The 60,450-nt window shown below is 45.4% G+C and overlaps 1 protein-coding gene across 1 annotated transcript; it reads right to left on the bottom strand.

Moving 5' to 3' along the window:
* Window positions 1-515: 515 nt before the first annotated feature.
* tnrc18 (trinucleotide repeat containing 18) lies at window positions 516-54,704 on the bottom strand. The gene is made up of 30 exons (XM_061845715.1): window positions 54,499-54,704; window positions 52,702-53,062; window positions 36,698-36,838; window positions 33,912-34,013; window positions 32,041-33,780; window positions 28,211-28,295; window positions 27,825-28,039; window positions 26,545-26,691; window positions 26,151-26,335; window positions 24,217-24,622; window positions 23,146-24,069; window positions 22,579-22,724; window positions 22,359-22,492; window positions 22,164-22,277; window positions 21,880-22,047; window positions 21,476-21,786; window positions 19,554-19,781; window positions 16,655-16,834; window positions 14,864-15,315; window positions 14,426-14,563; window positions 13,436-13,577; window positions 13,224-13,341; window positions 11,384-11,459; window positions 11,029-11,137; window positions 9,172-9,288; window positions 7,673-7,819; window positions 3,961-5,660; window positions 3,639-3,875; window positions 3,434-3,508; window positions 516-2,902 (listed from the first exon to the last, which is right to left on the bottom strand). The coding sequence occupies exons 2-30, from the start codon at window positions 52,907-52,909 to the stop codon at window positions 2,696-2,698; spliced, it is 8,952 nt and encodes a 2,983-aa protein (XP_061701699.1). The 5' UTR covers window positions 52,910-53,062; window positions 54,499-54,704; the 3' UTR covers window positions 516-2,695.
* Between the last annotated feature and the right edge of the window lie 5,746 nt (window positions 54,705-60,450).

Genomic DNA, 60,450 nt, shown 5'->3' with positions numbered 1-60,450 from the left:
CATAGTGACTCTTTAACAAATATAAAAAAGTTGATTTTTTTTTTTTTTTTTGGGGGGGGGGAATCACAAACTCCCCTTAAAAAAAAATCACAAAGAACACCAAAAGTACAGTTCCATCTGTTTATTAACTATAAAATACTGAGTTACTAAAACCATTAAAAAGAAACACTGGTAAACGTGGTCGTTGTCTGTAAAAAAAAAAAAAAAAAAAAAAAAACCTCGCATACAGTATAGAGCAACAGTATATATCTGATGTCTAATTTCGCATTAAAATGTATTCTTTTGCATTTTTTACAAGATTAGACGCGTACAAAGTATATTCTGATAAGATTTTCTCTCTCCCTCGACAGCGAAGGATCATTTACAAAACGTAGATATTTTTTTTCTAATCATTTTTCAAAATAATCTTGTCTTTTTTTTGCGTGTAACAGGACGATTTACGATACAGAAGGAACAGCAGACGAAGAACCAGCCTCCAGTCCACCTCTTTCTCTCGCTCTCTCTCTCGCATCCTCTCTTTCTCTCTCTCTCTCTCTCTCGCTCTCTTGCTTTCTAGCAGCTAGCTCCCAGTGCCTGTCAGCAGGCGCGAACGATTGTTCAGGGGGATAAAAATAAGACGTATGCAAATAATGTACACAACAACAACAACAACAAAAAGGTCACAGCAAAAGCAAGGCAAAGAAAAACGCACACACACTAAGCGATAACACAAAATAACAACATGATGGCGGATAAAAAAAGGACACGTTGGGGAATGAGGGCGCGCATGTTGGACCCTGTAAGGCTGGGATTTGGATGAAGGCGGGGGGCCCCAAGAGAGACTGGAAGGCCTTAACATACCCAAGAGGGTTACAATATGAACACGTATGTGTGTGTGTGTGTGTGTGTGTGTGTGTGTGTTGAGTGTGCGGATGAGAGCGTTCCCTCTGACTCACTCTCACACAATCATAAGAAAAGTGCTTTTAGCAAACATTCATAACGGGCACTTCTTGTTGCTTGGTGTGTTCATTCAGTGTGACCCGCATTCTCGAATGGGGGTCACCTCGCTGTACCTTGTCAAACCGCAAATATGAACAAAACTAGCAGCATATGATCAAAACGTTCCCGTATTTTAACAAACGCGCACTTTTACACGCGACTTCTGGTTTTCGACTGGAAACGGTAACAAAAACTTTAAAGATGGTCAACGGAACCAGAATCTTAGCATAATCTTCCGATACAGGCGCTAACAACACAAATATAGATAACGGTTTCCTGTTTGGCCACCACAAAAGGGGGCCGTGATGGGTGTAATCTTAACAATTTGGCACAAATCCTTATCGTTATGGCGATAAGGCCTGGCCGGGAAATTACGGCCACCGGTTATTCCTCGGCACAACATTCAGCAGCTGAACTCTTAAAAAAAAAAAAAAAAAAAAAAAAAAAAAAAAACGGTCAAAATAGGCACGTTGAAAAGTGGGATGGGGGAAAAATCAAAGTGTGGAAATGGGTACAATACTTGTGTGGGTGGGTGAGTGGGGGGGGGGAATGGGGTCAGGGGGCTATGATAAAAATTCCAGTTAAAAATACCTTGACCCCGCCCCCTCAGTCAAAAACTTGTTGAAAGTGCGCTCTTGCGGTAAACACTAAGTAGAGGCCCAAATGTGCTTGAAAGGGGGCAAAGGATGAATGCATGATTAAAAAAAATATATATATATATATATATATATATATATATATATATATAGGTACATTAAACACGTACAGGTTGATGATGCGTTTACAACCTGGGGGAGAAAAAGTGTGGGGGGGGTGGGGGAATCCATGCCGCGCCCCCCGTTTGTGCAATCCTTTCGGGAGGGTGCCCGTTTATTCTGTATTCCACGTTTCCCAGAACGCGGACAAAAATCTATTGCTTTTTGCTTTCTTTGCTGAGACTCGGCGACCGCTTCGAACCAATTTCAGGGAGGATTTGGCTTTTCGGGGAAGTGCTTTTAAAAAGTATATTTACAAATCTACTTTGTCTCTCTTCTGCCTGAGTGTCCATCGGGGATGGTGGGGTTGGGGGTGGGCGTGGGGGTGGAGTTTGAGACAGTGTAACCTGCCCGAGTTTGGATTGTCGCGGGGGCCTGTGGGGGGGGTTGCATTCAAAAGTATTTTTCCATTTGATTATTATAAGTGCTCTCTGCTTGGACAGCAAACTGGAGGGAGTCCACCTCTCTCTTATCGTTCTGTGCATCGCTTCCTCTCTTTTGCGTCTGTCGCTCCTGCTGTTCTCTAGATACATCGAAATGACTCAAGACACGACTGTAACATCACCACGGCAACATCGGAAATCATCACAACCTCGCGTCGTCGTTCACATTTCGTTAAAGCTTCTCGACGGTTTTACCTTTGAGAGAGAAAAAAAAAAAAGTACTCTATTACGTGAAAATAAAACACTCATATTTGCCTCTATATAGCTTTCTGTTACACGGGAGTATTTACACAAGCGTGGTCGGAAAAGTCGATCCGAGCGTTTGCGTGTCTTTGATAATGATTCGTGTCTACGTGTGTACTTTTAATACTGTCTGGAGTGGACCGTCCGTGTATCGAGTCGTCAGTAATGAACTTGGAAAATATTACCGGGTGGGTTTTGACTGCTGGTCAGGGTCACAATTTGGTCGGCGAGAACCGCAAGCAGGTTAGTGTCTCTTTTTTTTTTTTTTTTGCCCGCTTAGCAGATGACTGGAACGCCGTCCGTGTTGAAGATCATTCCCGTGGTGGGCTCGTAGGTGCCGGCCAGGTAGTAGAGGTCCTCGCTTTCGGCGTAGCGGCGCGTGTGAGTCATCTGCTCGTACTCCTCCACGCCCACCACCAGACACTTGTGACTGACGGTCTGCACGTCGTTTTCGTCACTGTGCGACGACTGGTACAGGGCCCGCTGCAAACAGGCGCAAAGGAGCATGTTGACATCAAGATTGATTTCATTTTGATTTCGTTTCTATAGATTGTCGTTAAAATAGACCACTGAAAATAGTGTAGTGCTGAGCTATCCTTGTCACAGTGCTTCTGTGACACCTTAGTTTAGTCTCGTCATAGTTTATGTTCCATAGTCAAGTCCTAGTTCATAGTTTGTCTCCTAGTCATCAGACCTTGCTTCACGTTTCTGGATCCTGCCTTTGCTTAGCGTTTCTGTACCTCAGCCTTCTCGAACTGCTTACACCGTGTATGACCTCCGCTTTGAACAAAAACTACGTCTAACGTCATGTCCTCGTCTTGGAGTCCTGCATTTGGGTCCAGCCCCCGCTGCAGGATCGTGACAGAGGCGTTCCAATCATGCACGCTTATGAAATTGTGGCAATTTGCACTTAAGAGCCCTTGAAAACGATTTGTGATTGTAAAAGGGCAAGTGTTCAGGAGATAATCATAAATCATCATTAAAAAAAAAAAAAAAAAAAATCCAGTTTCTTACCTCCATGAAGTCTTTTCGTTGAATAGAAGAATGCAGAGCTGCTGGCAAAGTCTGCCCACATATTTGTTCCCAGTTCTCATAAGGAAGAATATTTCACAATTAGAAGAAAAATTCCAATAAATCTGCAAAACCTTTTAACTTAATAGCAGTGTAGTTCCAATTTTCATACTAGCCGATTTATCTTTCCATTGGGAGCTCTTCCTACCTTCTTGTCCGTCAGTTTCTTGCCAGGGTTGGTCTCCTCCGGGTGGTAGAACCAGTTGACCCTGACCACCATGTTGCTGCCCCACGACTCCCACATGCTCTGGATGCGACCAATAAAGGGCAGGTTGGGCCTTCCGGCGGACAGGAAGACGGCGCAGTCGCCGATGCGGATCATCTCTCGGCCACGCACGATGGCCTTGTAGAAGAGCTTCTTGGCCTTGCCCTTCATCCCCCGTCTCTGTGAAGGAGGATTTCCACGGAGAGGCGATCACAGAGTGGAACGAGAACTGCGGCGGCTGATTCTGCGCGATCAAACTGCTCACCTGAGTGGGCTTCCCGAACCACTTCCACAGCTGTCTGGCCGGAAGGAATGCAGAAATTTTAGGCCTGTTCTCCACACTGGGAAGCCGCTGGCGTTTGGCCAACTCCTTTGTGGTGGGGAGGTGGACCCCCTCTTTTCGCTTCGGCCTCCCCACCTTCCCCTCACCTCCGCTGGGCTTCGGTTTAGGAGGACGCCCCCTTTGCCCGGAACCCTTGCCGGTGGCCGGTTTGGCTATTTTCACCGGAGCAGTGGGGGTCGGAGGGGTTGAGGGACAAGAATGGGAGAGAGGAGACGCCTCCTCTTCCTCCTCTTTTCCATCGGCCTCCTCCTTGACATCCACCTCTTCCTCACGCTGCTCCTCTTTCATGTTGTCCTGTGCCGCAGGCAAAGGAGAGACGGGCCCCAGAGGAGGGGTCGGGGTCCTCTCTTCGTCAGAGCTGCAGGAGGAGTCATCTGTCGAGGACGAGGACGATGACGAAGACGAAGACGACGACGAGGATGAGGAAGAGCCGGAGCAGGACGAAGAGGAGGAGGAGCAGCTCGAGGTGCATTTCTTCTTCTTCTTGACATTGCCTTTGCCGCTTTCTTCTTCTGACTCAGAGCTGCTGCTGCTGCTGCTGCTACTTGGAGACTCCTCCTTTATCTTCCTCTCCTTCCTTCTGTCCTCCTCCTTCTGCTCTTTTTTGCCTTTCTCCTCCCTGGCCTCGGATTCCTGCCCTTTCTCTTTAGCCGGCACTTGTGCAGCGTATGCGGATTCTTTGTCGCGCAGGCCAGACTCGCACTCGGGACCTCTCGGCTTGGATTTGAGCAGTTTCTGTTCCGCTGCGGCCATGGGGGTGGGATCCCGTCTGACATTTTGGCCCTCTAGCAACATCAGAGCCTTGGTCTTTTTAGTTTTGGGCGAGGTCACACCCTCGTGATCAAGCTTGACGAGGGGCTCGGCGGCCATGGGCTTCCGCTTCATCGGCGCGCCCATGTCCCCGTGCCTGGAGGCGGGCTTGAGTCTGGACATGGAGTTGGGCCTGGATGACAACTGTTCGGGTGGCATCTTCAGTTTGGGCCCAGAGAGAGTAGCTGATGGCGGTCTAGGAATCAGCGAGGAGCTGGATTTGCCCGCTGACAGCCTCGAAACTGGGCTGGGAAGGAGAACAGAGCCGACTGGTCTGGAGCTGCCGTGACGGTCCGAGGCGGGTTTGCTTTTGGCTGTGGATCCAGATGGGGACCTGGGATTTGAGGACAGACTGGGCTTTCCTGCACTTGGTAATGCAGTCATGCTGGGTCTGGACACCGGCCTATTGGATGTACTGACATTGTTGCTGCTCTCTCTTTCTCTACGTTGGCCGTTGTATGAGGTCAGATTGGGCTCGCTGTACAGGTCCACAGTCAGGACCTTTCCGTAGGTGGATGGATAGAGTGAAGAAGATTGCTTAGCTTTAGGTTTCCCTACAGGAGCTGAGGCTGTCTTTCTGGGTCTTGCGCAGGTAGGACTACTTGAAGTGGACGTGATGGAAGTCTTGTGTCCCGGTTTTGCTTGTCCCCCAACTGCGGGCCGTGCGGCAGGCCGGGGCTTCTCCTGAGTTGCTTTCTTGACTGACGAGGCCCGCTCCTGGGCTGATTTGGCCAAATCCTGGGATTTGTCTGCAGCCTGGGTGGAAGACGGAGACTCTGTTTTCTCCTTGCAGTCAGGGCTCAAGGAGATTTCTGGGCGTTGGAAACAACAACACAACAGTTTAGCTTCAGTTGAAAATATCCACCAATCACTCGTAGGACCTGAAATTCCAAGATGTCGACAGGTCAGAGTCACCAGGAAAGCTACGAACGGCGGCATTTGCTCTAAAAACTTGACTTCAGTGCCAATCGAACATTATTGCTGGAACAGACTAGTTCATGTGCTTCAAAAATGGATTAGCTATGGAGAATTTCCGAAACATTTGAAGTGCTCATTTGTTTTTTGTTTTTTTTTAAGAAAATCCCATGAAGATGGTGCCCACTTGTAACGATTTGTTTGTCATTTGGAAGTCATTCGTCACTCCCAAACACAAATAGAGAATCAAGATTTAGAGGGAGAACCCGAGCCCTACTTATTTTTCTGGACTACTTCGCTTGCGTTACGTTTCCACTTCGTTGGTGGCGACCACAGCAGCCATGGAAATGTAAAGAAGCATGATGGAATTTTGGCTTTTTGTTTCTCTGTATATTCAAATCTTGCTAAGTTTTCTCACGGTCTCTCAAGGTGTTCGTGAAAGGCCATGTTGGGACGAGGTTGCTGAGTCCCAGACCATCAAAGGCATTTTATGTTTCAACCCGCGTTTTTCCACGGATGCCAGTACATTCCCTTCCAGCCCGTCAAGTACTGATGGACTCGCTCAAGTTCTGTCAACGCTTTCTACAGAGGAAAATTAGACGCCAGCGCATTTGTTAGACTGCCAGAGTCAAAATACAGTGAGAGGCGGCTTCAGGGCAACCCACGATCAGATAATCACCAATAAATGATTGCCAAACTGATTCGCTAATCCAGCGTCATTTTGCCACGTTCACCACGCTCTGCTACAGCCAACTAGGCTCCTCACGTGCACCCATGAATACGGTTGCAAATCTTTGGCTCGGTGAAAGATCTTGCCAGGCATCCACGGGCAATCGCTAAAAGTCACGGGAACGTAATCTAAGCGTCGCTTCAGTTTGCGTTCGTTGGATTTCCTGTGCCTTTAAACTCTTGATCACCAGCCTCGTGTTTACCATTTAAATCGGGTTAGCGTGCATGACAGACACGACTTTTGTTTTTGAATCGAGTTTAGAGGGGCAAATGATGCTGCGCTACAAGAATTCCACCTGGGCGGCATGCAACAAATCTTAAGTAGTTGGTTGTCTGTGCTATTTATAATAAGCAGATGAAATACACAATAACAACAACAATAATAATAATAATACAATTGCAACATTGAAAGTAATTTGAAATTTGAAGAAAGATATTTTTTCTCCTTTATTAAGATTGCAATTACTGTTACACACAAAACTAGTCATTCTCCAAATAAAAGGGATCTAGACAAAAAAAAAAAAGGAAAATTCTCAGCATCAATAGAATCCAAACTTATCCAGCTACGTACTTATTTTGACACAACAATGAAACCTTTACACAGGATCTTGTCAAATTTTCACAGTGCCACGTTGCGACTTTTGCAGTTCCCAAACCAGCAGGAAAATGATGAAAAATTTAAAATGTGTCCAATCTGCTCAGCCTTGTCATATAAGAGATTAAAAACTGCAGCAGCCAGCACAAAATGTGGTTTGAGCAAAAAAAAAAAAAAAAAAAGACTAAAGTGATCATGACAGCATTGATCTGATGATTATAGGCTTTTGTTTGTTTGTTGATGAATATGACTCATCAAACTATGACATAATGTTGTCTAGTTCTATTTTAGCCTTTGCTAGTGAAACATTACGTTTGTTTCCATTTATCTTACTTAACACAAATGACGCTGCCATTTGTCCTTAATGGATTTTGAAAGCACTAAAACGGAAAAACATTTTGTCCATCAAGAGCATTAAGGCAAATTATGTGAAATTAATGTCTTTACTAATGATTTCATGCAACTTAGTTTTACGTGAGAGGAAGGTTTCTGAAGTATTCATTATTGTCGAATTGTACTCATCCTAAATCTCAGAGCAATTTACGTTCTGCAGTTATCCAGCATTTTGGCGTCAGGTCGGCTCACCTGGTTTGGGTTTGGGCTTGCGACCAGGTTTCCCCTTGACCTTTGGAGCACTTTCATCGGCCTTGGCCTCTTTGCCCTCCTTGCTGCATTTGCGCACCCTCCTGCGGGAGCAACTGGCCACCAGAAGTGCGGGGGACGGTTCAGCGCCTGCCCGGGGGGGGGGCACACAACCGACAGGATTTAGGCCTCATGCTTCCTGCGTGGCACCACATATTGTACCATACCGGATGAATATTCCATATCACGATTACGGTGACCAAAATGATCAGCGCTATTGTACTGCTAGATAAATCCATTTGATTGCAATTTATCAGTAAACCACAAAGGTTTTATCACCAAATCAGGACTACAGAAAATGTCAATTTTTAGAAGACATTTAGCACTCTATGATCTTCGTGACAGCCCCCACCCCGATTTCATTCTCTTACAAAGTGAAAACATAAAGCATGCCAGAAGCCCCTGAGCTGCAAAAAATTATTTTAGCTCCTGGTACAGTAATTTGTCATTGAAAATGCTTTTAGTTCTAGTCAACATATAAAAATGTTGTCTTTTAAATTGCCAGATTTTAATGTTTGTATGCTTTTTTAAATTTTGTATAATGGAGCAGTAATCTCAATTCTATTTCCACTCCGTTATTTTTGTCACATACACTTTTGCAAAATGGGTCGAAGGGGTTGGCAAGGAAGAGATGACACACGCGTGCTTGAATGCAATGCAAGACGTCTCATCGGCACGTTGGGGAGAGGCCGAGGTGCTCTTTAATGCCACTGCCCAATTCCTCTCCATTTTATCTTTAGCTTAGCAAATATACACAGCGACGAAGCTCAAGTCAATGTGCTTAAGATTTAAGCAGATAGCACACGTATTTGTTTTTGTTCATTAAAAAAAGAACACATTTGGAGGCTGTCAAGTTAAAGTTAAGGCAACAGGTGGTGCTGTCACCTGTAACCTTACAGCCAGCTCGACCAATCAAAGGCCTGAAGGAAGCTATTTTGAGTACAAGGGAAAAAAAAAAAAAAATCTGTGCATGTGTGTGCACGTGCACAGAAGGTAGCTGTCACATTCATGTGTACTGAAGTCAGCAAAACACAACTAAAAACAGGCAGACAAAGTTGAGGAAAAAAATATCTATCGATGCACGTAGGAACTGCTGTTATTAAAAGTTTTATGAAGTCAGTTCATGGTGACCTGACACAAAGTTTGTGCGGACACAGAAGGTTAAAATGCAGCAAAAAAACCATGTTTGGGACACACACGCTCACACACACATCTTGCAAATAAAAACAGGCGTGACCTAGGGCCCCCTCAAGCTGAAAAGTAAACCAACTTTTGTGTTTTACAGCCGCAGAGGTCACGTGAAACCCCAACGGGCGACTGTGTAAACAAATGTCCTCTCTGTCAACCGGCAGCATTCGATTTCTCCCGTTTCAAGCTCGCTGCTCTGCGTTGAAAAAGGAACAATCGTGCATGAGCAGCGTGTAGGTAAATGATGCGCTCACAGTGGATCTTGTAGTCCGGAGGCAGCAGGCGGATGTGGGAGAGGGGGATGCGTCCTGTGTCGCCGTCGTCAAACTCCACAGTGATGAGATCGTCGTTGTCGTCGATGTCGGAACTTCCTGTTGGGTTGAAAGTTGAGCAACAGTCTCAATTTGTTTACCATTACATGGTACTGAATATTGTTGCCTGTATTTTACTATTTAGACATATACCGTAATTCCCGGCCGACAGAGCGCACCTGGTTACAAGCCTCACCGAGTACATTTGTAAAGGAAATACCGTTTGGTACATACATACATACGCTGCAGCTGTGTAAATGTCGGAAGGGCTCACATTGAAACCCACATTGAAACATGAGATATTAACAAAGAAAGACTGTACACAGAAAGAGTTTTAACGCTAGCGCGGTGATAATGCTAGTGCTAACACTAGAGCCGTGCTAACGCTAGTGCTAATGCTAGCGCCGCGCTAAGGCTAACAGGGCCGGTTAACCCATTCGTGGGCAGCATCCTATTTTGGGGACATCATGATTTTCACACATTATATCCTTCAGTATGTCAAAATATGTAAGTGTTTTAATCTGAAGCCCTAATTTGGTATCAGGAGAGGATAACTCATCGGTCAAAGTTAGCACAGAGTTATTTCCATTGCCTTCCTGACCCAACATGGCCGCCTCAAGTACACATGGAGCGTTTTCCAAGAGAAGAAATGTTTGTCTTCAAAATGCTAATCCATCAGTATTATTAATGCATAAGTGTCGTTCCAGAATAAGAATTAATTAATAAACATATCTCTAGAAATGATAACATACCTGTCCCAGTTTTGGGACACTCCCCGCGAGAGGGTAATATTTTTTACCCTTTGTTTTATGCTTGAAACAAAAAAGAAGTGTTATTTCCTTGATTGTGGCCTGTTAGGAGACTTTTATCTTAAGGCAAAAAATTGCCACCCTGCCCATGCCAGTTAATATCACTGAGACACGCCAGTAAAACAGCGGCAACACGCTTGCACAGCGCTAACGCTAGCGCAGCGCTAACAGGGCCGGTAAAAGTCACTTCCTTGACACATACTGTATATTCCAACGGTCTCATTCTTACCTTTTCCACTTGAGTGCCCCCTTGCGGCCGGTAGAAACAAAATGATAGGTAGAAAACACAAATTCGCCGCATCCCCGCATAAACCGCAGGGTTGAAAGCATGTGAAAAAAGTTACAGCTTGTAGGCCAGAAATTACGGTGAACTAATCCAGTGAGTTGAGAAGTAGCAGAATCTTCACACCATTTAATCTAAGGGGAATTCAACTGCAAAGTAGTTTTTTGTCAATTGCTCAGTTCCTAAATTGTCTCCGTGCATAATTCGCCATACTTTCACTCCACCGTTATGAAACCGCGGGAATGTTTCTAAAGTGTGTGTGTGAGGGGGAAATGCACACTATGTCTCATTTAAGTCATTCTGGCTTGTGTTAGGTGTAAGGCTGCCTTAAATTCATCTGGTTCATGTTTGATGGCAACGGAAAGGCTTTTACAGCACTTTCAAGGCCAATTCTTGAAGTTCTACACGGCATACGCTGACAGCTCCTCCCAATACGGGTAATGTGATGAACTGCAAACTACAACCACAATCATAAACATGTCATATTGTCAAATAAAAACCTTCCTGACAGCTTGCTTTGTGTACTGTATGCTAAATTTACAATTGCGTATGACTAATATCAGGTAGAGTACAACAATACTCTGTTGCATTGAAAACGCCCAGTTGGTAGTACACATGTGTCCACACAGCCCGCTACAATTAAATTGTAAATTGAATATGACTCACGGCGTCCGAGTCGCGTTTGCGTGCGTGGGCGCGCTCACGTACCGTTGACGACCGTGCCGGGATAAAGGCAGCGGTACTGCTGACTCCAGTAGGCAGCGATGCGGGTGCCCTCGGGGAGGTAGCGCACCGACGGGGGCTTCACGTCGATGATCTGAACAGGGAGAAGGAGGAAGGACTTCAAATGTCAGCGCAACGCCGAGGGTTTCTTACCAACTTCGAATGAGCTTATTTCATCGAGACTACTGAGACCGAACTCGAATAAGCCAGGGCCGAGACCTCGGGGAGGTTTAGCGCATGTGGCCGTCACATGACGTATGACCTACTTACGAGTCATGCATGTTTCATGTTTCACTCGCGCGTCGCTGCAAGGCTGCCAATTCTCGTGTGGTGTACTCACGGCCTCCTGCAGCAGTTGCTCCAAGCAGTAGATGTGCGGCCGGTTCCCTCTCTCGCCCTCCACCACCACGCTGTAGCTGCAGACCACAAAGACACCAAGGTCAATGCGCGCAAGACAAATGGACGCTTTTCTGTCTGGGATTTCGTACCGAGACCCCAACATGCATCACTTCTGATCCATTTTCCTTCAATTAAGTGGAGCTGGTTGAGATTTAGCATCACATTCAATACATTTTTTTTTTTTTTTTTTTTTGAGCAGCGTACTTCAATTTCATTTGGTCGCCTCTCAAGAAAAGAAACCAACGGCGTTATTGATTTCTTCTGACATTTTTTATAATAAATTTCTACTTTGAGATATTTTTGTGTGGCACGGTGAATCAGTTGGTAAAGCGTTGGCCCCACAGTTCTGAGTTCCCGGGTTCAATCCCGACACGCCTGTGTGAAGTTTGCATGTTCTCCCCGTACCGGTGTGGGTTTCTTCCCGGCACTCCGGTTTCCTCCCACATCCCAAAAACATGCCACATTATGATGTTTGTCTCTATGTGCCTTGCGATTGGCTGGCAACCAGTTCAGGGTGTACCCCGCCTCCTGCCCGTTGACAGCCGGGGTAGGATCCAGCACTCCCAGGACCCCCGTGAGGATAAATAGCTAAGAAAATGGATGGATGGAATATGATGAAGCAATTAAAAGACAACCGTGACTACATTGTGGCCCGCGACAAAAACAGGTTTTGACACCCCTGATCTAGAAAATTTACGTCTGGAAAATGTCCCTTTAGAGGTGACACAGGTGTACACTTTTGGTACCGGTGCCATTGCAACCTCAGTGACACTCGAAGGGTTGGTCCAGGGTAGGCTCCAGCACTCCCCGCGACCATTGTGAGGATACACGGCTCAAAAAATGGATGGATGGATATTTTTGCACGAACTCACGGATCCGCGGTAGTTTTGACTTGATTGTTGCACATTCCTGCAGAATATTAATCCTGATTAAAAAGGGATTAAGTCGAGTTTTATTTTAATTCAACCATATTCGATTTGAGCAAAATAAAGCAGATGGGTTTTTTTTCCCATTTCAGTTGGTCAAATGCTCTCATTGATTTGCTTCCAGTGATTAAGATGTTAAGAATTGCACACAAGTGAGTAAGTAAAAGTAAAGTAAAAATGAAACAGCAAGTAAAAAATATTCTTGGTAAGATTTTGTGTTTTATAGTACATAGTGCAATAAATAATATGATGAGGAAGATCCATCCATCCATTCATCCATCCATTTGCTTAGCTGCTCATCCTCACAAGGGTCACGGGGAGTGCTGGAGCCTATCCCAGCTGTCAACAGGCAGGAGGCGGGGTAACACCCTGAACTGGTTGCCAGCCAATCGCAGGGCAGATAGAGACAGACAACAGTCGCATTCACAATCACACCTATGGGCAAATTTAGAGTGTCCAATTAATGTTGCCTGTTTTTGGGTTGTGGGAGGAAACCGGAGTGCCCGGAGGAAACCCACGCAGGCACGGGGAGAACATGCAAACTCCACACAGGCGGGTCCGGGATTGAACCCGGGACCTCAGAACTGTGAGGCGAACGCTTTATCAGCTGAGCCACCGTGCCGCCATGATGAGGAGGATTCCTCGCAAAATGCATGATGGGTAAGTGACAAACAATCATGGATAATGGAAAAATAATTACGACACAGAAAACGTTTCTACGACGTTTTAACGCACCCGCACAAATGAAGCATTTTAAAACAGGCATTTCAACTACATTTTAGACACGACAAAGCATGCATCCAATAAACAGAAAAAACAAAGTGTAGTCTCTGTGTAAATCTTTCATGTACTCACATATCAGGTGAGTGTACTGTGTTGACGTGTCCCGCGTACAGAAGTTGGTCATCCATCGGGATCAAGACTCGAAGTCCGTCCGCCAGAGAGTCTTTGTCCAACACGCACTGCACCGGCGCTGCGCACATCAAACCCCAATTACAGGACATGAAGACGCACGCGCGCACGCAGGTTCTCGTGACCCGTGACGGCCTCGGCGGGTAAACGCTGACCGGGTGCGGAGGACGTCTCGGGCGCGCTGTTGCTGCGGCCCGGCAGGAGCTCGTCCTCGCTGAAGCTGCTGTCCTGATTGGGCTCGAAGTCCTCGTCGGCCGCCATGCTCTCCATCAGCCGGCTCACTGCTCCTCTGGACTGCTGCAAATTACGCGCGAGGCCTTCACTTTTTTTTCTACTCACAGATTAATTCCCTGATTGAACTTTACAAAAAAGAAAAAGCGAAATGGGTTTCTCAACTGCCCTTTTATTATTCGTATTATTTATATCGGCTGGCTACACAACCACTTGAATAATGTAATTAGATTCAATATAAGAGCAGTGTGGGTGTGTGTGGGGGAAAGGGGGGGGGCAATCATTTTGATAGGCACAGCTTATTATTGAGGGTGCAGTTTGCATTGATGCAGAACGGCACCGCATCGTACTGAGAGATAGTTTTGAAATTTGAGTTGCCACATTTAGCTACACGAGAGGGGGAAAATAATGTCAGTATGCACAAGGCGTACTACACAACTGCAAAGTACAAGCCTCGCAATGAACAAGTTAATAATCTGTCAGAAAGATTGTGGATGTGATTAGATTGGGCTCACTGTTGTGGCAAGTCAGTACGTTTGAACTTTTTTTTGCTACACTTGTGGTGAATTGCAGTAAATTTTAATACTTATATGCTTTCAAGAAAATTCCCTTCCAAACCACTAACGTCCTACTAACGCTTTGGCAGTCTGTCCCATTTACACGATTTCTCGAGATTTCTAACAGATGGACGAAACGTCACAATCAAGTCCACACAAGAGGCTGACTTTCGGTCTCCGAGGCAAAACGGAAGCTATTAAGCTTTTAACTGACTCAGACTCCCGTGCGCATTCTAGAAACGGAAATGCATTTTGTGCATATTGATGTCAAAAATGTCTAGTTTTGTCCTTGCCAGGATGATCAGCAATTAGCTTATGCCGCTGATGACCTCTCAGTTCCTGAGTCATCTCACTTACCTCGCGGGTCTTGGTCTTGGCTTTGGATTGGCTCTTGCGTGCCGGGCTGAGGCTCAGAGCCGCGCCGCCGTCTCTCATTGGACTACTAAGTGGGGACGGGCTCACAGGAAGAGAGGGGGACTCCTTCGTCTTCTTCTTCTGTTTCACACAACAGAACGAGCATTGTGAGAACGATGAGGAGATCTACTGAGCCGTTGGACTCGCACACACAAATATGTACGCGGGGTGTGAGAAGCCTGCAGTTGTCCTATCTTGTCAGCAACATTTAAGACAGCAGGAGGGGTTCTACAGTGACTGAAGTGCTGGGAAACCCTGCTGGAACTGTGGCAAATACACACACACACACTAGACGGGGAAAAAAGATTTTGAAGGGAAAAAAGCGCGTAATGGAACACAAAAGGAGTCCCTCCACAGTCGCTAAATGAATAATTGACGTACTTTCACTGCATCTCTGTTGGGGGGGCACTGTTTGGGTCTGGAGATGGGCTTGGAGGTGAGCGGCGGGGCCGAGGTGGAGGCTGAGCTCTGAGCGGCGCCGGACAAGGACGACATCTGGTTGGCCGAGGCCGTGGCGTCGTGGAGGAAGATCCGCTCGCTGCGTCGCCGGTTCCACGCTTCATCCTCGCTGAAGCCGCCCAGGCCGGAGGCGGTCGGCAGATCGAAGCTGAACCGCCGCTGGGGCCGAGGCGAGGGCCTGCGCGTGACGGGTAGCGCCTTGCGTTTCACGGCCAGCGTTTCATCGCGCTTGCTCGGGCTGCACTGCTCGGTGCGGCGGGTGGCCGGCGGCAAAAGGGGGAGTTCCGGCGCGGAGCGTTTGCCGTGCAGGAGCGAGGGGAATTTCCTCAGGCGCAAGTCTGAACCCGAGTCGGACCACTCGCACTCCGATGAACCTAACGGGGAGAGGAAAGAGTCTCATGATCTTCAAGATTTGTTGAACTTTGTGTCAATTTTACAGCAAACTAACTGGGAGAAATAAAATGAGCAGCTTGAAGCAAGCATTCCTTGCCTCTTTTTTTTGGAGAAATATGTGAGTGACAATGTGAGAACATGCACTAAGGCAGACTTTAAAAAGGCTGTTTTAATAAGTTTAAATGTTTTTAAAGTGTAGAACCATATAGCCTATAAACAAATCGCATTCTCTTTATTCCGGGTTTTCACCTAGCCACAGTGTATTTCTGTATTTTGACGTGGCTAAACAGGTACAGTCAAACCTGGGTTTGTTCACGAAGACATCAGTCAAGGAGCAAGATTTTCAAACAAATCTTGCTTCAGTTCATTTATACACTACACTCAGTCTGTGCCTCATCTTGCACAGTGTAAACATTGTTCGCTTTGTGCGTCACCAATTTATTTTATAGCTGTAAAGTACCCATCAGTATTGGCGCCCCAAAAACTGAAAACTGCAAGCGCGTAATGCAACACCGTTGAATGGAACAAAAAGCTTGAAAACATCAGAATGCCTTTCGTGTTTGTGATGTCACTACGGCGAAATATACCAGCCGCGGTATTTTCAAGAACAAAGAGGCAATGGAGGCAGCTGCTGTGGCTGTTTTTAAGACACAAAAAAATCACTGTAAATGCGTAGAAATGAAAAGGATTTTGCTGGTGAAAGGGAAAATTAATTCAATTTCCAATTATTCCAAGTCAATTGGTAAAACTTCAGTTTGCAAAACAACTCTCTGGATGACTTCAGGAATCGAACGCTGACTACTTTGTATAGACTAACTGCACTACAGCAAAACTCAGAGCTGCTTCCAACGGTTCGGTTCCTTTATTTACACAAGAAAAGCAATCTTTCGGTTTGACGCAGGTCCGCATTATTATTTCCATTTTTTATTTCTAAAGTTCTCCTATTGGATTGCATTAGACCACGCGTGTGGTCATCATGTGGTGAACGGTCAATGCAAAGTCATGCAAATGTGTTGGGATTCCCTGCAATCGCTAATTAGAACTGATTACATGTAAACAAATGTATAATTCAAGACTAAAACACAACATAAACCATTGGAAATGAATTAATATTTCACAACGCTGCCAAACCGCGAAACACTTAGGCAGATAAACCTGCTCAACCACAAAAAAGCACAATCAGATGAACCATCACGTGTGTTGGCCTTTGGTTCACTCGACATAAGTGATAACATTTTTCTTTTCAAGCAACAAAGCGATACGCATCGTCCCACCCTGCAACTCTGCTTTTGTGTGTTGCGTTTTGTGTTTTTTTTTTACCTAGAGTGCTTAACCGGCTGTGGTATTTGCCATCGGGGAGAAGACTCAAAGGGGCGGAGCTGACTGGGAGCGCGCTGGCCGCGAACCTGGCCAACAGGCCCAGGCCGCTTTCCTCGCACCCGCCGTCTTCCCAATCCGACTCCCCGTTGTAGTCATCTTCGTAATCGCCGTCGGAAGATTCTGTTTCGGGAAAAGACATTTTATTCAGAGATGGGATGAGACGGTGCTCACAGAGCAATAAAACAACAACAAAAACACCTCTAATTTGATAGGACATGAATTTTGAGAACTGCTCGAAAAGGACAGCAGCCTGGACTGGATAAACACACATTCATTCACCCACGGCGACACCATCCAAGAGCATGTTTGGTGTGCAATCAAAACTGTGCTGGACATCACAGCATACATGCATTTAGCAAGACACAGTGACCTCTGACCTGCACATTACTTAAAAGGCCTTAAGGGGAATATAAAATCAGCAGGAATGCACCCCCCCCCCCCCCAACGTGACAAGACATTGCAGCAAATAAACAAAGGGTGTGCGCGCATACACACACATGCACGCACACATTTGCAGAGATATCGAAGCAGACTGCTGGTTTAGCGGCGTGTTGCTGGTAGCAAGCAGTTAGGTCCAACAGATGGGCAGGACGAAAGTTTCCTCGGGGGGGGTTAGAGAGTTAACGCTGGCGTGGATGCACGGTACGGCTGTACAAGAGCGGTATCAAATATTATGCCTTGACAAGGATACTTTTCAGTTTTGTTTGATATTTACTGTGGCTGCACATTGCATTAGGATATGACGGTACTGGATCATTTTCATGTCATGTCCCGAATTTGAGGTGTCCAAAATATGAAATCCCTACATGACCATATTTAAGGCATAGTATTTTGATACAGCTCTTGTTTTGGCATGTAGTCATAATCGTGATTCAAATTGACCCATCAAGGTGCACGTATTCAACCACATGAGGTCAACACTGTTGTCGGCGGGATAGTGTAAAAAAAAAAAAAAAACACGGACGCAGATTTTAGAATTAATTTTGCTGCGTCAGCAATTCTAGGAAGCGGATGCGGCGCGTAAGTGGTACTGTGAATCCACCACGTTACCAGCCGTGGGCAGACAACAGAGGACAAGGCAGGCACTGAGAGGACAGCCCTGTGAGGCCCCTTGCTTTCCATTTCGTATAAACTTTGAGTAACCACGGTAACGGCCTTCATACCGGCTCGACATCACAAGCCGTCCCGTGACAGAAATGGTTAGAAAAGGCGTAACCGCGTCTCTCAATAAAATGGGTAAAGAAAGCTCAAATTTGTCAGTGGTAGTATTAAAATTTAAAAAAAAAAAATCAAGTTCATATTCTGTGAATGGATTTTAATTTCAGCATTATGGAAAGCTCTTTGAACATTTTTTTTAATAAACTAGACATCCATCTTAAAAGTCCATGTGTTCTTGGTCCTCACAGAAGAAACACTTTAACGCACTAGTAGAACGACTTTCTTACTAGTGACGTTTTGCCAGTTTTGTCCTACTAGTATGCAATTAAACCTTCACCTGTTAAAAAAAAACAAACCCTACTAGAGTGAACTAGCAAGCATGCATCACACACTAGTTCCCTCCTGGACCAAACTAGTGCAATCAAAAATACCTACTAGTAGCTCTGCCAAACTAAGAACTTGTAACGTCCTACTAATGAGGACAGCGATAACTAGCAGACTTCAAGATGGATATGGAGTATTTTGAACAAATGCTCAAAGGGCTTTCCATAAAGCATTGTCTACGTTAGCGGTGGAGAAAATAGAGGGGCTCGTCCTACTTACAGAACAGGTGACAGGGGTGTGGCCTCAGGCGGGGGGGGGGGGGGGCAGGGCGGCGGCGAGAGTGCGCCCTCGCCTTAGCGCAGCCACGCCTTAGGACAGTCTAGCTTAAGCCGCGCTTTAGCTACGGCGTAGACTAGCTGTGGCGAGGAAGCGATCAGGCTCAAGAGGCTGAGCGAGTCCTTGCCAAACCCCCGTAATGTCGGTGTAGCGGCGGTGGCAGCAGCAGCAGCAGCAGCACAAGCGCGTGGAACAGGCAGAGAGACACTCAAAAGCATCACGGGTAAGACAATTTGGAGTGGGGGGAAGGGATGGGTGGCCAACAGAGCTAAGAGGTTGACAGAAAAGTAAATGGGCGAGTGTTATTGGAAGGTTTAGTAGACAGACAAGGAGCTCTTTTGTCCAAATATCCCATACGTCTAAATGGTGCCGTCATCTGGATCAATTGAAAGGTTCATTTAAACTACCACAATAGATTTGGAACAACTAATTAAATGTCTTTTCATCCGGAAACTGAGCAGTCTTTCCAACCTGTCTTGGGATATCGGACAAACAGAAGGCTCTGGGAGGGCACGTGAAGCTGATGTCGGACAAAATGACAGACGGACGGACGGACTAATGGACGGACAAGACAAGATGAAGCCGACACAAGGACCACAGCGTCTCGCTTTCCGTACTATTCAAGTCCAAACTTTTAATAAAGCTTTATAACGTACCAAACTGCAGTACAACTTTAGGAAAACAAATCTCACAATTCACACAAATGATTCAATTCAATGTACAAATTCTACAAAATGCTTTGCAATCCAGGCAATAAAAACACCATAGAAATATGTAAACTTTTTTTTTTTTAAAAAAACAAAACAAAACAAGAAAAACAGAAAAAAAGGCAACTTTGCAGAGAAACCAGCAGCAAGAGAGAGGTAGGGATGGTCAAGCTAAAGCACAATCTGGGGGGTGGGGTGGTGGGGGGGGAAGCTGCCTTAGCAAAGGGGCAAACAAAGACAAGCTGTGACAAGACTCAACAGACCAGGTTTCGTCTGACTTAAGGAGCGCGGGGTTCTAAGACGGGGTCAGTAACCTTGATCGAACGAGTCGTCGGACGAGCTCAGCGCCGCTTCCTCCAGCAGCAGAGATAAGTGCTTGCGTTTCTTCTTTTTCTTCTTCTTCTTCTGCAACTTGGCGCCGCCCGGCACGTCGGTCGGCGACAACGCAGCGAGTCTCTTCCGGGTCAGGTTTCCGTGGGACCGTGTCCCCGAGAGAGAGGGCCAGCCCCCTCTTGCAGAATTGTGACCCTCGGAATCAGAGTCTGGTACAAGGACACAGTGGCCAATAGTTAAGTCTACAATAATGGGGAGGAATATTGTGCACAAAAAATATTGCCTTCCTATTACTTTTGTCGTTTTAAGGTAGCTTAACTTTCATTTGTTCTGTAACAAATTCGCAACCCCATTTGCTCATCAATAAATGTTTCATATTGAAACAAATTCAAATGCTATTCATTCATTGCTGTGTTTTGTAATTGAATGTCCTTGCAAACTGTATCTGTACAATTTTTTACTTTTCCACAACTGCTCTGCAAAAGGTAGCGGTGACCTTTTGCAGTTTTTCCAAAATTTCATTTGCATAAGTCAATTTTAAACATTGAACTATCACAAATGCACTTTAAAGGTCAAGTGTCATCCTATAAACATTCTAAAATAGATATTGAAATGAAAAATACATACAACATTATTCACTTCAATGTCTATACGGAAAAAATATTTGCGAAGAGGGCGTCAACCATGTGCAAAGTTGCGGAAGTCTAATTTGACATCCAAGTGGTCGCCATATTGACTGCATCTACTGCCTATGACGTCACCCTGGACATTCGCCATTGAAAACACGCTGCGGCCCCTACTGTGGGACACGCCCCTTCAGACACCGAAGCTCTTTTCAAAGAAGAGAACATCTCACAATCGAGTCGAGTGACCGGGGTAATATTACCCTATTGTTTCAAGCCACCTTTAGGTGATATGCGGATCACGGCTAAACAACCTCTCTTCCCGATCCACCTCCGCGCAGCAATGAAAAAACAACGCCGCCCGCGAGCGACGACGATGCTCCGGCCAGTCAGTCTCCCCGTCCGATCCACTTCCGCGGCGGAGATGAGCCACTGCGGCCCAGCGCTGCGACAAGCCACCCCGCCGACAAGGCCAGTGGCAATTCAAAGGCCTGCGGAGGCCGTCCTCCAGCGACTGCTGCACGGAAGCCGATGCGCACATCGACACATTTAGCACCCCTAATTTACAGATTACACCCCCCCCCACTATTATTTTTTTTTGAGTAGCTGTATACACACCTACCTGTCATTTGGAACCCACGAAGCTCTCGTCCTTTACCCCTGTGCAATCCATTTTTCACGACGAACCCGATCTTTTGGAAAAGTATGAAGAGCGAATCCATCCTCCCGAGTGTTCGAGCAATATCCAGCAACGAGCCGGCATTTTGGCTAACATGAAGGAACAACGACCTACCCTCCAGCAGGTAAAACTAGTAGAAACAGACAAGACTGCTTGAGCGTGTTACTGCCTCCGTCACTTCCTGCTTGTTCTCGAAAACAAATCCCCCGAGAGGATTTTCATGGCGGGAGTTACAAAATCACATTTTGTGGTGAAAAAAACAGATGGGTCCATACCGGCTGCCGTTTTTTTCCATTGATATACTAAAAGTGATCCATTTCATGACACTTGACCTTTAAGCACAATCACGCAGCACAAAGTTTGGGAACTCAGGCTATTAACGTGATGCGGAACTCCTGTTTGTAAAAAAAAAAAAAAAAAAAATGACTTGAATGTGACAATGTTTAATCTTAAAAGAATTGGATTAATGTGTGAAGACCTAAAAGCACTTGCAACGTAAACCGCTCTGAAATGTTTCCAACTAAAAAGGAGCATTTTTGCATCTATCTGGGCCTCCCACTTATAAATGACGTACAAGTTTGTTTATAAAGTCGGTACTCACTGTTCGAGCAGCTGCTGAGCTCTGATCTCATTGGGGAGAAAAAAGCACTCTTCTTCTGACCTTTCACCTTCCGCAGGGCCTCCGATGCCTTGGCGGCCAACTTGTATTTGCCTTTGGACGCCGCATGGACGCTTCGCTCCTTCGATTGGCCCTCGGCGGTCTTGCCCCTCGGCCGCTCCCCTTTAAAGCTGGAAGCAATTCTGCGAGAGGCGCCCATGGGGTCGAGCCGCGAGAGCGAAAGCGCTCGGTCGAGGTCGGACGCCAGCTGCTCCTGCTCGCACACGTGGCCGCGTTTCACCTTTGGCCCCTGAGAGCGGCACGGACACGTCGTTCATCAGAGCCGAACGGAAGAGGCCCGTTAGGAATATCAAAGCGATACGCAAGACTCGCGAGCTGGTTACCTCTAACCATGACTGCTGGATGGATCTTGGTCTTTCCAGCCCCTGTTCTTTTTCTTCTTTTTTATCTTCAACCCCAAACTTCCCATCTCCATCTCCTCATCCACCCGAAACCTTTTCCTGTGTCCTTCCCCAGTTTCAGAGTCCTCCGAGTATTGCAACGTCCTCCCCACCCTGAGACAAGGGAACGTTTTTATGTTAGGATGCACTTGCGACTGCAAAGTGGGTCAAATCTGCCAGGATGTGATTTATAGATTTATAGATAGTCCACCAAAGTGGGACACACTCACTTTGCAGGCCTGCAGTCCAGTTTGGGAGGCGTGGACAAGTGTTTTCTCTTCCTGGGTCGACCTCTGCCGCGCCGAGTTAGATTCCGCCGATCGTCGTCCTGCTGCTGCCGCTCGCTGACATGACGAGAAGAGTTCGAGTGTGTGTCGTACGCACGAGAAGTGCGGCGGCGGCGGCGTGTGTCGTATGGCACTCACTGCTTGTCTCTGCGTCTCTGCAGCTTGCTCATCTCTCTCTGCTTTTCTTTATACGTTTTCTGCAGCTCAGCCAGGCGAATGCGATATTCCACCTCCACCGCGTCCAACATGTCCATGGACATTTTGCTATAGAGCTGCAGGGAAGAGAGACCCCCACAAAAAAAGTTCAGGTCTTTCTTTGCACTTTTTCCTTTGTAGCGGGATATATTTATCTTCATACCGGCTCCTCCTTCCTCTGCCTCCAGCTGTACTTCCTGTTGGGATCGAGTGTTCGGGGCAGATCAATGTGGGACTGTTTCTCTATGGCTTCCAGTAGAATCTGCCGGCTCGCCTCGACAAGACAATCCAAACCCTCCATTGCCAAATCTAAATGTGATACAGAGAAGACAAAACATGCAGGGGCAGATTTATCAGTGCCTCAGTAGAATTTTTTCTTTTTGCAAGCTTTTACTTTATTTAAATGGAAAATCCACTGTTTGGATTAACAATGTATCCAATAGGTCATGTAATATGTACTCTATTTTGGCAATGTGATGGTAAATCCTCTCTCATTTCATTGTGTTTTGAGAAGATTTTTAGCGACAATTACGAATTTTCACAAGTCACATGACATGTTACGTTATATTATTAAATGACAAGACTTGTCTGACCTCTTGGATATTTTGTTAATGCAAGCCAGTGGCTTTCCCCTTTTTGGTTCATCCTTAAATTCCACCAGAACATTCAAAGCTTTCCGTGAAAAGTGTGTCTCATCCTCAGTCTCTTTGTTTTCTAAAAGCCTCCTCACCCTGCTCCATGCTGATGTTCTCCATTTCCCGCTGGGCCATTTGGCTGAGCAGAGCCATGCCTTCCAGCGCCACCATCTCCAGAGGACCGGCGCCGGCGCAGTCTGCAGAGTTTGCAGTCAACTGGTTGAGCGTTGACGCCGCGTGGCTGAGGGCGTACGGCTGAGACATTTCGCTGGCTGCGAGCAGAGCGAGCATCCCCGCCATGGGATCTTCAGAACCGGCGATCTGAGGGAGTGACGACTCGGAGGTGTCTGGGATTTGGCGGGTTTCCTTTTGACTTGGAGTGTGCTGCTTTGGCGGTGGTGATTGTTGGGATTCACACATCGCATTGGCGCCCGGCTTAACGGATTGCCGGCTCTCCGGATCTGCTGTGATGGACGAGGGATATTGCATTTGCTCTGGATCCTCATCAACCGGCGCTTCAGGCTCAGCCCCATCGAGCGACAAAGGATATCCTTCTCGACATGGACATGATTGCACCTCTGTTTTGATTGGTCCTTCCTTTTCTTCTAACCTGGTTTCATCCACTCTCTGGCTCTGCTGTGGTGGAGGACTGGGAAGCTGTACGTGTATCGGCTGAAGGTGCAACGAGCCCCTTTCGTCCTGCCTATTCTGTCGCGCTCCGACCGGACTGCAGCTACTCAGGAGAGGAACCACTGGTTCTGGCGTCAAATTCGACCGGTGCTTTTCCACGACAGGTTCCTCTTTCAGGAATGACTCATTCTTTGTCGTCGGTTGCTGTAATTTCATGTCGGCGTCCGGCCGCCTCGGATGGAGGTGGGCCGACGTCAAGGAGGTACTCAAGTCCAAAGTGCGGGAGTGGTGCCGCGGAAGAGAGTCTGTGTTTGTTGGGCTATGATAAGCTGGTACAGGCGCCCCAAAAGGAGTAGTGGCCGAATGGTAAGGGTAACCAGGTGAGAGTTCTGAAGAAGAAAGTAACAGAAAAAATAGCACATTACTAAAAAAAAAAAAAAAAAAAAAAAAAAAGCCTCACGTACATCTCCTTAATGCCCAGCATAATATTAGTGAAAAGTCCATGACATAAAAAAATTGTAACTTAAAAGACTCACCTGAGTAAATGCCTTGCAAAGCAGCCTTGTGGCCGTCTCTCCGCTCCACCCTTTCCGCCTGTCCGTCATCCGCAGACTCGTGTTTCGGCAGCCGGGGAGAAGAAGGAGGCGGCGAGGCCGAACACGGGGAGGGCGGGTGCGGCAGGGGCCCGGGCGGGTGGGACAACACCCTCGGCCTTGCTTCCTCTGACTTGAGGTTGATCACCGGAGAGGGCGGCGGCGGCAGCGGGGTGAGGGAGGACGTCGAGGGCGTCGGCGAGCGAGACGAAGCGGGGGGCTTGCGGGGCTGGAGGACGGGCGAGGGCGCGGGGGAAGATGTTGAGGTCGGCCGGGGTTTCGGGTCGGCGTTCTGCTTGTCGGCTTTGTCGTCCCTGTCTGGCAGGTGCTCGCTGGCCTTTAAATGCTCCTGCAAGGATACGATGAAATGCTCATAACTATGTTAAAGGGCAGAAAAAAATAACAATAAAAAACAATAATAAAATATTAAATACACTTGGAATAAGTCCCCCAGCAAGTCTACTTTTTGTCTTAACAGAATCACGAGCCACTAATTGCACATCCCTCTCTTTCAATCGATAGTGAACAAATAATGTACACATTTCTATCGGACCCTTAATTTTTTTTTTTTTAAACCTGCTCAGCCTTGTAGGCCTAATTTGATACATAGCATGCACTAAATCAGGGGTGCCCAGACTTTTTTTTACCCCAAGATCTACTTCTCAAGCATCCAGCCTCTCACAATCGACGGGAAGGGGGACTTTTTTTTTTTTAGAATGACCAATGATGAAATAGAATGACCACAAACATCTACACACTACAAAAATGAAAAACATTTCTTTTAAAGTATATTGAGGATTATTCGTGTGTAAATGTATGTTTGTGTGCCTTGCATAACTGCATGAGCCAATATTACACAACAATTAATTTTAAACATTTTTTGTAACTATCAGAGTACACGATCACTAAACGCCACATGTATGAAAATGCACACCTGGCCTGTGTCACTCACGTCAGTGGAGTCATCCAACGGCAGTGACAAACGCTCACAATCTCTGATGTCCTTCCACACATCAGCCATGGCTTCACAGCTGCAGAGACTTTATTGAAGATAATATTTCCGCCTTATTTTTAAAGGATCGTCTTGGAAAAGCTACTATTAACGATGATGTGACGAATCCGGAAACGATGCTTCGGCCGGTGGCGGCTTTCGCTGTTGAACGATCTTGTGTGAAAAGTGACTGCTGTGCGGCTAATTGGGATTTTAGTTTGTTCACTTTTCTCATTCTCAGCTTGCTTTTCGGCAGAACATCGGTGTCGTATTTTCCGTGAACAGTTTGAAAATGCCGCTCCACATTTCACTCCACTGGCAGATGAGGCAAACACACTTGGAAAATGACAGTTGGCCGCCTCCTATTCCGTATGAAAGTGATACATTTTTGTCTTCTTTACTTCTGCATCCATACTCATGTTTGATAAGATTTCTTAGGCGAGGGCTTAAAATAGGGGGGGAACTCAATGAGAGCATGTTTTCCTGTACTGTCGCTGTTTGCACATGCGCGTGAGCTAAAACAGAAAAAAAAAAAATACGGCTGATGTGTTTTTTTTTTTTTTCTTTTCTCGGCACGCCGTCCCGATCGACCGAAACTGCCTCGCGATGATCGACGCACTGAGCACCCCTGCACTAAATCTTGTGTTCACACGAACAGATTGCGTGAGCCGTCGGTGGGCGTGTTCCGTGTGATCACCTGAGATTGCTAAATTATCCTCCTGCAAGAAAACGCAAAATGGACTGCCCGGCAATATCGCCCATTTGTCAGGCACAATCCAAGCCACGCCCAGTTCATGAATCACCTTCTACTTCCGTTTGCATGAGCAATCCATTTTATTCCTTTTTTAGCATGCGCAAACATTTTGAGAGCACAAATAGCACTTACAACGAGCTGCGCATTCCTCTGCAGCTCCAGAACCTGCGCCGTATGCTGCTGTATCATAAGCAGCTCTTGTTGTCGGAGCATCTGCTGCTGGGAGAGGAGCTGAAGCTGGGCCGCGTGCTGCAGGGATGCGCCCGTGCCGTATACCCCGGGCCACACAGGGGTCCCGCGCTCCAACACTTCTCCTCCTGCTCGCCGTGAAAAGGACAACAAACGTAAAATATTGAAACATACCTTTTACACGGGAGCCTGTTGTCGCAACAGATGTCAAACCAATATGTATTATTTCACTCGGGCCTTTGTTACATCCAACTTTTACACTGACTGGATTATTATTATTAAACCATTTTATAATTGTCAGAAATGACGTGCGGGAAATAGAGAAAGGCTCTTGTACCGTAATGTGGCAGGTGTTCTGTCGGGATGACTATGAGCTTTCCGGTCTGTGAGTCTCTGACAAACTGGTAGGGAGGCGGTATGGAGCCCGGCAGGGACGGTGGGTAGCCAGGGGGGAGCGTCTGGTGAAGGGGGGACGAGCTCAAGCCTGAGAAGATGAAAGTGGTAGAGTTCATATTTGTGGATAACAGACACACGGACAAACATTTTACTAATGAAGCTCAAAAGTTAGTTTTGTTTTTTTCAATGCATCGTGTATACGCGCTTTGAGGATGTAATGAGAGTTATATTACGCAAATTCAGTGTTTTTCTTGCTCAAGTGTCTAGACTGGGATGGCCTTTGGGGAGCTTCTGTACGCCTGCATGTGTTTTCTGTGTACAGTTCAAATTGCTTGAGCGGTGACGCGGTTATTTCTGGCCCGGGAATGAGGCATGGGTCTGGAACGTCCTCCGAAGATCAGGAATGTCTGTGGCACTTGACCCCGAGGAGCCTACTGCTGCTGCCCCCAACCACTTGAGAGAAAGCTAACACTTCCCTCCGTGACTACACCAATAGAAAACTGCTGCTGCGACCACATGTAGAATTTCACAAGCATGCCGTATAGTAGTGTTAACGCGAGTTGGACCGTCCTTAGCACCAGATTGAAAAACTGATGTGAAAGAGGGCAGCATGGAGGTCATCTGAAAAGGGAAACGGTGGCCCATTTAACACGCAGACTGTTGCATTTGCACACTTCTGACAGTGGAGCTCCTGTTTACATATAAAACAGAAGCTCACGCTACTTTATTATTCTTATTTTTTACATTGCATCAGTGAATCAAGTACCCTAATTCCCGGCCAACGGAGCGCACCTTGTTTCAAGCCTCACCGAGTGCATTTGTCAAGGAAATACCATTTGGTACATACATACGGCGCCGGCGTGCTAGCGCTAACAGGGCCAGTTAAAATAAAACTTACCGATAAATATCACTGAGACACGCCAGTAACACAGCAGCAACACGCTAGCACAGCGCTAACGTTAGAGTAGCACTAACGCGGCCGGTAAAAGTCACTTCCTCGGCACATATACTCCACTGGTCTCATTCTTCTCGAGTGCCCCCTTGCGGCCGTTAGAAAAAAATGCACAAATTAGCCGCATCACCGCATAAACCGCAGGGTTGAAAAGCGTGTGAATAAAGTCACGGCTTGTAGGCCGGAAATTACGGTAATTTATATGAAAGTTTACTTTTGCTTCAGGTCGTCAGCCATTGACCAATAAATTAATTTTTCTATCCATATACCGTATGGTGAGCTGGAGAGCCAAACTGGAGGGGCTCCAGGCCGAGGCAGCCACGGGTGAGAGGTCAGAGTTGAGGGGTCAGGATGCCATCGCCCAGCCCCTCCTGTCACCATAAGGTTGGGGGTCATGAGGCTGGTTGTCATCATCCCGGGCGTCAAGCTGCTTGAAAGCAGGGGAGGGTGCAACCGGGTGAAGTCGGGAAGCTCTTTGGGGTCTCTGCGAAAATAAATAGACAAGGGGGGGGACATAGACAACACAATGATGCATGTAACAGCTATAGATAGTTATACACATGCTTTGGAAAAATAAATGTCCAGACTTTGAGGCTACATAATCAATCATCAGTTAAATTGAAGAGAGGCCACCGCTGTTAAATGTCTGCCTCACCTGAGCATTTTGTCATCACGTTCAAGTCGGCCTGCGAGCATTCGGTCTTCATGATGACGAGCGTGCTCTTCACCTCGTTCTTCATCTGTGTCGACAACAGAGAAGTGCAGTCATACAGTCTGAGTAAAAGGCGTTCGGAAATGATGAACAGGTTTGAGAAAACGCGTTTGGTCTGCACTATATGATCGACTGCTATACATCAAAACCAGGCTTCATTATATGAACGCAGCGACAAAGCAGGGGGGGGGGGTCAAGAGCTTAATTAACTGCAGGTCAATGTGTTGACCCCAATCTCACTGACCATTAAAACGCATCATCACAATGTTGACCTGGCATGATTCACAGTACAGTGGTGCCTCGGTTCTCGACCACAATCCATTCCAGAAGGCTGGTTGAAAACCGAAACGTTCGAAAACCGAAGCGTGTTTTCCCATTACAATGAATGGAAAATTAAACAAAGCGTTCCAAGCCTAAAAAAAAATGTTTTTTTTTTTTAAAGCATTTTTTAGCTTTTCTTGATAATAAACTGCATAGTAGAAATAAATGTATAGTTTAAAAACTTTATATAATTAAATCATCGTATATCGTTTTATGTAAGAAATATATTTATTTTTTGCTTAAAATGTATTCTTTAATAGTAGGGTATGCTAGGCTGGGAGTGCATTCCCGTATCTGTAGCGACTCGGCCCCCAAACTTGTAAACCGATTTTTATTAACAAAATTGCAGAATAACTTTAAAAAAGCAATAATGAGGGGGAGGGGGAAACAGACAAATTGTTTTTTTATTTGTGCAGAAAGTATGTAATGTACACAAAAAAAACTAACCTGCAACTCGAGGTAGGGTTAATGGAACGAAAGGGAAAAAAAAACCAATGCAAAACAGCTGTTTCAAATGTCTTCGGTGGGGCTGACTCGCCCCTTTTGAACAAAGAAAGAATCTAATATTGACTGTTTCTGCAGTCTTTTGAACACCTTCGGTGCGTTCGAATACAAATTTTCATTCGAAAACCAAAGCAAAAAAAAAAAAAAATTAAAATTTTCGTTTGAAAACCGATTTGTACGAAAACAGACATTCGAAAACCGAGGTACAACTGTATTTGATTTCTTGTAGCTTTCTTCTGACTTCCGTTCTATGATAACACGTTACGGATGACGCACAGCAGTCAAGGCTCCATTTAAAATTAGATCCATTTTGAAGTCTTCCAGTGGCACATTTACAGTGACTACACTTACACCATAATGACGTGGCACCATGTAATCCATTAATTAAGCAATAAATTATCAGGATAAACTCCCAACAACTTCAAGGTCCTGACTGTAAACCTCATAAATGTTCCTTTGGATGGATGGACAACAATTCCCAGAAACATGTAAAACCTTTTGAGACAGTCATGGCAGCGGAGTCGAAATTATAGGCCCAATCATTTTGTGTCAGTAGCCGGGTTTACAAGGAGCCTTATATTCTGATTAGAAGCGGTACCGAATGAAAATGTTCACTATAGACAGGGAATAAACAAGGAAAATACAAATTGAATTTTAATCTGATTCACACACGTGTTGTAAATCCAATTTCCCCACACCAATCAGAAGTAAATTTTTATCTTGGAACCTGCGCTCTGATCTTGACATAAATGCGGGGTGACCTTATCGTTTACACACTTTGAAAACATGGCGGCTTCCTACCAAAGCTGGTCTGCATGGGTAGTTTTTTTTTTTTTTTTTTTTTTTTACAACTTGTAACTTATTTTTAAAAAGTTGCTAAAATGAACGCAAAAACAATTGTTAACTACCGGGCTAAATGGATGAATGGCCTCAGTCTTGAACAATCAGGTGATGTTTACATCGGTTTGCTCACGTCGTACGTATGCAAAACGGCTCTTCTGATTGAACGTAGCGGCACGTAAACACGAGATCGGAAGAGATTACGTCACGTGGAAAACAGTTTAGCAGAGATCCTTGATTGGAATGACAGAAACGCATTTAACTGGGCCAATGAAGCTGATTTCATATGACATTTACTGTACCGGCGGAATTCTTCCATTATTTTATAGCATGCATCCTTGAAAAATAATGAAAGTTTGTCTCTTCACATAGCCCATTTCCTTCTATATTCGCCTTATGATGGTTCTGACCAACTCAAAGTCAACTAAAATCTCTTCATTAAACAGCAGTATACAGTACAATTAACACGTATTACAGACAGTAATACTACGGTTTCAACTTGTCTTTTCTAGTCTTTAACCTCTACGGATAATTAGCAGAGCGTCACAGTAGATTAGTGGCTGCCTGGCTGCACGGTGAACTTTAAACTTAAGTTGCTAAAGCTCCAGCAATTTACTGGGCAGTGCCCTCGCTCTATCAAGGAAAGAATAAACATGAGGCTCTCTTTTTACACTCTAGCTCGCTGTCCAGCCAAGCTGACTCAAAATCCCAAGGTACAAAGGTGGAGAGAAAGGTTTTATACGACTGTGATGGACCCATTCAGAGTGTGTATGTGTGTGGTGGTGGGGGGGGGGGGGGGGGGGACACAGGACTTTAACCAACCCTGACATGCTCCGCAGGAGAGATTTCAAGACTGTTACCAAGGTTACAGGGAGCCTGCCCCACATGCTATCCTCCTCTGTGCATCACAAAGCCAGTGATTAGCCACCACCTTTTCCTCCCTCCCTCACCACCCTAATACGCTCTTCTTTGCATCCCACGAGAACTCTCGCGTCTCATCTATCTGCCGCTCTCATCTCGGCAGTGCTCCCCGTTCCCATCCCTGCAACCGCGCCTCCTTCTGTTTGTATTTTTCCATAGCAAATCCTCAGCTGTTTGTTAAGAGGTCCTTTTAGACAGGGAGGGGGGCCATTTCAGAAATCAGTCATCCCCAGCAAAGAATAGACTAAAGCCCCTACGAGGGATGGACGTGCATGCACAACCAAAAGCTAAGAAACACTCCGTGAGTCATCTATTGTACCTCACAAAAAAACTCGCAGTCTTTCACACACATAAACAAAGTCCATCACTCTCGAAGCTCATCATTGCTTAGCAACAAACCAATGGTCTTATTGTCATTCAAGGCTTATTTGTAGCTTTTAGCTGCACTCTGTAATGCCGTGTTTAATGCAGAGTGGGTGGAGGTGAGGCTGGGAACTGCAGGCAGCCCACAGGCTGCAGAAAAGAGCGGGGAGAGATGGGGTGGGTGGGGGGACTGAGGTGGGACAAGGAGGGAGTGCTTTGCCAAATAACTCTGAAGTAGAGACATTGAAGGAAATGAAAAGAGAGCAGAGGATGGAAAAAAAAACACTTGGAACTGTGACAGACAGAAAAGAGACGTTTGGACAGAGACGGAAAGAAAACCAAAGAGAGAAAGGATGCGGAAAGAGAGCCAACTGACCCAAATAATAATAAAAAAAAAAAAAAAAAAAAAAAAGCCCAACAACAAAATACATCACATGACGCAATTAGTGATCTGGGCAAAAAGCTGTCCAATCACATTAGAGACGCGAGTGCCTTCAAGTCAAACGGAGCTGAGGTAATGTGACTGTGAGCCAAAGAAAAATGAATCATTATTAATTCATAGAAACCAAAATGAGGGATCATTTGCTCCTGCTTCAATTAACGAAGTGGATCTAAGTTCCCTGCGGTATCACTGGGAGGGAGCTGTGATTGCAAAGCGCGAGGCCAAAGAAAATTGTAATATTACAAATGCATTGCTATATCTTACCAGACGCTGTAAAATAAGCACCAACACGTCTGATCTGAAGCGACTAATTTACAATGCAGAGATTTGGAAAAAGAATGCGCCACAAACAGGAGGAAAAAAAAAAAAACCTAATCGATACCTTTAATTGCTGTCGGCAGCAGGGCTCTCTGAGGGTCCGCGGATCCGGGGGTCTGCTTGCTGCTCGTGCTCTCCCTCTGCCGGGCCACAGCGACAGCAATGCCGACTGGAGGGTGGCGCACCTCTCCCTCAACCTCCCGACCGAAGGAGCGGGCGCTGTCGGGCCGATCCTGCTCCCGTTTCAGCTGGGGGGGCGCCCTCAGTGACCCAGAAGCACTCGAAGCAACGACTGACCTCTCTCTCTCCTTTTCGCGCTCCCTCTCTCGATCAGCGTCCATCCCGATACTGGCCAAACCGCCGAAGGGCCCCCGGGCGTCTGCGGTGAGCCTGGAGGAGGGGGCGCTCCCCTCGGCGGCAAAATTCCCACTGTATTTAATGAGACTCTGCATGGCTGACACCTCCGAGGGCCCGGCGGCTCTCTCCCCCCCGGAGGACACTCCCGGTCGGTAAAGGGCGGACGGGTCCAAGTAGAGTCTCTGGCCGCCTTCCTCGCTCGTGCGGCTCTGTCCGTGCTCGTTGGGGTACGTTTGCGGGGAATGCCTGTGTGAGTTCGAGGTACCGCTGGCCCGGTTCGCCGTATGCGAGGAATGGGGATTTTGTTTGTGCGACGTCTGGCTGTGTGGCGAAGAGTGCGTGTGCCCGTGTTGGGCGGCGAGGGCGGCCATCTGACTGGTAGCGTAGTTGGTCAAAGGACTGATGGAATTCCAATTTCTGTCTACCCCGGGCCGCTCTAAGCCCAGACGGCTCGAGTGCTTGGACATGTCCCGGGCTTCCGGGCTGAACCTTGATTGATTGGAATAGTGAGAGGTGTCCTGGTTTCGTTTGCCGACGGAACCGCTGGAACAAATTACGGAACCTTCCTCTCGATGATTGCTTGGGTCGCCGGGCTGGGAGAGTCGAGGATGCTCTAACAAGCCCCTCTCAGGAAATCTATAACTTTCCCGTTCCAGCTCTTTATCATTCTCTCGCTCTCTGTATTTGTCACCGTGCTTGTCGCGGGCCTGCGACGCGATCTGGATGGGGCCGACCCGCTCGTCGTAAACCTCCACAGAAGGTACATATGTCGGCGCGCTGACTCTTTGCTCTCTCGTGGACTCTCTGAGCGGGTGAGGGAGGGGCACAGTAGTGATGGAGGGCTGCAGGGAAGCAGGAAGGGCGTAGGAGAAGTGGAGTGTCCCTGCTGGCGTGGAGTCACTCCGCCTTTGTCGTTCCGAGTGAGAGGCCGTCAGCAGGTTTGAGTTATTAGCGTTACCGTTGGGGTGATGGTTGCCCCTTGAGCCCACCTCCCCCTCCCGACTCCCTCGGTCCGTTTCGTGTCCAAGGAGCCTGCCCGTGCCTCCGCCCGCACTCGAAGGGAACGAGGCGAGCGCAGGTGACGGCCTTGACCTGGGATCCCCTGTGGAGGGCTGAGAGCTTGATTTCTGTTGATGGTGGTGAGGATGTAGGGACCATCCATCTCTCTCTGTCTCTCTTTCCCTCTCTTTCTCTCGCTCCTTATCCCCAGGCCGCCCCCGGCGGTCCTCCTCGCTCCTCCCATCCAGCGTGAGGTCCACCACGCTGTGCGGCCGCAGCTCCTCTCGCGATCGCTCTCGATCTCTGTCCCGTTCTCCCCGATAGGACCTTTCTCTGCCCCCGTCTCGGGATGCCTTTTGGGGCGGCGTTGAGCTCGACAGTGTGCTTTGAGGAGCAGATGGAGGGTGGAGGGGTGACTGGCTAAGACCAGCTGGCAGGAAAAAGCCCTCTAAAAACAGGAAAAATGCGAAATCCAACTTGAAATGCACACCTTTGGACATGAGGACATTAAATGCTAGCGTGTATCTGCACCAGTAACACACTGAGGGGGGCAAAAAGGAAGAAACAGTAATCACTGACCTTTATGAGAGTCATAAAGGTGATTTTGGGAGATTGAGGGAGGGTCCAAGTGCCCCAATGATAGGTAAGGGCTTGAGTACAGGCTGCCAGGAAGAGAGTAGCCTAGACCCACAAACAGAAAACGTCATTAGATTACATTTGGAAATATTACAACAGAACTGTACCCGCTATTCACCGACTCTGCTCAATCATTTATACAACTGCTCCACATAAATAAGTTTACACCAACAGATTTATCAGAAGACCACAAAGTTCCTTTCAGATTTTTCAGTTCTTTTAATTTCTTTTTATGACATGCCGACATAGTTATTTGGGTCACTGATTGCAAATTAGATTTGTCCGTGTGCACGCGCAAGATGCAATTATTCAACTCCTTCATTTGAAAATGTCAAAAATTAAAGTCACGCAAAGCTACATTTTATTTTACAAATTGTAACTGTAATTTGAAAAAAAAAAAAAAATCCACTACAAAATATAAATTTTTCTTGTGTCATTAGAGAAACTGATTTTTAAAAAAAAAATATTCAAAGAGGGAAGAGTACTTGAGGAATCTGGCCAATAGCTAGGCAGACAATAGATTGATAACATAATCAGCTCAAGAAAAATATCAGCATTACAAATCATCTTAATATTCCAAAATACAAGCTTCATTAAAATGTACATTACAGGTTATTTTGCAACATCTGTTGAAGATTTTGTCATTTTCAAACGCTCAAAGCATAACTAGGCAGCTTCATATATTGCTATACAAGCATTTAATATTCAAGTGCTTGAAGCAGAAAATACTGATTAAAAAAAAATATTGTGACTTAGATTCACTTGGGAAAATGTGGTTGCGCTAAGAAGCACTCAAGGAACTTGGCCTGATTACAAAAACATTATATCTGGGCAGGTAACACGTTTCAGAGTTGGACTGCTGCTTCCATAAACATAACATATACATGTAAAAGCATTATGTAACTGTGAATGTTAATATTTGTTTAACTCCTGCATCTTCCGCCAGAAAGGACTGATTTTATTATTCGGTGACAAATCCATTGAAGTTGTGCACAGAAGGAAAATGAATTGAATTGGCTCATAGTCTGAATGCTTATCTGAACTTCCTATTTGAGCATGACAATATCTGGCACACTCCATATCGGGAGTATCGATATACTCCCCCGCCTTGTACTCAAGTTGTTCCATATCTGGGGGGTCAGCAATGGACTGTAGTCTGCCTCTGAGCCAGCTGTTGCTAACAGAGACTCGTTTCTTAATATAGAAAAAAAAAAAAGGCTCTGCCCTTTTTACTTCCACGCTAGCGATGTGCTTGATTTTAACCACTATACTGACTGGACTGCCGTTGCTACTGATTACCCCCCCCCCCCCGCCCAGGACTGCCTTGCCAAGGCAATCTCACAAGATCCCGCAGCTATCCCAGAGTGAAACGCTGACGAACAGAACCGGGTCTACGTTGTGGGAAGCAGAAATTGAGAAGCGAGCGGCGCTGATGCACGGAGGAAGGAACGCTGAGGTGGAAACATAAAAGGCCCACTGAGAGGGGGAAATGAACGTAGGGCAGCTTTGTCGCCGAGTATCATTTAACACAGCAAATAGCCAGCATTGATCTCTCACAGCTTTCATGCCGACGTCCTGTGAGGCGTTGATGCGTCTCAAACCTATCCAAAATCTGACTCGTGTTATCTTCTGCCCAGAAAAGCTTCCATTTTTTTTTTTTTTTTTTTTAACCTTCGTCTGCTGCTACGAGCAGGCACCAGGCATTATAACGTCTCTTGAGCCCATAAGGGATTTTACTTATATCCACGACTATCGCCTCTTAGTGTGCTGCCGGGGTTTTAGCAAAATCGCGGTGCCTTAATTCAGGCGAAAATTTCAAGTCCACTTTCCATCTATTCCATCATCTCCTCAATATTAGGTCAGATGGGGTTTTTTCGATTTTTTTCTGTGCGCTACCAATGCTCATCATTCGCAGTTCATCATACGGTTATCAGGAAATTCACACGACAGTGATGACCTGTCTTAGCTCCGCAAAGTTGGGGATGAAGTGGATCCAAATGATCGCTTATCGCCATAATGTCCAGGAGAACCCTTGTCAGGTACACCGTGCAATCACTTTTGGACTTCAGTTCCAAACGAGATCTATTTTTCCTTCCCTCAATAACCTTTCTCGGATGCCTTTGCGAGATGCGCCTCATTCAACACTTTCCACCACTCCGGCGAGACTTAATCAGGGGACACGTAAAGAGGGCACACGCATTCAATCACTTAGTGGAGTTAAGAAGGAGAGGACAGAGGACAAGGACTTCCCAGGAGAACACAGAGACACTGATACATCCATACATCCGTGCGTGTGTGTCGAAAAAAAGCTAGGTCAGGGAGGGAGGGAGAGAAAAACGTAGAAAAGTGGGGCAGCGGAGAGAGCTGAAGAGCATGTTGGGCAGGAGGCTTTGAAAAAAAAAAAAAAAAGAAGAACAAAAGAAGATAGCACATTACGGCGAGACGTGGCAGGTGAAAGTGAGACTCGCTGACTAGGGGAAAGAGGAAGTGAGACACATTTAGGACAGAGCCAGGAGCGGAGCTACCGGCAGCAGAGAGCGAAAGAGAGAAATGGAAAAGAACCCCACTGTGGGGGGTGATGACACCTGGAGGAAGAAGAAGAAGAAGAAGAACAGGCCTCTTGGTGGGGGGGGGGGTAAATGGCAGGTGCAGAGTGACAGCACTCTTTCGACAACGCCACATCATTTGTCTCTTTTACGGCGGCGATTGATGGACTTGCATGTATTTACCTTCGTGAGCGTGCGATGCCCAGAGCTGCGCCATCGGCAAACCGCCGGGATTGGCGGATCTGTATGAGGGGTCAGAGGTCAAGGGGGAGGGGCATGGATAACCAGCCAGGAAAGGATTGGATCCTGTTGAGAAGCCATCACCTGGGGGAGAAAAAAAAAAAATAATGGGGACTGTCAGGCTTCAGTGTAATCATCATGACCAAAGTAATCGCCAACCAAAGTCAATCAATACAGGGAATATTCTACTGCAAAGAATATTGACAATATTCTGTAGCCTGTGTGTATACAGTACAATTAATCCCCGCAGATGAGTAATCATTGTCAAGAAAGATCATAGATATAAAAAAAAATATATATATATATATAGCTATACAACAAAATGATGCTTTTGGTCAATTCTTGAGCTAACATTCTCTACTTGTAATCAAAGCTTTATGGAAACGAAATATAAAAGAATTTGGCTTCAGTCAACCAGAATAAATTTTTCTCCATTTTTTTTCTGCACAAGGGCACCTTGTGTTGAGCCGAGCCAAACTATGCATTCCGTCGACAACTTGAAATGCATCACAGACATTTTATGTCACAACCATTTCATATTTTCGCAGTCTTTAAACATGCTGCCCAAATCGTACAATTGCTAATGTAAACAATATTTTCAGGCAAAAAATGTCACAAAAGTCCAACTACTCTCATTTATAACATCTGCCAGTATCAAAGTTGAAGAGGCTCAAAGTAGATTTTTTTTTTCTAAATACATTAAATATATCTGAAGATAAGTTATGAAAATGTATGCAAAAACGTAGAACAATATAATGCTCAATTTGTTGAGATACATCTTATGCATCTGTCATGGTTTGAATATTTCAGACTTTGTGGGCGGGGCTAAAACACAGCTATGTGACATCAGCGGGCTGGGCCGGAAACTTTGTAGCGCGAGTTCCCTCCCCCCAACTAATGACATCATTTTGTTTGGCTTAGCTTCCATCACTCAACTTTGCAGTTAGCAAGTTAACGATGGCTACACTCCAAAAATCCCTCTGTTTATAGAACACCTCAGAGAGATTTTTTAAGAGCTAAAAAACGAGGAAATTTAAAAAAAAAAAAAGAGAGGAAAAAAAAAACGATGGATTGACTTTAAATACCAACGAACCACTGCTTGATCCCGGAACGGAGCAAGATTAACCTAAGAGGTTGTATTCTATTTACGTCCTATCTGTTATGGAGTATTCCCTTTTGGAGTAAATTTAATTCCGTTTTATTAGGTTTATTTCAGATTCAGCAGACGTCATTCCTAACTTGATTATTACAACAAACAGACATCAGTTGGACCGTGATGATGCCCACTGCATCTATTTAACTCCCGCTAACCTCATTATAGACACACGCAGGATGCACGGTTCAAAGAATGCTGAAATCCAACAAACAACCTTTTGGACCACCTAATCCTTATTATAACAAAGAAATCCTTGACTCAGCACCGATACTTTTATTTATCAGGCCGTTTTTTAAGCAGCCTCCTCACAACCACTATCAGACCAAACTTTGAACTATTACCGCTTCCTCCGACGGTACGTCTCGGGAGCTGGAAAAAAAGGTTTCGTGTTTGACTGAGGTTTTCCCCACCCCCGTCCAGCCCCCACCCACAGCATTAACCAAAAGCGGTGCGCAGACATTACCCTGATAAAACCATCCATGTGTGTAGGGGAAAGGGTGCCGTCTCCTCTTCCACACGGATGGGGGTGGGGGTGGGGGTGGGGGGTTCTCAAGACACACGCCATTGCTAATTTTCTTCTGCATCTAAATAAGTACGTTAAAACTGTGTTCAAATCAATACCAAATAGAACTTTCCAATCAATCCCCAAAATGGGCACTTACGCTCACATTTAGCATCGTGCAGTGGCTCATCCTACGCACCGCCCCATTAAACACACATTTGGTCAAGCTGCCTCTCCAGCTATGCACGCGCGCGTCTATGCTACATGAGTACACATTCCGTGCGTCTACGTGTATGTAGCTTAGGAAGCGGGAGCGGTGCATGATCACAAACGTGCAAACAGTTCTGTGTGTTCTTTGCAGTGAATGCTCTTCGAGAGGACTGTGGCCAACAAGTGTGCAATATTTTATTCAAACACAAAAACATGGGCAGAATATACACACACACACACACACACACACACACACACACACACAAAGTGTGATTAACCTTCAGTTTGTCTCAGTTGGTTAACTCTGCTGGAACGCAATCTCAGTACGACAGACTGCACAACGTCAGCAGGGAAAAGCTTCCTCAGCAAAAAACACATTTGGACCACAGCAGAACCTCTAAAGTTGAACACGTTTCATGATGCCGGTTGACTTCCAAATTGCTCCGCTTTCAAAACTATTCATCCATAAGAAATCATGAAAAAGTAGTACCGTAATTTCCGGCCGGCAAGCCGCGACTTTTTTCCCCACACGCTTTCAACCCTGCGGTTTATGCGGTGATGTGGCTAACTAGGGGGCACTCGAGCTGAAAAGGTAAGAACGAGACCGGTGGAATATACGTGCCGAGAAAATGACTTTTACCAGCCCTGTTAGCACTGCGCTAGCGTTAGTGCTTTGCTAGCGTACTACTGCTGCGTTACTGCCGCGTCTCAGTCAGTAAGTTTTATTTTAACCGGCCCTGTTAGCGTTAGCCCGGCACTTGCGTTAGCGCTAGCATTAGTGCTAGCGTTAGCACTAGCGTTAAACTCTTTCTGTGTACAGTCTTTGTAAATATCTCGTGTTTCAATGTGGGCACTTGCGTTTACACAGCTGCGGCTTATGTATGTACCAAATGGTATTTTCTTTACAAATGTACTCGATGAGGCTTGTAACCAGGTGTGCATCTGTAGGTCGGGAATTACGGTAGATGTGTTCTGGACTCAACTGTTGCCATCAGATATTATTTATTTAATTGTATAGGAAACGTTTTAACTAACATTTTAAATGTCATATAAGGGGCAGAATAACTGCTTAAAACAGTTCTGAGGACCGAAGCTCAAATCCCGGCCCCACCTGAGCGGAGTTTACATGTTCTCCCCGTGCCTGCGCGAGTTTTCTCTGGGTACTTCGATTTCCTCCCACATCCCAAAATCATGCGCGGTAGATGGATTGAATACTCGCATTTGTGACTGTGAGTGCGAATGGCTGGCAACCACTTCCCCGCCTCTCGTCCAAAGATATCTGGCCCTAGTGAGGATAAGCGGTCACAAAAAAAAATGGATGGATGTCATATGAGTAATATTTTAAACAATCTTTTACCGCTACTAAAATTAGTAAAGGAATACCTAACAGAAGAGTGTTTGCAGATGATTTTATATCCAGTTTATAAAAACACTTGTTCAGCATCCAAACAGTGCCTGCTACATCTTTGAGCAACCAAATAAACTCAGTGTTTAATGCAAGTCAGGCTGACAGTCAAACCTTCCTTGAGTGATTAGATCAAACTCCCCCCCCCCCCCACACACACACACATTATTTTGTTGATGAGAAGCCGTTGTGCTGTCACCGCGGCAACTTCTTGTTCATTTATTCCCATTATTGATGTCGACTGAGTAGCAGTCAGAAATGGAAAAATCACAGAAAATGTGCCAACATTTTTCTCAGCTCCAGAGAATGTAAGATGAAATAAGAGGTTGTTATAGTCTCAGTCAGCTACACTGTGCTTAAAACATGTAATGTCACACTAAATTGCAACAGTAAAACAATGCCAATAAATGGTCATTTAATTACAGTAAGATCAAAATAATAAAGATCATATTCTGCACAATGTACGCTGTATTACATGAGAAAAAAAATTGAGGATCGTCTACCTTTTGATTTGATCTATCTGTGCTCCTTTCAAATTCCTATATTTGTACGTATGGGCGGGCGTGTGTGAGAAAAAAAATGTAGTCACACGCTTTTACACACAATGCATCCAATCATCACCTGCCACGGGGGTTTCGTTCCCCGGCAGATCACATTCCTTCAGGCCAAAGAGCAGCGCCTCGCTAAAAAAACTCACACATTAAGCAGCGCAGTTGCTCCAGAAGAGTCTTGGCTCATTTTCAGCATCACAGCTGCCGAACAGGCCGAGGCTCCATTTGCGCACGCGACATACGAGTGTGTCCAACGGACTGGTGTCACCAAATTCGTATTTCAAATCAAAACCCCTGGAGTCTAATGAACTTTCCCAGCCTTCTTTTCCACACCTTCTGCGACTCCGTTGTCGCGGCCATTTTGAAGTATTCCACATCTTAAAAACGAGTCCCTTTCATGACCCCTTTGAGCTTGGGAAAGGTGGTGGGAAATCACACGAGGTCTCGGTCTGGTCCGTAACGTGTTCCTCCACAAGTTGTTCAGCCACAAACAGCCGTGTTTACTCATGCACTGAAAATATCAAGCAGCAGCCTATCTTGGTAGATATGTCGTCCGATCGCGTGGCCCACACCGAAGGAGAAAAGATACTGTGCCATCCTAAATTTGCTTTTTGTCTTTATGCGCAGTGAAAGGGAGAGGAAAGCACAAGGGGAAGTAAAAGAGAGAGAAAAAAATGTTCTCCCGAAGTAGCCAGAATGGAAAACGTGTCTCTAAATGTTTTGGAATTAGTCTCATTACCTGTCTCGCCTTTGTTTTCCTTCATCTCTCAACCCTTCACAATCCCATTTTTCCCCAGGAACCTGAATTGATTCTACCCGTGCCCACCAAACAAACACACACACACACACACACACCTCCCACTTCCCAAGATGGTTCCTTTGCCATGTCGGTATGAGTGAGTTGCCAGGAAACATGCTCTGACTCCAAGTATCTCCTGAGCCTCCGTATTCAGATCCTCCATCAAAGCGACTGAAAAGGTCTGTTGGAAATCAATTCGGGGAAAGATGACGCCACGGCCAACGGTGGAATCGGTGATTTGGACTTGAGGAGGACAAGAATCACGAGCGCGTGATTAAACAACAAAATCCGATCAAAAAATAAATATTGGAAGAGGTAGGGAAACGAGATTAATTTAAAACAAAGCAAAATTGTCAAAATGTTCTCCCTACACACACACACACACACGCCATCTGTTATCCATCAGTCGTTGGCGGGACTGGAAGTGTGTGTGTGTGTGTGTGTGTGTGTGTGTGGAGGGGGGGGAATCTATTGATTTCTGGTTTTTATTCCCTCAAAGAAAAAAACATACAAACTATAAAACTCTGTTCTATCTCGCGTCACTGCCACCGGTATCTGTAACAAACTTTTCTTTCCTTCCTAAAAGAGAAGGCGGATGCAGATTTACATTCACGTGTGGCAGTTTGAAACACTTAAAATACCACACAGCCGATATGTTTTAGATTATTCGGGGCTGCCATTTGCTGCTCTTTGATACGCGGATTTCAAACCACAGCGCAGACAATTATCCCAGTTGATATTCAAATAATTTAGAAAAGCAGGCATACGTCAGCGCTGAGACTTTTGGTATCTCAAACATCTCCAGCTCATGCTTTGGAAACAAAGCAAGTCAGGATTGCACACGCCTCTGCCAGGACCGATCAATCATCTCGGCTCGTCTGCCGAGACTTTGGCTTTCAGACCTACGACTTACATTCCAATCCTGCAGGTGGCGCTAACGCAGATGGCAAAGTCACTGGCAACTGTCACACACAAAAAGCTTCGTTGACCAGCGCACTCGCTGCTGGATTTAATAGTTCACTACACGAGTTAACGTTAAATGGAAAGATACACAAAAAGAGCAAGAAATTGTTCTCTTGAGCCGCAGGTTTAGCGCTAAACCAAAAATCTGGTTGCTTCCTTGTCTGAAGCGCCAAGGTTTTGTGAAAATGTGAAAATACGCTGCCACCTTGATTTACGAGTGCTAACTCTTGTGGCTGTGAACTTCACAACAAGCAGCGGTTTGGCGGATAGTAAACATTTCTATAAAAAAAAAAAAAAAAAAAGAGGCCAAACACTCTCTTTGAGCTTTTTTTTTCCCCTCACCACTGCCAGTTGAGGTTTCCATTACATCTGATAATAAAACAAAGAATTACACATTGTGTATTTAACCAGAGCACAAAAACAATTAAAAAAAAGTATCAATAAGTTAATAAAAGTCATTATAAACCTTATATTTCAACACAAGCAGACAGAGCAAACAAAATGACAGGCTCAGCCATATATTCTTTATCTACTGATGAAAGAATTATTAACATTGGAGCTTAGTCGAGATAGTGTTTTGTGTTTAGTCATCAAATCTACATTTAGTGTAGTACAGCAATGGGGATATATTTTAAAATATATTTTGGCTTCTTTCCACCTACCATGAAGACTTTATATTCATTAGTCCAGTGATTCATAACCACTGCTCCACAGCACAATAATGTGCCATGAAAGACAAACAGAAGAAAAAAAAAAAGACATCATTAAATTTAGACCGCACACGCACACAAAACGCTCCCTTCTAATTAAGCTCCAACAGTGGAAAATGTGCAATCGTACAAATATCTTTGTACAACTGTTGACTCAAAAGCAGAACTTCGAAGCAAATTGTGAAGCTGTGTGCAAAAAAAAAAAAAAAGGAGGAGGGGGGCACGAGCGTTTTGTTTTGTTTGAGGAAACGGGCTTATTTCCATGTTGACAAAACTATGAACCCATTTTATCTGGCTTTTGTTGAATCGATTTGATCTGTCGTCACGGTTTGGAAATTTTATTTTTGAACAGCAAAACAAAAAAAGCCTTGAAACAAATATTTCAATGGTCTAGTCACAGCTTAGTCCACCATGCCTGTACGCCACACAGTTACAGCGGTTAACTCGCTCAAATCTGAAGAGATGAATCGTTCGATTCATTGTCGCGCAGTGACTTTCACCTCCTTCCCTCAGGGCGAAGGTTCGCAGTTCCAAAATGCAAAACCAAGGCGGCATAGAAATTGCTTTGTTCCAGCAGTGATTATTGAGACAAACAAGGCATGCCAACAAATTAATATTGCGCAAACAAGATGCAAGTGAAGTTGGGCTAGGAGTACTTTTAATGTTTGTCTACTGTTGTGCTTGTTGTCTCGACATAGTTAACTCGTGGCGCAAAGCAAATCCACCTGCAGGTATGAGTAAAGTAAACAGAATTTAGTTCATCTGACAGGCAGAACAATTACACACGTTTCCACTTAAGGTACAGAATTAACCTATGCAGTCACTCATATTTTAAAAATGTACAGGTGTGGTCAGTCATACCCGCGGATATAAAGTTGCGCGTGTGTGTTCTGTCGGTAATGACGACTGTACCCCTTTAAGAGCAGAGGGGGGCAGTGTCAGGTAAACTAGGATGAAGTAGGAGACCGTGTGCTTCCCACTGATCTAAAAAAAAGACTCGATGGCTCATTGGCCACCAAAACTGAAGTCGCTGTCCGCCATTTTGATACTCTCAAAACAACCACGCCGACCTGTGCAGCGACAGTTATTAACTGCGTTAATTCCCAGTTTTGTGGCTGTGAGAAAACATCCCACAGGTAAGTAAGATTTATTTTGACACTGTGAAGTTTGTTTGTAAAGTTTTTTTTTTAATTTTCTGATTAGCTTAATTCACTTGAACAAAGTTTTGTTTACGGTTGTTGTTGTTCACTGTTCACTCGCTGCTTCATCTTTTTTATACTGATGTTTTTTTTAACGAAACTTCACAGACTTCAGTGGAAATTTTTTATGAATTTCATAAAACAGAACGCTGCAAATTGAATTTTATTTTCTAATGCGAGGAAACAAGTTTAAATTTTCTGTCTGAAATCGGACGTCGCAGAGACAACAAATGAACAAAGCGTTTAACATGTTTCTTTTCCCCATCGCGAGTCCTTATTTCCAAAAGTATATATAACAGATCGAGTTAAATTTCAATGTTTTTATGATGAAAAATGCTTACTTTTTTGCTGTTATGATGATAGTGCTTCACAGCGCATTTTGGGAAAAGTTAACATGTCACGGAAATCGGGCCCTAGGTAATATGCAAGGTTTCTTGGTAGTCACGGTGTTTTATGTCTTTCCTTTGCACTTAGCCGTTTTTGGCTTACCAAGTCGAATGAAAAATCCTTCATGTTACCAGAACTAAAAAAATGTGAAGCTCACACGACCAGTTTTAAGTCTTACATGGCAAACTTTGAGGAAAAACCCCACCATAATCCAACCCGTAAACCATGTCTTCCACATGTTTTGAGAGTAACAAGATGGTGGCCAACTGGCTTCAACCAATCGGCATACCGCTTGATGTGTATGCGCTAGTCTTTTTTTTTTTTTTTTTTTTTTTTAATAAAGATCAGTGGTGGTTCCGTGTTGAAAAAAAAAAGACGTCAGGCTGTGGTTCACTGCGCTGGATCGGTTTTCATGTGTGCTGAGTGTGAGCAACAACTGCGCAATTGCGCAGTGGCGTAACTTAGAGGGAACATTGGTCGAGACTACACAAAATAAGCGACATCTTTCAATATCTACGCATTTCTAATCGTAACAGATTTTACACACATGATTTTTCGTGCTTGACTGTGCACATTTGCGAGTGCGATGGCGCGCGGGCGCATACACAGCCGTCAAATCACAGTGACCGCCTATGTATTTAAGAATGCTGCATACTTTTGTCGGGGGGTGTTTAGTGAGATATTTCTGGTGTAAGGTATGCGCCTCAGCTCAGTAAAAGCTTTCGAAAGACTGCCTTAATCAACAGTTTGCAAGCATCCAGTCAGTCCCAAAACCATCAACCGTCGCATGAATTGAAAATGATGATCAACACATACCTTGGGTAATTTTTAATTGGAAAAGTTACGAATAAATCTCTCAACTTCAAACAACATTTGTTTTGGCGTGACACTCAAACAGAGGCGTTGAACAAGTGCGGAACTCGCTTGTACAGTTGACATACAATAGAAACAGCATGGAGCGCCGAGACGACACGTTAATTAAACAAAAGGAAGGATCAACGAGTCGGAGTAGCGCTTTTCCCCTCTCGCTTGCGCTTTTGCACGTCGAGACGGTAATTCTAGGGTCTCGTTACAAATATGTAACCTTTTGCAAGGGGATGTGTGGAGACTCACCAGGCAAGCGAAAAAAAGACAAGACATCATGCTGCATGTGACCTTTGTCAGGATTTAAGGGATGGTTGTGACAGAGCGGACAAGTTAGCTAATGCGCCGGGTATTTCAACATGCTACAGCATGCTCCTTTGCGCACCATCCAATGTGCTCGCCCGTGTACTCTCTCTCTCTCTCTCACACACACACACACACACACACACACACACACACACACGCACACACACAAACGTGGGTCTATCTGTCTCATGTTTGACAGCTATGTGCTAGGTATGCTAGTGTCCCGTTTGTCTACCTCTGACAGGTTTATTGTAGCCGGGCAGCAGTGCCTTGTGCTTTCTCTTAAAGAGCCTGTTTTCTTCCCTGAAAGATTCAATTTATCTGAGTGGGGACGTGTCCTCCGTCTTCTTCCGCGCGTGCGCAGAAGACACACACACACACACACACACACAGAGGCCTGTGCCTTGCTCACATATAAAAAAAAAAAAAAAAAAAAACACACACACTTACCACATTAATATTAATGTAAACAGACGCTATCCAAGCACCGTGGAAGACAAATTGGTATTGGCTAAGACAACACGGTCCTGCCCTACAAACTGCATGAATTATACTTGCACTCTAGTGCCTCAGTGCGCGCGTGAGTGAGAAAGAGAAAGCATTTGAAGAACTACAAGGTTCATCTGACTGTATACAAGTGCGCTGTGGTCAGGATAAATCTCTTTGCAGCAAGTCCCAAGGGGAAACCCCTGGCCCGAGCCGCAATAAGCACAATCACATGCTCCTGTTCCCACACACAAGACATTCCTTCTCACACAAACAAATCCCAGATCTTATCCCCTGAAAAAAAAAAAAAAAGATGCTTCCCACCTCAGGGAGGCAGTGCCAAATTCAATCTCCCTATTCAGTTTGTTCTCAAGCCCTCATCTCAACACCTTCATTAGCCCCTCAATCTCGCCAATTGTCATTTGGTTATTTGAGCATGCGTGGGTGGGGTTGAATAGACTGGTTACGACCACGTGACTACATCCGGGGCACCTGGCCATGTTGGATGGGTTCACTCTACTGACTGCCATTCGCTCTAATGCTTATGGAGTTACACAAATGTTCATACGACTGTTATAAGTGACGCATGATGACTTCGGAAAGTTATCGGTGCTCATTAGATGTTGTTTCAAGAAACCGTTACGACGAGAAGTGTGCTTTGATCGACTATATCGACCCACATGCCTTGGAGAAATACAAAAAGGAGCACACAAATGTGGGCGTCGGTAACCTATCCAGACATCGTCCACGATCTCCTCTTCTCGACCATGGACCAACTTAAGAATTTCAAAGGTCTGGAGGCCTACAAGCAATTCATCAATGGCTGGCTACGTCATGCGGCTTTATCCTTTGTAAGCAACCTGTCCCCCCACACTGCTAAGCTTAGTTTACCGCACTATGCTATTTCAATATGTACTGCGTGATTATTTATAGTTAGCGTTGATTATACCAACGAAAGAGGTGTAGACTATTGTTTTTGTTACAGAGAGGGAGAGAGAGAGGTTCGACCGGGACGACTCCCAAGTGAGTCATTTCTCCACTTCCACGGCTACATTTTTAAATTAACTCACGAAACAGCTAGCGGTGCGGTAACCCGTTTTTGCAAACTTATTAGATATGAAACAGAAAATACAGATTTGAGAGACACGCATTGCATTCACACACAAGTATTGTGCTTGGCTGCTAGATCGACAGCCACAGTTGTCGCCGTTTGGTTGCTAACTGCTCTGTTTTCTCGCACTGGTTCTTGACCACAGCTGGCAGTCGAAGGAAAGTCGCTTTACAACGCCCGTTTGAGCAAGCGATAACATACCAGTGCGCCCCCATTCATACGCCTTTCTGCTCAGTTACGTGTGTTTACGTGAATTCACCAAACCGAGATGGCGCCCGCGTTCTAAATCAGAAGGTGTGTGACGTCAATCGAAAAAAGTCTATAGCCTCACGGATGAGGGACAACCCCTCACCAGTCAAGTATAGTTTTGTTCCAAAACATTGGGAGTATCTTCAGCAAAAAATAATCATCTGCCCGTAATGGACATTTTTTTTTTTTTTTAACACGTAAGCAAGTGAACTTGCAGCCAGTTCGCATCTGCATCTGGGATTTATATTCACAATAAACATTGCTCACAGGCAATGTCAAGCAGCACGTCGACAGCAGCTGTTTAGAGGGAAAAAAAACACATTGCACTTTCTGGGAAATGCACTGCAAGTTAGTATAAAGGCTTGAAAATGTTGCAAAATCTGGGGAAGGGGGCATTTTGAGTGGCTTGTGCAACTAAACACTGTCTCAATTGTGAGAACTCCACCTCTAAGATTAAAGCTGAAAGATTTTTTTCTGGCCTGATTCTCATTCATCGGTGTAGTTCCATTTGTGTAGGTACTCCATGTGCTGCCCTCCATGCACAAGAGACGTAAGCAGGACAGATGGCCTCAATCTGGTGACGAAAGGCTTCAGCAGATCTCCGGGAGACAGGAGAAAAACACTCGGCGATTAATATCACATCATTGTAAACATGACGGGAGGAATAGAAAATCCTTCACATTTCAAAGCTTAGACTCACCGGTGTGTACTTTTATGCACAATCGTTAATGGATTTAACTATGACATCCACCTGCAAGCACGCATGCATGCAGTGTTGCAAGGTAATCGAGAAGGGGAAAGTCACTCTTACGCAAACGTCTCGCAAAATTGATGTATACAAGGCGTAACGGACGATTTCTACTGAGAAGCAAAACAGGACAACCGTTATTGCTTTCATGCAGCCACACACAGTATCAAACAACAAATCAGAGAATTACGTAGACGGAGGATGACGTCAGCGCCGGCATCTGGTGTGTATCAAATACTTGTGGTACGGGAACAATTGCTTTCAACGCAGCAGGGAGGCAGTTGTGAGTGTCAGGTGGGAAAACCTTACACATCATTCTTGGCACTGCAGAATAGCAGAGTAGCCTGCCTCGAAATTACTTGGTCCAAACAGCGGCAAGGGCAAAAGATGGAAAAATGCCATCTTTTAGACGTTATGTAAAAAAAAGATGTGAAGGCAGACCTCTGAGAGATAAGAGTGTGACAATCAAAATCTGCTGTAAAAAATAACAATCAATAAAAAGAAACATTCGAGATAACAAGAAACACGAGCTGGGCTCATTTGATTACTGACTGGGTGCTCCAGTTCTGGATTCAAGCCATTTGTGGTAATTAAAAGTGGAACACTGCGACCATTTGCAATTACCAAATAACTGTCACGACGCGGTTTTTATCATTGCCAGCGCGGGACCGGTACCTCGGACCTGTTTGGCTGATGTAATCTCCGGGGATTTGATATTGAAGAGAAGCCATAAAGCCAAACGACCTGTTTCATACGGGCGGTGTGTGTAGGCTGGGGAGTGCGCGGAGGGGAGTACGGCGTAGAGGGTCAGTGTGTGGGCAGGAACAAAAAAAACACGCAAGAAGAGTTTAGAGGGCCGGCCTGTACTGGAACAGGCATTGGGTCAATTTCACTTCGCAGTCCTTCCAAAGAAAAAATGTCTTCTAAATTTGACAGACCAGAAAAGTGTTGTTGATTTTGAAAGACGATTAAAAAATATATATATCAAGGGTAAAGGATGAGTGAATGATGAATAATAATCAAGCTCTTCTATCCATTCTCAAAAAGTGAGGGGATGGTTTCTGAATACGCTGAAATCACGTTCCAGCTGTCTACTGCCAATCAAATTCCACTGCTACAATCTGGAAAATGGACGCTGCTGCTTCGAGCATTTTTCTCATGACGGGTGCCAGTAAGTAATTGGCATGCGGGATCAGTCAGGGTTGCAAGCCTGGGTGGTGGCTCGACTTCCAGGGCAGGGGATTTTGGATATGGCCAATACTGCATTACCGTGATCCTCAGGATGTAGGCATAGCTAGCAAGTACGCGGAACAGTGACATGGCGTCAAGTTAAATGCTGATGCAAACGAACTCCAAAGTGCGCCACGCAGCTAAATGAGATCGGCGAAAAACTGTTTGACATTACACAATTGAGTACGACAGTTTTTAGTCTTTGGACACGTATTCAATTAGTTAATTAACTTCAAACGTGTAAGTACTGAAAAACAAATCTCTGAATTATTTTACAGGGTCTTTTGAATCCTGAACAAGAAAATAAATATTCATGTTTTTAAATAATTACATATATGTCAATTTCATGGACGAGCTACGACACAAGACGCTGTATTCCAATATTTGATTTCTTTCATAGTCAATAAAATACACTGTTCCTTAAAATCCGAGGACTTAACGAAACGTACGACTCAACGCAGCTGCGTCACTCATACTCATCATTGATTAATTTGTGGATGCAACCATCGAAGCGCAAGTTTGGTTGTCACAAAATAATTTATACTCTGTAGACTTCCATTTTAAGGTAAGAAAGGTAGGTTAAAAGTTAAAATTGTGCAAATTTTCTCATGCGTCCTTCTTTGAGCTCTTTGACAGTGCCATTCGGCGGGGTGTCTGTCACACCGTATTTGAGCTGTTCCCGCATCTCGTCCGTGCAGTTTCATGTCAGGTGACGCAACCTTACTTCGTAGTATCTTCTGCCTTCTCCTGACCGTTGGCCGTGTAACCAAAACATTTCCACATCTCTCGCCATGCCTCTTTTTTTTTTTTTCTTAACGGGCTATGGAAGACTACAAAGGCTTTTGGCCATTTCTTTCTCACTGCGAACACACTCTTTTTTTATGGGGGGGGGGCACTGCCCATTACATAGGGCTATAGACGCACACACTACTGCCTGCTCAGTTCCCCTGGAAATGTTTCCCATGACACTCGAGAAACAAGAGATCATCAGCAAAAATTGTCATGCTCCAACACACCGAGTCAAGATGCTCTTAACTCCTAATACAGATTCCACAGCTGGCAACATATTGTGAGTGTGTGGGGAGGGGTGGGGGGGTCATTTTACATGGAGTGTAACCTCTCGAGCTGTATCCCCCTGACGCTATACAATTGTGGAAAAATTATTCCTCTAAGCCAATGACATCTGGCCATCATGCATGTTGACACACCTCAGTAGTGTGAGTTGTTATTGCAGTGAAGAGACATTTTTCAGTTTTTACTTGAAACAGTTAACCTAGTTTCACGCTTTGCAGGCAATTCGTGACATCCGCCACGTCTGTCGCCTTGGCTGTTTTTTTACATCTAAATATTAACAGTGTATGGTTTATGTTTCAAGAGTTTGGGCAGTTAGCCTGTGACATAAAACATTGCCTGTATACTTTAAAAAAAAAACAAATTTGACTCTTGAACAGTGCCACCACCACCACCCATTTCAACAATTTTTTTTCCATTCAAGTCAGAAGTCAACTAGTGTTTAAAAAAAAAAAAAAAAAAAAAAAAGTATCGTGTTTACCTTCTTCTTTTCCTTTCGGCTGGTCCCGTTAGGTGTCGCCACAGCGTTTCCTCTCAGGTGAACCCATATTTGTTTGGCACAGTTTTATGCCGGATGCCCTTCATGACCCAACCCCTCTTCATTTTAGCCAACTAACAAGCAATGCTAAAACGCCATAGACGGGCAAACTAATTGAATCTATGCAGAGGATGGTCATCAAATGTTCCCGGTGGAGGCTGGAACCGATGTCAATTTATCAATACGGGAAATAATTGTGGACGTACAAAAGGGTGCCACTTTGGGTTCGCGTTACACATTTTCACTTAGGGGTGTGCTCACTTTACCTCAGAGGTTTAATCAAACATTCCCACCTAAAAAGGCACAAACTACACAAAAGCCACATTTGAGAATAAGATCGAAAAAAAAAACCGCGTTCATCGGAAACATTAGCATCTCTAGGGGTTAACCCTTGAGCATAAACCAGAGAAACTGTAATTGTATATCTGTCCGCAGCTAGATGACTTCAGGGGGGATGTAACACGATGACAGTATTTGTCAGACTTTCCATTTAAAAAAAAAAAATGAAATAAACCACAGCTGTAACCTTTCCTCTAAACAACTTGTGTTTAGATACTAGAGGTTTCTGACATTCCCCTTGTTGACCACATGACTATGCACACACACACACACACACACACAAAACTTCCATTACTAATAGGAGGAGCAGACGTGACACGGCACTGCAAACCAGAAGGTAAATCACTAGCTCAGAAGGGAATAACAAACACTTCATTTGATCTACTGACTGGTCAGGTATTGCAAAAACACTCACTTATGAGCTACCAATAACACAAGGAGGTCGGTTTAATGGTTGACAGCCAACTCCCTTTTACCAGCAAAGGCATAAAAACATATTAATAATAATATAGATTTCTCCACACACAGAGAACAGGAGTCCTGAAAAGAGGAGCACCAGCCACTTGCAAAATGTTCCAAGAGAACTCGTACGGATGCATTGCCACGATAATAAACACTGCAATCCTGTCCAGCCAGCAGTATAAATATCACATTGCTGCAACATCACACGTCGAGCAGCAGACCACTTCTGACAAACAAGGCACGAGCAGCATTTGGAACACGAATGGCGGTTGAACGGTGCACATGCAGCCCAAGAGCGCCGCACTGCACTCTCGCCTCCCCGACTACTGTGCTCCCGTTCGGGCCAAGTACTTTTCCATTCGTGCGTTGTCCATCAAAATCGCGGGACTCTTCACACGATCCCCTCCTTTCATATCTCAAGCATGCCCCGGCTTCTAATCTTTTTTTTTTTTTTTAATTGTTATTATCATTTTACAGCCGCGGCTCTTCATAAAACAAGTCGACATTTGGTCTAGTTTGCCACATTATAACGTCATCCAGAACCGAGCTTGCACGCCAAGCGACACAAACAGTCCGTCTTTAAAGTTAATAGTTCATCCTTTCGAGTGGGGTTTATGGCATACGCGGTGGCATTTCAAACAGTGCACGGCGCTGTACTCACCGTGGTGCGCGTGCAGGTTCATGGCGGATGGTAAGAATTTTCCGGAATGGAGAGGCGGCGGGTGCGCCGCGGCCAAGTGGCCGGGGGAGGGAGGGATCCTCCCGGCTGCTCCTGCAGCCCCGAGTCGGTGAGACTCCACGGCGAGCCCCGCCAACAACGGGGGAGGGACGTGGACGGATCGGGGAGCTCCAAAATCTCTGCCATCCATTATCCACAAAAGGGAAAGTTTGGATGAGAAATTGTCCTTTCGGATAGCTCAGCTATTCCGAAAAAAAAATACTTTGGGCTAAAACAATAATAATAATAATAATGTCTTAAATTGTCCGGGAGATTCGGGCTCATTTTCAGCCATTCTGCTGACCTGTGAAACAAACAAAATATATATATATATATTAAAACAATCGTTTGATTTACAATTCCGGAAAATAAACATTCATATAAGGGAGGTGGATGTTTATAATTTTTTAATATAATCTCCGTGATTAAGCGGCGCATATGTGGAATGACGCAGTTCGAGAGGGGGGAAAAAACACTTAAAAAAAGGAGACTGCTGGTTCGCGATTGGTATTATAAGCGTTTGACTCAAAGTAAATCATTTATTTGGAATCGTACTTAAATCCACGGTCTCCACTCCGATCCGCAGCGAGGAGCAAGCCGCCTCCGAGCTTCGCTTCCCGGGGAACGCGACCAGGAAGGAGCGGTCAGTTTGCTCCGCACCGCCGTCACCGCACTCGCCGATTTAGTCCACCGTAACCAATATGTTCTTCTTTCTCATTTATTTATCCTGCATTTTCACGTCGGGCAGATTCACTATCGGACACTTTATGTTGTAGTGACTGCGCAAACCAGCAAATGCAACGTCAATGTAAAATGGAATGCACGGTCCGGACGTGTTCAAAATAAAAGGTGAATATTCGCTGTCGTCCTTAATCATAGTCGGAATGTGTTTGTTGCACAAAATATTTTGTGTTTTTAGAGTTACGTATGCAACTTAACGTTTAGGACACAACAAAAATGCACCATAAACCAACGTCGTCGATGAATGTCATTACGTCCACATTTTTAAAGGAGTTTGACCTACATTGTAAAATGTACTTTCTGCAAGCGACCGCGCAGTTTAAAATCAAGCGTAAAAGAAAAATGTTGCCGCCTTTTATGTTACACGCGAGTAAACTTTAAAAAAGGTGTCGGCGAGTCACTGCGATTTTGCGAGTTATTTAGGAACACGCAGCTCGAATCCTCGAAACAAATAGCAAATAACGCAAAGTCACCGCTATACAGGACGTGATTCAACGCGGCATGCAAACGGAGCGAAAGTGGACTTCACCTTCAAATGCTGCGAGCAAACATTACAGCGTTGACTCGTGATATCCAAGGCGGGCACAAACTCAATCGGGGGATTTTGCCTTTCTTGAACGCAGCACCGAAAAAAACACGTTGACTCACCCCCCCCCCAATCAATACTAATGGACCCGCGTGCCGAGTAAAAGACACCGTTCGGGGCTGTGATCTTCGTGTTTATGTGGCGGACAAACACGACATAAGAGCCACGTTTCAAAGTTTTGCAAGCATTCCGGGAACGGCTGAACTTTCTCCGGCAGAGGAGAAGGAGGGGTGGGGGAGATGTTTTAAAAAAAAAAAAAAAGTGTTTTCACAAGCGCCAAGAACCTACGCCGTGTAGCAGGACCCAAAACAAACTATCTTGGAAGAACCGGCGAGGAAAATAATCGCAACAGATCTCGTGGAAGGCCGCCCGGAGGAGGAAAAAGTACGAAAACAAAGTCAAAGCACGCTTACTTGGGAAGGGAGGGTGTTAAGGAAGCGAGGAGACGATTTTTAAACGCCAGCGAGTCCCGCAAAGTGCGTCCAAGTTGTTTGGAGAGCTTCTGTAGTCCATTCCAGGCTCACTCGAAGGTGAACTGGGGCGGGTGGGGGGTGTAAAAAGAGAGAGAGAAGAAAGAGAGAGAGAGAGAGAGTCCGTCTCGTCCGTTTACTCCTCAGCAATGAAACATAGCATTGTTTTACAAGCTCCGCCCTCTTTGCTTTTGACACCGCCCACTCGAGAAATCCCCGCCTGCTGGCTGACAAACACTCCTCGCTTATTGGCTGAGCCGCACGTCGGTCAAAATCCAAACATTGGCCCCTTACCAGCGCTATAAAACCAATTATGGAGCGAGAAAAGGCAGGGCCGTTTCAAGGTCCCCATCCCCTCCATCTCTCCCTCCATCTCTCTCTCTCTCTCTCTCTTTCTCTCCCTCTCCCTCTCCTCGGACCGACCGGTCAAAATCGAGGGGCTGCTTGTGGCGGTGGGCTCGGAAGACGACCCCCACGCTCGCCATCTCCACGCTGATTAGAGTGGACGCGCAAAGACCGGGGAGAGAAAGAGAGAGAGAGATGTTGACTCATCTGAATTCGGCCAAGGCCACTCGGGGTCTTTCTCGCCAAGCCACTGTGAATGCTTTTCAGGTTTTTTTGTTATTTATTTATTTTTTTACGGGGCCTTCCAGATGCAAATGACCCATATCAGCCCAAAGGAAGGTGGTTCAGTGGGTATTTAAATTTGCATCAGAAGAGGAAAATAGCATTGATGTTTTATTTCCCCTATGCAAATAATAATAATATGCTGCAAGGGGACCCCGAAACTTCACAGTGCGCTCCCCATGCACGCTCTCTTCCTTTCCGCTGGCTCTGAAGCCGCGCGAGTGCGCGTTACGCAGTTCCAGCAAATGTTGATTAAAAAAAAAAAATCTGACGCGGTTTCAAGCTACCCATGCCCCCCCCCCCCCTCACAGACTCTTCAGCCCCTCCTCTCTCGGTAGTGTCGGTTTCAAGGCGATCCTCCGGTAACGTAAACCAGGAGGCTGCAAATCCTTGAAGGGAGAATCGCGCGCCCTGCTTCGTCGGTCAGCGGAGGGATAAACAACCCCAAAATGACATGCATTGGCCACAAAATAGGACATTCTAGTATCCCGGATGAGGTCCAACTAAGAGGCATATCATCCGGAGCCCTCGCGGCGACTCTCACCCTCGAAAGGACCCGGGGAGGGAGTGCCCAAGATGGGATCAGATGTGTGCGTTGAGCCCCTCCGAGGGGACCGAGGGTCCTTCCCATTGTTCTCCTCCTTTCGACTGAGAATCCAGACAATGGGTGCAGATTAGGGTCCTATTGTTGCTCTCTTCGACCAACAAGTATTCGGCAGGTTTCATCTTCTCCTTGTTTTTCTTGTCAAATATTGCCGCGATGGCCGGGGGGGGGGCTTATCTCCACTTTGGAGGTGAGTGGTTTCAATCACGCAGAACAGTTGGGACGTTTTACAAGATGCCTAATATTTACACCACGTCTGTTGGCATTTTTTGTTTTTCATTTTTGGGGGTGGTGGTGGAAATTGACTATTTAAAACCGACTGCAAAGTCTGCAATGAAGACTCGCAACTTCTAAAAATGAAAAAAAACGTCACTGTTGCGATCTGATGCAAAGACACACTCGAGGTTGGCACGGTGTAAAATATGAATGAATTTTTCTATTTTTTTTAATACGTAGTCGTTTCACACCCTTACACAAATCCTCGCAGAGCTGCAGAAGAACACCACTTATTAATCATGACTGACAGCCACGCTGCAGTAGCAGTAGCTGCGCGCCTGTTTTTAATGTCAGTAAAATCACAGCCCACTTGCAACACCAAATCCAAATTTATTACCAAAATAACCTTATTGTTGGGCGGGGGGGGGGGGGGGTTGGTCAATACATGGTAAATGATGAGAGTTGCTGACAAGAATATCTGATTGGGCATGTGGGCTGCATCAAAACCCCACAGGGGACCGCGACCACAGAGGCAGCATTGATTAATTCAGCCGGAGCTCGGCTGCTTCTCTGGAAAGGGGACGTATAAATAAATAAATGCAGCGAGATGCGCCCCCTGCACCGGCACCCAACCCTCACTTCATAATAAAGTCAGGAGGGACACATTCGCGCTTATTTTCCACCACCCGCGGGAGCGGCAATAATAAATAGCGGCTCTTTCGGATGACCCCACCCCGCTCTGTTCCCTTCCGCGCTTACACCGAGGGAGCTTGCGTGGCCCGCGGAGGGAGCGAAATCCTTCGCCGTCTCGTGCTCCAGCCTTTACTTGTGTTATTGTTATTGAGGCGAGTGTGTACCACTGCATTGCAGCACGACTAATCTGAGCGAGGCTTAATTGGAGCGTTGTGGCTTCTGATGGCCTGAAAGGTACACAAAGAAACATACGGATGCAATAAACATGACACCCCCCCCCCCCTGCACGCCCTCTGCCATGAGTGACACCAACCCCCATATGAAGCACTTCAATGTACATATACTGGTCTCAGGGGGGTACCTGTCAATCACCAGATGGTGCCTTGCAGCGTTTTACTGGAAGTGGGTGTGGTGTTAATGGTGTGTGAGCGCGCGCGCGTGTGTGTGCTGGAAAGCTCACATACACGGTCACGTCACACTCACTTAGTCATGCTACATAAATGCATAGATACTCAGCATCCACGGTATCATATTTACATGTGCAATGTGCACGGGCGAGCTTGCAGAGCGCACTGCAAGCATTTCGAAGCGTGCGTGTTCCTGCGCGGGAGGCGTGTGCGGTCGGAGCTCTGAGAAAACGCAGGAGTTTCCTCAACAACCGACATCCGGCAAACCACAAGGACGCACAAATGCAACACACGTTGCGTTAAAAAAAACAAAAAAAAGTACAAGCAAGGTTTTCCACCTGATACTATTTCCATTTTTCTTTTCTCTCAGTTACCCGGAATTTCCAATTAGGTTCACTGCCGTATTTGTGTTTCTTCTATTTGCACGATCCTCATCCCGATTCTAATTATCTTCAACAAGCCGCCTCAATTACTGTCTTATTGTTGTTGCCTGGCAACAGATAGATATTACAGTTTCCAGCTTACTGCTTTTAGCCTTGGAAGCAGCAATAATCAAGACGCTCAATCGGGAATCGTCACTACCAAATAACTAAGGCCCAAAAGCAATCCATTTCTTCGAATTTAACATTCTCGAGTGCTGTTGGCTCCCGAGCAGTATTGAGACTCTTGCAAAATTAATAGACTGCTTCGCTCGCTTCTAACATTGCCCGTTAGGTCATTCCATCAAACAAAACTACTACTACAACATTGTTGGGGAGAGCGTGCAAACACTAACGCAGGATTTGAACCTGGAACCTCAGGACTGGGCGGCCGACGTGTTAATGGGGAAATCCACTGGTTTGCATGAACAATGTACCCAATAGGTCATGTAATATGCACTCTATTTTGACAATATGATGTTAAATCCTCTCTCTTTTAATAGTGTTTTGAGAAGATTTTGATCGACAATTACAAATTTTCAGGAGTATTGTCATTTTCGCAAGTCACATGACTTACATGCGCGGATGTGACGTGTACTGTGCCTCAACGAAGGCTCGGTTACATTGTGCCGAACGCTGATCTCTCTGATTAATCGTCATCTGATCGGGAAGACGGAGGAATACAATACTTCCATACAGATTTGAACGTGTGGCTGTAAATAATGTTGAATATTCGGATGGTTCTTCGGGCAGAATGACGCGGAGTCTGACACGCGACCTCGGGTGGCGGGCCGTTAGCCGAGCTTCGGCGTCCGGGGAGGCCGTTAGCCGAGTTTCGTATTATCAAAATAGAGTACATATTACATGACCTATTGGAGACATTGTTAATGCAAACCACTGAAATTCCCCTTTAAGTATGAGATGACCTTACTGCCCTATGACTAAATTTGAACCATAACTGAAACAGGATATGCAGCACGGTGACTCAGCTGGTAAAGCGTTGGCCTCCCAGTTCTGAGGTCCCAGGTTCCATCCCGGACCCGCCTGTGTGGAGTTTGCATGTTCTCCCCGTGCCTTGCGTGGGTTTTCTCTGGGCACTCCGGTTTCCTCCCACATCCCAAAAAAATGCCATATTAATCGGAGACTCTAAATTGCCCCTAGGTGTGATTGTGAGTGCAGCTGTTTGTCTCCATGTTCCCTGCGATTAGCTGGCAACATGTTCAGGGTGTACCCCGCCCCCTGCCCGTTGACAGCTGGGATAGGCTCCGGCACTCCCCGCAACCCTCGTGAGGATAAGCGGCTAAGAAAATGGATGGATGGAATAGGATACTTGATGTTTCTATGAATGCAACGTTTTGGCAAAGGCTAAAAGATTGCGATGGATCATGCCAGATGTCACAAATACCACTAAAAAATGTCAACACGAAACAAAAACTTTTCTGTCATAGTTAAGATTACAGTACACTTCGACATTCTAAGCATGTACTAAATTAAGAAATCTTATCATTGTAATTTGTTAACGCTTTTCTATTGAGCTCAGCAGAACAAATATTTTCACTAGCTACAGTATATTTGCTCGGATCATTTTTACCCCAATGGAATTTCTTTTCATGCATGAATTTGGCCCTCGTGGGTGCAAAACTTATAATTAGATATGGTTATGGGAAAAAACGGAGAAGGTAAGTGCGTAGCTTGAGTCTCCTGTTCATTATTTAGAGGATTTTCTCAATTTTTACGTCGCTGGAAGAAAAATCCAGATCTGCTTCTGTCAGTCAATCGGATGAATGATAGTTTCAAGAACAACTGAGAGGTGGGCGAGTATTTTCACATTCGTCAGGTAATACGATGAGGAGCAGTGGCGTTATTATGTTTTATTTTCAGACGGTCTTTCTGTCAGCTATTTCTTGCCTTCCCGTTTTTTTTTCACGGTTTGTTTGGTGCATCGGCTTCATCTGCTGGGCAAAATTAGTACTACATGGGTAGAGGTTCAGTGGTCACATGACAGGTAGACCTTGCGGCAGAATTAAATGGGCGACAACGTAAAATATTCATTGTATTACCTACAGTATTAAAAAATAAAGCGTTGGGATTTTCAAGTCAGAAGTAATTTAGTGCTCTATTCCGTGCGCCAGTTGGTGTAAAACGATATCAAGAGGGGACGCCGTCTCAGCAGAATCGTAGGGCGGTGCACGGGGGCTGCAGTGGAATCAAATACATTTCCAATACTGAAAAGGCACATGCACGGTAAGGCAAGACGGCCGTTTGCACGCCCTCACAAAAGTAAGAGTAGACAAACCCGAGCTTGCTGTGTAAATGCGCGTTCACGTACATTTTTGGTTTCCTAAAACAGTCATGTAGTATGACCATTGGCCATCAGGTTGCGCTGTCCACCAGTACTGTGTACCTTACTTCATTAGGAGTGGCGTGGGTAGCGTCATCCATTTTATAAATATGTAACTCCTTACCATTATTCTTCAATTTGTTGAATCATGAACTATATGCTTTAAAGCCTAACGATACACAATTCACAAACACTTGCGACAGTGCATTAGTGTCAGTAATCCGTGATGTCGCAGTGACTCGAGCTCTACCTGGTGGCTAAATTATGAACTGCATTTAGCGAGACGCACACTGATGAGCGAATATGGTACAACTTTCCGAGCAGGGGTAGCAAATTCATAACAGGTTTAATATAATCGAAATTTTTAAGTCGAAGGTATAATTTTCTGAAAGTATCAGATTTTTCTCTGCAAAATTTTATATGGTCCAGAGACGGTTAAACGAGATCACTTATTGTAGCAGGATATTTGCCTGGTTTACCAAGTACAATTAACCAAACCTAATACTAGTGAAGCTTAGGGATTGAAAAGTTCCCGAACAATATTTTATCAAGGACGAAAAAAATGCCCCAGTAGTAGTCTACCCAAAA

This window comes from Syngnathoides biaculeatus, chromosome 16 (assembly GCF_019802595.1).
Source record: "Syngnathoides biaculeatus isolate LvHL_M chromosome 16, ASM1980259v1, whole genome shotgun sequence".
NCBI classification, from domain to species: domain Eukaryota; kingdom Metazoa; phylum Chordata; class Actinopteri; order Syngnathiformes; family Syngnathidae; genus Syngnathoides; species Syngnathoides biaculeatus.
Note: the sequence above shows the minus strand (reverse complement) of the source record. Positions and strands in the feature narration are given on the sequence as shown.

Bases quoted from the DNA above. Each gene is read 5' to 3' on its own strand.
- tnrc18 (XM_061845715.1), bottom strand. From the start codon at position 52,909: ATGGATGGCAGAGATTTTGGAGCTCCCCGATCCGTCCACGTCCCTCCC. The intron at 13,578-14,425 runs GTAAGTGAGATG...CGTAATTTGCAG, and splicing joins CCAAGACCAAGACCCGCGAG to CAGTCCAGAGGAGCAGTGAG. The intron at 13,342-13,435 runs GTCAGCGTTTAC...TGATGTGCGCAG, and splicing joins CGAGACGTCCTCCGCACCCG to CGCCGGTGCAGTGCGTGTTG.